The 72,089-nt window shown below is 41.3% G+C and overlaps 1 protein-coding gene across 1 annotated transcript; it reads right to left on the bottom strand.

Moving 5' to 3' along the window:
- Positions 1 to 19,687: 19,687 nt before the first annotated feature.
- Positions 19,688 to 63,885, bottom strand: LOC122108644 (calcium-binding mitochondrial carrier protein SCaMC-1). Its single transcript, XM_042680649.1, has 10 exons — positions 63,649 to 63,885; positions 49,616 to 49,742; positions 46,468 to 46,555; positions 43,234 to 43,345; positions 40,479 to 40,637; positions 35,313 to 35,459; positions 29,262 to 29,369; positions 27,993 to 28,160; positions 25,289 to 25,439; positions 19,688 to 21,734 (listed from the first exon to the last, which is right to left on the bottom strand). Exons 1-10 carry the CDS (start codon positions 63,829 to 63,831, stop codon positions 21,550 to 21,552), a joined length of 1,428 nt encoding a protein of 475 aa, XP_042536583.1. The 5' UTR covers positions 63,832 to 63,885; the 3' UTR covers positions 19,688 to 21,549.
- Between the last annotated feature and the right edge of the window lie 8,204 nt (positions 63,886 to 72,089).

The raw sequence follows: 72,089 nt of genomic DNA, 5'->3' as shown, positions 1-72,089 counted from the left end.
TGTTTTGTCACACCAACAATATGACTAATACATACACTTTGGGGCCTTTGATAAATAGCTTGCTTTATCCTAAGTCAATATAGGAATAAACAGTGTGTGTAAGAGCACAGAGAAAGACCTAGAAGAATACACACAACTCATATCTAAAATATACCTGGAACTCAAAAAATTAAATCTCCCAACAACAAATCCTCAAAGAAACAACTGCCCGATAAATAAGTGGGCTAAAGACTTAAAGAGAAACTTCTCTGAAGAGGAAAGAAGAATGGCCAATAGACACATGAAGAAATGCTCAACCTCCCTAGCCATAAAAGAAATGCAAATCAAAACAACATTGAGATTCCACCTCACTCCAGTTAGAATGGCTATAATCAAGAACTCTAATAACAACAGATGCTAGAGGGGATGTGGCCAGAAGGGAACCCTACCGCATTGTTGGTGGGAGTGTAAACTTGTTCAACCACTTTGGAAAGCAGTATGGAGGTTTCTCAAAAGACTCCACATAGAGCTCCCCTATGACCCAGCAATCCCACTTTTGGGCATTTAACCCAAATGATCACAAACAAGACCATACTAAAGCTACCAGCACAACTACGTTTATTGCAGCATTATTTACCATAGCTAAGATATGGAACCAAACCAGATGCCCCTCAGTAGATGAATGGATCAAGAAAATGTGGTATATATACACAATGGAATTCTATGCCTCCATCAGAAAGAATGACATTGCCCCATTTGTTAGGAAATGGAAAGACTTGGAAAAAATTATATTAAGTGAAGTAAGCCAGGCCCAAAGAAACATAGGTCCCATGGTTTCCCTTATTTGCAATAACTAGTATATGTCTGAGACAAGCAGATAAATTGATGTTAGGTGAAATGAATCCCAAGATAAGTATTCAAATGTTTTTTCTTTCTTGTGATTGTGTCTAACATATTTATAAGATGATTTCTCTGTTGCTTTGTATGTCCCTCCCCCACGGTATAAACCCCTGTTTTCACTGCATTTGATGTTGGTATAATGTGTGGAGGGGAAGAGAAAAAACAAACAAATTGTTTATATAGGGATACAGGTGGACCCATTGCACCAATGAGATGTACAAGATATTATGTCGAAAATGAACTTTACGTCTTTGGCATGAGGGGTTGGGAGGTGGGATGCGGGGGGGAGGAGATGGGAAAGGATGGGAAGGGGAAACAAAGGAGGAGGCAACAATGCTTGATAAGAAATGCACTAATTACCTTGCCCATGTCATTGTAACCCCTCTGTATGGTATTTTCACAATAAAAAAAAGAACACACACAGAACTCAGTAGTGGCTCCTCTGGGCAAGGGGATAGGTTTGGAATGGAACTTTTGCTGCCATTTCTTTCTTTTCAATGGAAATATCAGCCAAGCTCCAGTACCTCATGCTTGTAATCCTGGCTACGCAGGAGGTGGAGAGCTGAAGACTGTGGTTCAAAGACAAATGAGTCAGGATAGTCCATGATACTCTTATCTGCAATTAAACACCCAAAAAAAGCCAGAAGTGGAGCTGTGGCTTAAATAGTAGAGTGCTGACCTTGAGCAAAAAAAGCTCAAAAACAACACTCAGGCCCTGAGTTCAAACCCCAGGACCAGCACACACACACACACACACACACAAATAAGTTTCTATACATTACATTTTTTAAGATTTCTTTTTTAAAAACTGAGAAATTGTTAGCAAAGCACCTGTAACAAACCATGGCTATGACTAATTGAATCCCTGTGTATAGTTACAGGAAACACAGGAGTTGCTCTCAGTAGATCCAGCTCCTCTGCTGTTTTGCTATTGGACCTTTATCTGAGTGCATTATAGTCAAGGCCAACTTTCTTCATGTATAAAGTGAGGACAATAATACTTTTCATACACAGCTGGTATGGGAAATACAGGAACAAAAACATGTAAATTCCTTAAAATTGGTTCCTAGTCTTTAGAAAGCCATAAATAAGGCTGGGAATGTGGCTCAGTGGTAGAGCGCTTGCCTTGCATGCATGAGGCCCTGGGTTCGATTCCTCAGCACCACATAAGCAAAAAGAAAAAAGCCAGAAGTGGTGCTGTGGCTCAAGTGGTAGAGTGCTAGCCTTGAGCTGAAGGGCTGAGGGACAGCATCCAGGCCCAGAGTTCAGGCCCCACGACCAGACCCCCCCCCCAAAAAAAAAGCCCTAAATAATCGTAAACTGTAAATGAGATTGGTTGTGACGGTGATGATGATGATGATGATATGTGATGATTTTGAAAATAAAGATGGACAATGTTCAAAAAGAAATATACTGTTTATTGGACTTATGTAACTGTAGTCCCTCTGTATCTCACCTTAATGTATGAAAGGAAAAAAGAAAAGAAAGATGGAAGAGTTCCCTGGTTAGTAAAGAATGAGACAAAATCCGTTACACTTGCCTTTATCGAGGGCCTATTTTTTTTTGTTTGGTTGATCATGAGACTTGAACTCAGGGTGGGCCTGAGCACTGTTTCTGAGCTTTATCACACAAGACTAGCATTCTACCACTTTGAGCCACAGCACTCCTTCCAGTTTTCTGGTGATTAATTGGAGATAAGAGTCTCAGGACTTTCCTGTCTAGGTTGGCTTCAAACCACAATCCTCAGATCTTAGCCTCCTGAGTAGCTAGGATTATAGGTGTGAGCCACCAGTGCCCAGACTGGCACAAAGATATAAAGATGAGCCTTTAAGCAGCTCAAAATCTTCCTATGAAGATAGATGAAACTAAACTTCTAAACTAATACAACACTTCTTGAAGCACTTATGCTTCAAGAGGAATAAGTTAACGATCGATTGCCTCTCTAGCTGATTGGAGATATGGGACCAGGAAAGCTTCAGAGGGAAGGTGACATTAGACATTCATAGATGTTCATGAGGGGCAGAAAAAAGCTGTGGATCAGGGCCACCCAGGCCAGTATGGACTAAAATGAAGTAGGGAATGGCCACTGTTGGAAGATATGTTAAAAGAGGGGAAATAAGGTGGAAGATTCTAATGACATCAATAGTCCACACCTGAATCTCTCCCTCCAGAACCCCACCCTGAGGAAGGGAACAGGGAAGAAACAGGGGAAAGGGCAGGGTGATGCTGGAGTTAGAAGCAATGAGCATAGCCAGTGATTGAGGGCCCAAACAGAGAAGCTATGTGAAAATCCAAAGTAAGAGAATGCTGAAGAACGGAGCTGGAGGTACTGGAGGTACTGAGGACAGCCAGCAGGTATCCAGCCTGTGTGACTGGTTGTATCTCTAGTATACAGAGTTGCGGGGGGCAGGGGGACCTCTGGGGCTGGAGGAAACAGCTGTTCATAAGGCTCATTTAAAATAAGCGAGCAGATGTGGGGAAGAAGGGTGAATAAATGCAGTTTAGGTGTTCAATACACACTGTGTAAAAAAGGATCTGGGGGGAAAGCAAAGGAAGGGGTGATATTGTTCTAGAATTGTCCTCATTACCTGACTTATGGAATGGTAACCCTCCTAGTCAACATCTCCATGATAACAATAAAATTTTATTTCTTTAAAAAGACAGCCATGGAGCTGGGAAGGTGGCTCAGTGGTAGAGTGCTTGTCTTGCATGCATGAAACCCTGGGTTCGATTCCTCAGCACCACATAAGCAGAAAAAAAGCTGAAAGTGGTGTTGTGGCTCAAGTGGTAGAGTGCTAGCCTTGAGCTGAAATGCTGAGGGACAGCACCCAGGTCCAGAGTTCAGGCCCCACAACCAACAAACAAACAAAAGCCAGCTAAGTGCTGGTCACTCACGCCTATAATCCTAACTACTCATGAGGCCGAGAGCTGAGGATTATGGTTCAAAGCCAGCTTGGGCAAGAAAGACTGTAAGACTCTTATCACCAATAAACTACCAAAAATCAAAAAGAGCCAGAAGTGGAGCTGCAGTTCAAGTGGGTAGAGCACTATTCTTGAGCAAAACAAGCTCAGGGATAACATCCAGACCCTGAGTTCAAGACCCACAATCAGGAGGGAAAAGAATCCAGAAGTAATTCTTGAGTTTCAGGTAAGATGGTATGAACATAGCTTGACATTTCTAGATCCTGTAGGGTAACATTCATGAGTGACAGTCACAAGGTAGAAGTCAGGGAGAGGCAATTTTTTAACTTTCTTCTCCCCAGAAACCTAGAAAATGGCACCCACCACAGAGGCCTATGGTCAAGCCCTAAAATATGACCCAGATTACCAAAACCCACGTCTCACTCATCTCTGTCTTTCACAAGATTTGCTCTTTTATCTCTGGGTCATGTGTGCTTCAGAGAAGAAAGATGGAAATATGTCATCCTGTATCAGATTCTCTGGGAGCTGTGTGCTTAATCTTCAATATTTTCAATTAAATCGTGAGGAAATAATTATGCAAATGATAATTTTGCCATCCACAGGGAAATGGTCTGTTTATTATCCTTTAGAAGTTTTTATGAGGGCAACTAAAAGCTTTAGAAAAGGAACTAATTTAATTTTGCTTTCCCTTCTGCTGAGATTTCCTACTCCAGGGTAATATATACAAAATAGGGGAAACATGTGCGGTCTCTAGGTCAATAATATTAGCATGATTATAATAACTAGAAATGTGGGTGTCAGACTACATAACTTCTTAAGTCTCTGATGTTCTGGCTCACATACTAATGTCCTTTATTCTCAGACAGAATATGAACAAAAGCAAAAACTTCTTAAGTTTCTAAGTGGTACTCAAAGCATATTATGCTTTGGAAAGAATTTTTTTTTTTGTCAGTCGTGGGGTTTGAACTCTTCAGCTCAAGGCTAGAGCTCTACCACTTGAGCCACAGCGCCACTCTCAGTTTTCTGGTGGTTAGTTGGAGATAAGAGTCTCACAGACTTTCCTGCCCGGGCTGGCTTTGAACCGTGATTCTCAGATCTCAGCCTCCTGAGTAGGATTGCAGGTGTGAGCCACCAGCGCCTGGCTTAAGAATCTCATTTTTATGTGCTCAATACTGCCAAACTCATAATACCTTGAATAAGAGAATTTTACAGCAGAGACAATCCATTTCAAGATATCTCACTTGTTTGAGTCATGAAATGATGATGCTTTGCTCAAGCACAGCAATGGGCTGGTGATGCTCTCCTAGCCAAAAACTGGGTCTCCTACTCTTCAAAAGAGCATTCTTTCTTCTGCCTAACACTATGTCATCTATTCATTCTTTTAAATAATTTCAAACCAGATACTGATGGCTCATGCCTGTAGTCCTAGCTACTCAGGAGGCTGAGATCCTGTAAACCACACTTCAATGCCAGCCCTGATATCAAGAAGGAAAGTTGATGAAACTCTCATCACCACTCACCCACCAAAAAGCTGGAAGTGGAGCTGTGGCTCAAATGCTAGAGCATTAGTCTTGAGCACGACAGCTCAGGGACAGTGTCCAAGCCCTGAGTTCAAGCCCCAGGACACACACACACGTCAGTTAAAATTAAGAATTATGTTTAAACTTTTGTTGGTGATGGTGGTGGTTATAGGGCTTGAACTCATAGCCTGGGCGTTAGTCCCTGAGCCTCTTTGTGCTCAAGGCTAGCAGTCTATCACAGTGCCACAGAACCACAGTGCCACTTAGGGCTTTTGAGTGGTTAATTGGAGATGAGAGTCTCACGGGGACTTTTCTACCCAGGGTTGACTTCAAACAGTGATCCTCAGATCTCAGCTTCCTGAGTAGCTAGGATTATAGGCATAAGCTACTGGCACCTGGTTTATATTTAAACTTTGGTTATCCATCTTCACACAAGTCAGTTAAAACTAAGAATTAAAGTTAAACTTAATTATCTATGCAGACCCATCTCTGTTTTCATCTCTGGATTGAAGCTTCTTTCTTCTACTTTGTTTTCAAATCCATAAACCTACCAATCTTCAACTATATACACACACGTGTGGATAGAACACGCATGCATGCACAAATGTGCCTGTGCATGTTCATCCTTTGAGCCATGCCTCTTATCCGGCCTGCTTCCCCCTCTTCCCTCCACAGTCAAGCCTTTGCCCTCCCTTTCTTCTTCAGACCACTGCCCCCCAGCCCCTGCTGGCTTTCACTCTAATAAACTCCCTCCGTGGATCTCAGCCCCAGCAAAGGCCAAAGACCTTGACTTTTGTAGCTAACGCTGCTATGGTGGCTACTCCTTCCTTTTGTGAAATGCTCATTGTTGGCCACAATAACCAGCTCTTGGGTGTTTCTTCCCCTTGAAGTGGCTCTCCCTGGCCTTTGGTCTGTAGGAGTCATGAGGTAAGACTTAGAAACATGGAGAAGGGCAGAAGAAAGACACAGCTATCCTCCATGAGAGTCCTCCCAACATCCTGCCTCCATCTAATCCTATCTTTCCTTCTTTCATCTAATCATTCAATGGAGGGAGATACACACACACACACACACACACACACACACACACACATATCAAGCACTGACTACACACCAGCAGTGAGTTTGACACACTGGGAGCTCACATATGAAGGATGAGAGCTTTGCTCTACCTTTCCTCTGTACTTCCTCCACCTACTCTCTTCCAACTCCTCCTTCTGGAAAGATGTGGCCAAACACTTCCTTCTCTTTTGATTAAACTCCTCCACCTGTTCTCTCAGGAAACCCAAACTCCTTAGCGTGACGTGGAACTGGTATCGATCTCTCTTTCTAGTGAATGCTTTTTTTTTTTTTTACCATTCTCTTCCATGAACCTCACTCAGAACAACTTGGTGATTTTTTCCCCCCTACATATACTTTCACGTGTCCTGGCTTTTACACACACTGCCCCTTCTCAACGAAACAGCTCTTCCTTATGTTCTGTGTGTGTGGCTGCATTCTCATTCTCCAAGGATGGAGCAACAGCTTTCATCTGCCTTAGGGTGTCTGTCCACCCTGCCTGCTATGTCTATAGCTCATTGAACAAGTTTATTGCGCTTATCATTCTGTTTTGAATTGGCTTTTCAGACCAGCCTCGCCAGCAGACCTTAAGAGCTAAGAACAAAACAACATACTAGTTGACATTCCACGCATCCGGTGCCGAGCAAAAACTCTGGTATATAGTTAGTTGTCATCAATAGGAAGCTTTGAAACTAATATTTTCATTAGCACCATGGCCACTTGGTGGTGTGTGTTTCCATCTGCATCTCACTACTCCTTTCTATTTAATTGATCTATTTCAACCGCAAAAGATAAAGCTGGGCGGTGATGGCTCACACCTGTAATGCTAGCTACTCAGGAGGCTGAGATCTGAGGATCTTGGTTTGGATCTGCCAGCCCAGGCAGAAAAGTCTGTGAGGTTCTTATCTCCAATTAACCAGCAAAAAAGAAGGAGGAGGGGGAGAGGGGAGGGAGAGGGAGGGGAGGGGGAGGAGGAGAGGGAGGAGGGGGAGGGGGAGGAGGAGAGGAGGACGGGGAGGAGGGGGAAGAGGAAGAAGGGAGAGAGGGAGGGAGGGAGAATGAAAACTCAAGCAGAGATTTGGTTCAAGTGGTAGAGCATCAGCCTTGAGCACAAAGCCAAGTAAAAGTATGCAACTCTAAGTTTCAGCCCCAGTACTAGCAAAAGAGCAAAATAAAACGAAACCTGACCCCTTTTCTTACCCCTGGGGCCCTTATTATTATAGGTGGAACCAAATTATTAAGCCAAGTGCTTCCACCTCCTTTCGAGAGTAAGGGGGCCACCTGTCCTTGCACGGGATTTGCTGTGTTCCTGCATGAGGGAATAAAAGTTCACTTCAGCGGAACAGTGCACACAGGCAGAGGTGGTTGGATGACAAATGAGGCATTATGTAAGAGGTTAATTGGGTCCTCTTCATTAACAAGGCGCCTCCTCTCCGTGCTGCCGTATTTAACTTCCTTTCATTTATTCCAATCTTGTCATTGTGTCATTAAAACCGTGCCTTCCGCTCCGCCTATCCCCGCCCTTTGAAAAAGAACCCCACCCACCCACAGTAGATTTGCTTGGGGATCAGAGTAACACCGCCCCATACAGAAAGGAGGGTCATCATTCTGCCTCCCAAGTCCTTGGCCTTCAGCTATCCCACTATGGCCTCCATTTGGTTTTCCGGATTCCTCCACCTTGTCATGGACTGTGGTCCCCATATTCGCTCAGTAAGCACTGATGATGGATGGCTCACTTCTGGACTCAGTGACCCACTGACCTTGGTGGTCCTCCAAGATGGAACTTCCCGAGCCACCTTTGTGCTGCTCACCCAGAGGCAGCGGGCTAACAGCGTCTGACCACAGACGTCAAACCCTGGGCACCCCCTGGAGAAGCCCAGCCTGGCAGGGGAGGGGACTGCGGTGTCCGCTTTACTTCATTGGTCCTTCACGTGTTCTCAAGTTCTGCCCCGCCCCTAATAAGCCCAATAGCTCCAGTGAGGACACCCTTGGGTCCCATGCAAGTTGGATAGGCATGCTCCCTCCCCTACTGAACGCTTCTAGACCATTCCACCTGCACCGACCCTCTTATAAAACCCCTGCACTATCAAAGGTACTGCCATCCTCAAATTCCTGGACCAACCAAGCCTGACCTAGCAGGGTGCCAGATGGCATGTGTCATTCACCTCTCCTCCTCCTAGTCCCTGGGTGGCCACCAGAGAGATAAAGCTCAGTTTTTATCTCCCCTGAGAGGATCCCCCTGGCTGTTCCTCTCCCACCTTTCCTGCTTCCTCTTCCTCTTCCTCAGCCCCTGCTTGAGAATCCTTTTCTTTTCTTTTCTTTTGCAGGGGGGGGGGGGAGTCCAGTCGTGGGGCCTGAACTCTGGGCCTGGGCGCTGTCCCTCAGCTCTTCAGCTCAAGGCTAGGGCTCTACCACTTGAGCCACAGTGCCACTTCCGGCTTTTTGCTTTTTGCCTATGTGGTGCTGAGGAATCGAACCCAGGGCCTCAAGCATGCAAGGCAAGCGATCTACCACTGAGCCACCTTCCCAGCCCGAGAATCCTTTTCTTATCCCTCTTACCCATGCTTCCTCCTGAGATCATCTCCTGACCTTCTGCCTTTAGATACACTCTAGATGCCAGTAATTCAAATATAGACACCTCGCCTACGTCTCAGCCTGGAACTCCTCAAGTGCCTGCTTCAGTTTTTGACCTAAATACCTCACAAAGATCTCCATTTTCGCCTATCTAAAAGTCAATCTTCCATCTTTTCCCTCTGTCCACTCTTATTCCCATCTCAAGTAAAGGCCACTTGATTATTATCTCTTGCTTGGGTAAAAAAGTGTGGTCATCCTTGACTCCATAATTTTTGTATGTATATGTGCTGGTATTGGGGCTTAAACTCGGGGTCTGGGTGCTAAATTTTGCTCATGGCTGGCACTCCATGTCTGGCTTTCTGGTGATTAATTGGAGATGAGAGTCTCACAGATTTTCCTGCCCAGGCTGGCTTCCAACCATGATCCTCAGATCTCAGCCTCTAGAGAATCTGTAGTTGTTGTTGTTTTTTTAATCTCCTATCCAATTTGTCTGCTTAGAATTGCTTAGGAAAACATCTCTTTATTTATAGCTGGTTAATCGCAAGCGTTCATGACATCATTTGCATACAGCGTTTGCAGTACTCAAACCAGGCTGCAGTTGTTCTCAACTTTGGCTGCATATTGGATCCCTTGAGGATACACAGGGCTAAGTTCCACCCCCAGATTCTGTTTTGAGTGAAGTTTTAAAAGGCACCTTCCGCTGGGCATGGTGGCACAAGCCTGTGATCTCAACACAGGAGACACCCAGGGCAGAACAGAAAGTTTAGAGCCAGTAGGACTAGATAATAAAAACCTTATCTCAACAAAACAAAACAGACGGGGAAGAAGAAACACATAGTGAAAAAAATCATTAGTATTAATCAGGATTTAAATGTTAAATAGATTTTGGTATCACACAGTAAACAAGCTTTAAGTATTAAAATAAAGAATAATAATGAAAAGTAAGAAGCTATATAAATATGCCCTCATATGAAAGGTTTTACCATATTAACCTTTTATAATCTTTGATTTCCCATTTTGATTTAAAAATTAAAACCATCTTTTATTAGAGTCTTAAATATTGATTATCAAGAACATCTTAGCGCTGTCTAAAAATTTGAGTGGTAAATAATTGGGTCTCAGCCTAAGGGTCTCTGGATGCTTCCTTTGCAAGTAGAGATTTATTTTTTTTCCCCCATGAATTTGGGGGAAATGGGCTGAAAGGAGATAAAACTGAAAACATCTCAGTTAGTGGCAGGGTTGAAGGAGTTTAACAATGTAACAAGACAGTTTCATCACTCAGCATTCTTTGTATGTTTTTCCTCCAAAGGCATTTTAGAATGCCATTTTCATAGAGTAAGAAGACTTTTCAGGGGGTTTTCAGTAGTAAGTTACCAGATAAGGGAAAATAGGCAATTGGGATAAACAATGAGAGCTAAGCCAGGCACAGGTAGCTCACACCTGCAAACCTAGCTCCTCAGAACACTGCACCAAAAAAAGAGAGGGAGAAAGATCTGAAGCCAGGTGTCTGTGTGCATGCCTATATCCCTTGCTACTTAGAAGGCTGAGATGTGAGGATCGCGGTTTAGAAAATAGCTCATTTATCTCCAATTAACCTTCAAAAAGCCAGAAGTGGAGCATTGGCTCAAGTGCTAAGAGTCCCAGCCTTGAGTGAAAGGTTAAAGAACAAGGACCTGAGTTCAAACGCCAGTACACACACACACAGAGAAGAGAGAGAGAGAGAGAGAGAGAGAGAGAAACAGCCCATAGAACAATGGCTAAGAGGCAGTAAGATGAGAGGTAAGGAAGGTAAGCATGAGACATCTTTTCATGGCTTCTGCCATTGAGTGAAGAGTTGGGAAAACTGCCCAATAGCTAGGGGACCAGGTAAGGGTCATCCACATCCTTAGTTCAGAATCCAGCATGTCTCTTCCACTGACAAATACATTTCTGTGTTTCTAAGGTTGAAATTTCAAGTTGTTTCTTGAACCCAAATCTTATTCCAGATTAATCTCAAAATACAGATTGGCTTGCCTGATTTTCTTACTAGGTTCTTTTTTCCCCCACATTATTCAACTGCCAGTAGCAATTGGCCTTTATCTGAAACCCAAATTTTATTTTTTTAAATATGTCAACTAGAGCACCCCGTTAATCAATGAAAAAATTCAGAGCAAATCAGAAAAAAAAATCAGAAAAAATTCAGAGCAAACTATATTTTGTGGTCCATGTTATTACTTATTTTATTTTTGCCCTCATTTCCCTACTCTTTAACTACACATTCGAATTTACAATGATGACACTTCTCAAATTGTTTTTAGCAAGTGACCCAATAACACCTCTCAAATTATTTTTACACTATAAAAACAAATATTCTCAAATGTTTTCTATGGTTATAACTTTCAAGAGCGGACATTTATCTTTGACTTTGTATATGAACAGCTGTATTTATTCCCTTAATACTTTCTCATTTGACTTGTAAAATATAGGAAATTTTTTCCTATTTTTGAAAATCGTCTGGACAACGTGAGGACACACACTTTTTTTCAGAGCAATATGTAAAGGGACTTCTTTGTCTTCTTCACTCCCAGAATGGTAACAGGCCCAATTTCATTACTCTAAACAAGGTGACGATGGTTTGTGCAGGAAATCTAAATCTGGCCTCTGTGGTCGACCAGTGATTTTCCAGGTCAATGCAAAAGGAGAAAAGAGAGGTTATTTTTCTTTTCTTAGGCACCCAAACGCTATAGAGGTAGCTGGGAGAAGTCTGCCACCTAGTGGAACATTGAGGACATTGAACTCATTATTGTGGTAGTTTCATGCATAAGCATTAAGATTTATATGTATTGAAATATCACATTGTATTCCATAAATACATACAATTACTGCATGCCAGTTGCATCAAATAAAATTTTTAAGTGCCTCTGCTCATCAACTTTTTTAACAGATCACTTTGTATTTCTTCAGTGATGATCAATGTGTTGCGTGTACATTTTTCCAGTCCCATGGTAAAAATACAGGGTGGGAAGTACACTTAACCTCTGTCACAATGATTGAAGGCACATGGTTAAGCTATAAATTTCTGTATAAAATCCATCTGTTCAGCGTTATCCACATTGGTTTATGACTATCTTTTGAAATTGCTTAATACATTCAACATTCAGGTAAAGATGAGCAGGAGCCAGCTGGAATTCAGGCCAAGCCACTCAGATCTATATGTGTTTTTTTTTCCCTTTGAGATCATATCTATCACCTTTATGTCTTAAAAGATTGTTTGGAGATGGGACTGGGGCTCAAGTGGTAAGCACGTAGTCCTGAGTCCCAATCCCAGAATCTCACATACACATATCACACCAAAGGACTGTATTAATTGCTATAGTTTAAATCTGTATTACCATTTATATTCGAGTAGAATGCATGAAGTTTCCTCTTTCAACCCTTTTCTACCTCTAAACTTGCTTCCTACTTGCAGTTCTCTTAGCTGTTGCTTTGTATATTTTCCTTTGTAGCCCCTAAATAAATGTTTCTGCTGCTATTTCCAGATCAGTTTGTGTTCTCTCAGAAGTGGACCTTGAGAGAATTTAAGGACAAGATGAGAAAGCAGTCCATGAAAGGCAAATCATCAAACCATCATGGATACTGAAAAGGGTGGGTTTGGGTTTGGTTTTTTTTTTAATTTTTTTGTTTTTTTGCTTTTTTTTTTTCTTTCTCTTGTTTGCCAGTCCTAGGGATTGAATTCTGGGCCTGGGCGCTGTTCCTGAACTTCTTTTACTTAACTATAGCTTCACATCTGTTTTTTTTCTGTCATTAATTGGAAAGAAGTATCTCATGGACTTTCCTTCCTGGGCTGGCTTCAAACAATGGTCCTCCGATCTCAACCTCTGGAGTAGCTAGTTTTACATGTGTGAGCCACCAGTGCCCAGTTTAGAAACAAATTCTTGACTTCAGATGCATTTTTTTTCCAATTAAGGCTAATATTTCCTTCTACACATCCCATCTCTTTCCGTAATCACAAGAAGGCGTCAGTTTTTCAACTGTTTGGTCATGGAATCGCATGATAATGTATCAATGTGTTTGTTTTTTAATTTGGTGGAATAATCTGTTGTTTAAAATAAAACAGGCAAAGCAAATGACCCCTACCCTTTGTTTTTTGTTGTTTTATTTTTATTGTAAAAAAACTGTACAGAGGGGTTACAATTACATGGGCAAGATAATGAGTACATTTCTTATCAAGCATTGTAGCCTCCTCCTTTGTTTCCCCTTCCCATCCCTTCTAAGCCTCCCCCCACCCCCCCCCACCCAACCCTCCCCCACCCCTCCACCAAAGTTGTAAAGTTCGTTTTCGACATGATAACTTGTACTTCTCATTGTTGCAACGGGTCCACCTGTATCCTTATTTAAACGACTTGTTTTCCCCTTCCCCTCCACAAATTATACCGACATCAAATACAGTGAAAGCAGGGGTTATACTGTGGGGGAGGGACATGCAAAGCAACAAAGAAATAATCTTATAAATGTGTTAGAAACAAATGCATGAAAGAAAACAAAACATTTAAATACATATCTTAGGGTTCATTTTCCTAACATCACCTTATCTGACCTTTTCTGCTTGACTCATACATATACTAACTATTGCAAAGAAGGGAAACCATGGGACCTATGTTTCTTTCGGCCTGGCTTACTTCACTTAATATAATTTTTTCCAAGTCTTTCCATTTCCTAACAAATAGGGCAATGTCATTCTTTCTGATGGAGGCATAGAATTCCATTGTGTATATGTACCACATTTTCTTGATCCATTCATCTACTGAGGGGCATCTGGGTTGGTTCCATATCTTAGCTATAGTAAATAATGCTGCAATAAACATAGTTGTGCTGGTAGCTTTAGTGTGGTCTTGTTTGTAAACATTTGGGTAAATGCCCAAAAGTGGGATTGCTGGGTCATAGGGGAGCTCTATGTGGAGTCTTTTGAGGAACCTCCATACTGCTTTCCAAAGTGGTTGAACAAGTTTACTTTCCCACCAACAATGAAGTAAGGTTCCCTTCTGTCCACATCCCCTCCAGCATCTGTTGTTAGAGCTCTTGATTTTTGCCATTCTAACTGGGGTGAGGTGGTATCTCAATGTTGTTTTGATTTGCATTTCTTTTATGGCGAGGGAGGTTGAGCATTTCTTCATGTGTCTATTGGCCATCCTTCTTTCTTCTTCAGAGAAATTTCTCTTTAAGTCTTTAGCCCACTTATTAATTAATTGGGCAGTTGTTTCTTTGAGGATTTGTTGTTGGGGGATTTAATTTTTTAAGTTCCAAGTATATTTCAGATATGAGACCCTTGTCCGTTGTATGGCTAGTGAAGATCGTCTCCCATTCCGTGGGCTTTCTATTGATCTTGCTAGCTATGTCCTTTGCCATGCAGAAGCTCTGCAACTTCATGCAATCCCATTTGTCCAACCTTTCTTTGATTTGTTGTGTTTCCGGGTCTCTATTCAGAAAATTTTGGCCTGAGCCAAGGAGACCTAGTTTCTCCTGTAATGTTTTCAGAGTGTCTGCTTTGACTTCGAGGTCTTTGATCCATTTGGAGTTGATTCTGGTGCACGGTGATATATAAGGATCTAGCTTTAGTTTTCTACAAGTAGTTAACCAATTTTGCCAGCACCATTTACTGAAGAGGCTGTCTTTCTTCCATTCTATTGTTTTAGCTCCCTTATGGAAGATTAGATGGCTATAGGTCTGTAGGTTCATTTCTGGGTTTTCAATTCTATTCCATTGGTCCTGAGGTCTGTTCTTATGCCAGTACCAAGCTGTTTTGATTACTATGGCTTTATAGTAGAGTTTGAAATTTGGTATTGATATTCCTCCAGCAGTGTTCTTTCCGTTGAGGAGCGTTTTTGCTATTCGGGGTCTTTTATTGTTTCATATGAATTTTTGGATTGCCTCTTCTATTTCCTTGAAGAATGAGGTTGGAATTTTGATAGGTATCGCATTGAATTTGTAGATAGCCTTGGGAAGTATTGCCATTTTCACGATGTTAATCTTTCCAATCCAGGAGCATGGGAGGTTTTGCCATTTTCTAAGTTCTGTTTTGATTTCCTTTTTCAAGTTTTTAAGTTTTCATCATAGAGGTCCTTCACTTCTTTGGTTAATTCCGAGGTATTTTATTTCTTGTGGGGCTATTACAAATGGAGTTGCTTTCCTAATTTCAGCCACACTTTTCTCATTGTTGGCATACAGAAAAGCCATTGATTTTGGGGGGTTAATTTTATACCCTGCTACTTTGCCAAAGTTTTGAATCAGCTTGAGTAATTTGGGAGTGGATTCTATGGGATTCTTTAAATACAAGATCATGTCATCTGCAAAGAGGGAGAGTTTTATTTCTTGTTTCCCTATTTGGATCCCCTTTATGTTTGCATCTTGTCTTATTGCTGTAGCTAGGCATTCTAATACTAAATTGAAGAGCACTGGAGAGAGTGGACATCCTTGTCTTGTTCCTGAGTTAAGGGGAAATGGCTTTAGTTTTTCACCATTAAGTATAATGCTGGCTGTAGGTTTGTCATATACAGCCTTTATTGTATTGAGGAATGTTCCATGGATTCCTAATTTTTCCAAAACCTTCATCATAAGGGGGTGTTGGATCTTGTCAAATGCTTTTTCTGCATCTATTGAGATAATCATGTGGTTCTTATCCTTGCTCCTGTTGATGTGATGAATAATATTAATTGATTTGCGTATATTGAACCAGCTTTGCATCCCTGAAATGAATCCTGTTTGATCGTGGTGTATAATTTTTTGGATGAATTGTTGAAGTCGATTGGCCAAAATTTTGTTGAGAAGTTTTGCATCAATGTTCATCAAAGAAATGGGTCTATAGTTCTCTTTCTTTGATGAGTCTCTGCGTGGTTTGACCCCTTCCCTTTGTAAAGTTCCAAGTGGTGTGTACAAGAGGCAATTTGAGAGCCCACAGCAAGATAATCCTGTGGAACTGGGTGGGCATCAGAGGCTCATCCCTGTGATCTTAACTACTTAGGAGGCTGAGATCAGAAGGACTTCAGGTCAAGGTTAGCCCAGGCCAAGAGTTCACAAGATCCCTTTTGTGAAGGGGCACAGTAATTCACACTTGTCATCTCAGCTACAAGGGGAGGCTGAGATTGGGAGCATTGTGATTCCATGCCAGCCTTGGCTAAAATGTTCACAAGACTCCATCTGGATGAAAAGAACTTGGGTGTGGTGGTAAGGTAAGAAGGGTCATAGGAGGGTCATGGTCCTGGCACAAATCCAGGAAAAATAACCAGTTTGAAAAAGTGTTGGGAAAAGAAAAACAAGGGTTGAAGGCATGGCTCAGCTGCAAAGTGTCTGTCTAGCAAGCATTGAGTGTTAATGCTTTGTAGTTCCAGCAAACAAACACCAAAAAGAAACCCTAAATATTTATTTATATTTAATCTTTTCTATTGTCTCTGTTTTTCTGATCCTAGGGCTCAAGTTCTGGGCCTGAGCTTCTTTTTGCTCAAGGCTAGCTAGTATTTTACCACTTGAGCTACGGTACCACTCCTGGCTTTTTCTAAGTAGTTTATTGGAGATAGGAGTCTCATGGACTTTTCTGTCCAGACAGGCTTCAAACTGCAATCCGTAGATCTCAGCCTCCGAAGTAGCTAGGATTTAGAATTACAGGTGTAAGCCACAGGCACCTTTGATCTTATTTTTAGACAAGGAATAAGTCTTTAGCATTTCTTTTCTTTGGTGATTTTGTTTTTTGGTGCTGGTCCTAGGGTTTGAACTCAGGGCCTAGATGCTATCCCTGAGCTTTGATTACTCTACCACTTGAGCCACAGCTCCACTTCTGACTTCTGGGAAGTTTATTGGAGATGTGTTTCATGGTGTTTCCTGCCCAGGCTGGCTTTGAACCACAAATCTCAGATCTCAATCTCCTGAGTAGGTAGGATTACAGAGGCATGAGCCACTGGCACTTGGGTGATCTTTTTTTTAACAACAAAACTCAAAGCCAGGCACTGGTGGCTCCTACCTGTAATCCTACCTACACAGGAGGCTGAGATTGGAGGCTTATGGTTCAAAGCCAGCCTGGTCAAGAAAAGTCCATGAGACCCATTTCTGCAACTAACCAGCAAAAAGCTGGAAGTGGGATTATGACTCAAGTGGTAGAACACTAGCCTTGAATGAAAATGCTAAGGGACAGCACTCAGTTTCTGAGTTCAAACCTCAGTACCAACACACACACACACACACACACACACACACACACACACACACATCTGAAGTCACTCCATCACGAACTTCATGACTCTCATGCCTTCTAAACACCCAAGCTGCCAGACTTGAGAGCTGTGCCCGGCTCCAATGGAGAAACAGACGGTGTTTTTCAGATCCTAGAGGAACTATGTGAGCTGAGAAGTTGGGAAGGAGGCAAAGGTCAGCAGGATCCAGTTCACTAGTCACCAGCCCGGAACAGAAAAGCCAGACCATCTGTGTAGCTCAGATATTCCAACTATTCCCATGAGAAGCATGGCATGTGAACGAACCAGGGACCACACTCTGGAGCGAGGCCTCCTTGGCAGTGACTGAGGAGTGTCCAGAGACTGGCTCAACATCGGGAGGTGGAGGAGACTCTAGCCAGACTTCATATGATTCTGAAGGAAATAGGAAACATCATTCCTTGAGCACCCAGTTGGTACACAGAGGTCAAGGTAGGGTTGTCCTCTGGGACAGCAAAGACCTGCTGAGGGAGGCATGTCTGCAGTGACTGCTGGACCAATTGCTCTAGGACAGGTGGACAGGGTGAGTGTGAACTGGAAGCTGTGGTTGACCAGGGAATGAATCTAGATATCTATGACCACCCAAGTTTATAAGGTAGCTTAGGAAACTTCAACACACCCAGGTAGACCGGTCTCTACTTCAGGATTAGCAAAATAGGAAACACTCATTTGTTATATGCTTGTCTGACTTTGCACAGGTGGATTCAAAACAAACCAAAGTCAACTAACAAAAAGATAATAATAAAGGATTTCCAGGAACCAGAGGCTCGTGCCTGTAATCCCAGCTAGAGTATCCAGGAGGCTGAGATCTGAGGATCTTGGTCTGAAGCCTTGAGGCCAAATAGGAAAGTCCATGAGACTCTTAGCTCCAATTCAACACCAAAAAGCCAGAAGTGTAGCTTTGAGCACAAAAGCTCCAGGACAGGGCCTGGGCCCTAAGTTCGAGCCCAGGACCAGCACCAAAAAAAAAAAAAAAAAGATTGCCAGTAAGGTTGTAAAAATGTGCATAAAGACAAATAAAACACAAACAAGACAAGCAAGTGAACTCCATAGCCTTGTCCACGTGATAAGCTTAAATGTCTCTGTAATTTTTAGGAAAATACCTAGATTGTTTAGCCTCTAAGTTCCTACTCTCTTGAAAACTTACAATTCTCCCTGGAGGAAGAGAGGTCCATCTACATGCTGCGGAGAAGGGGAGGGATACCTTCCAGAAGTTGTCTTGCTTGTGATGGAAATGGTGCTTGCCAGAAATGTAGAAATGGAACTCTCACAGGAGAGATGTCGGAATCTTGTTTAGGGTCCATCACTAAAGAACTGCTGTTATTACAACTAAAGTGAGAAGAGGGGTGGAGAGGAAATAAAAGAGGGGAGGGGAAGACAGAGGAGAGGAGAAAGTTAGGAGGAGGATGGGAGGGGAAGGCAGCAAGGAGGGGAGAGAGAGAGTCCAGCTAATGGGCCTCCCTGATCAGCCCTCTACCTCCTCCGCCTTGCCTCTTTCTCCATGTGTTTCCACCTGCAGCCACTGCAGCCAGGCTCCCTATCTGCCCGGTGCAGGTGCTTGCTAACTACTCCTTCAAAGAACACATGAGTGAATGAGTGCTGGAATGGGTAAGCACCAAGATGGTGCTTACCACGTTCAACCCTGCTGTGTCCTGTGGCAGAGGATCACACTAGCTTCCCCCTCAGATGATCCTGCCACCCCCCAGCCATCCCCATACATGGAAGCAAAGGACAGGGCCATTCTTCACCACTAATAGTGCTGCTCTTCTGGGGTGCTTTTCTCCGAAAACTTGCTGACTGAAGGGCTGGCAAAATGTGTGTCTGGAGAAGAAAAGCATGCCACACGGTTGGTTATACATGCAACTCCGTGGGAAGCTCCAAGAACAAATGACATCAGCGCAACCCATGTCGTGGTGAAGCTCCACTTTCTTGGCAGGAAGACAAAACTAAGAGTCAAGAAACAAATCTGGCAGCATTTTCCAAGTATCAGAGGGGCTGAGAGCACTCTACAGGGTGTGAAAAGTCCTGAAGTTGCGCCAAGACCTTTTCTTTGGTCTTTTTTTTGGGTGGGGGGGCGGGAGGGGGGGGGGGTCTGGTCTTGGGGCCTGAACTCTGGGCCTGGGCGCTGTCCCTCAGCTCTTCAGCTCAAGGCTAGCGCTCTACCACTTGAGCCACAGCTCCACTTCCGGCTTTTTTCTTTTTGCTTATATGGTGCTGAGGAATCAAACCCAGGGCCTCAGGCATGCAAGGCAAGCACTCTACCACGGAGCCACCTTCCCAGCCCCTTCTATGGTCTCTTGACCATAGAAAAAAATAATTTCTTTTACAAATTTGACTTACCAGTAAATTCTCACAGTTTCAAGACAAATATACTCCACACCAAGATGGGGTGAGAAAGTCCCATGCTTGGATTTCTGGCTGCCAACCCTAGTTGATATGGTGGGACCTTGCGTTTGTGTGATTAGTAAGTTTCTCTCACAATGAAGAAACAAGTCATTTTACAAACAAATATTTTTAATATAAAAGAGAAGTAAATATGCTATCATGCAAGAAATAAGCTATCTTCAACTTGAAGCTTTTCTCTTTCCAAAAGATACAAGATGATTTTTTTTTAAAGATAACAAGAGGCACAGTGAAATCACATTCATACCTATGAGGAACAATTTCAGTTCATAATGAAGTGCAAATAGTTTTCATAGTTTTCACCAGCTTGAAATTAAAAAAACAATGTTGGCACAATTATTATTTTCCATAATTTTATGAGTTACAAAAAAGAAAGCACTAATCATGTACTTTAATATTGTCATTTTATGTGTTTTATCCCCAAAATTACAAATAATCCTGAAGATAGAGTCTCAGGTTTATCAAATCTTGTATAAAAGTATTGAGACATGTATTGAGCATAAGTAATGTATTACTTAGACAAAACCATATAATAGAATATGGTTCACACAACTATCTTTTCTGTTTATTTCACTTTTGAAATAAAAAAGAGGTAGGTTCAAAAGAAGCAAGTGCCTATTATGTGACTAGATTTTCATGAAAATGTTGGCCATCTATAAAAAAAAATCAAATGAGTCTGCAAACCAATTTTTTAAAAAAACAACTCCAATTAATAAATACCTTCCTAAGTTCTAAGCACTCAAATTAGAAAAGAAAAAGAGTTGATCACAAAAAAGGCTTATGAATGCTACCACTATCATAAATTAAGGATTCTATTGTGTCCCTAAAACTTGAGACAAGTGAAAATGTGGATAATGTATGATTTACAAATTTAAATATAGGTATTTAATGTATAGGACTAGTATTATTACTATTGATATGTACTTTTCTCAGCTTTCTGCTGCTCAAATCCAGAATGGAAGGTTCGAAACAATTCAGCAAGGAAGAAGAAATCAGTGTACCATTCACCCATGATCAACACTTCATGTCAATAGGAGAGGAAGTTCAGATGACAACAAATGGTCCCAAGAAGCCTTCTTGCTTAAAACAGAATCTGATTCAAAAAGTAGGAAACAAAGGACTAACGAAAGGATGTAATTCCAACACAGGTGCAAGTAAAAGAGGTTTGCTTCAAGCAAAACGTTTCCAAGCAATGGCAGAATAACAGAATCTTACACTTAAGTTTTCTCATGCTGATCATTTAACAGTAATATAAGGCCATCAGTGTTCAGCTCCAGGAACCAAATAACAATGGAAGTAAAAAGGAAAAATGACTACACTGAAATAAATATCTCATTGTTGCTCTGTATAAATTTGCCCTTGTGTCCGTCCCTGCCCTGCTTATAGAAAGACAAGAATATAAACTCTATACTTACATAGCTGTTATAAAGTATATTTTAAATACACTGATTTTTAATTAGTGGTTCTCAGGAAATTTTAAGAAGTCTATTAAGACATTTAAAATGTATAAAATAAGTTCACTCTCAAGATTTTCTGATCATTGCGCTAATCTTTAAAAAAGACATTTGTATATCAAAGAATTGGCATAAATTTGAACCAACCAGAATATAGAGATCAGTGAATGGTAATTCTACCACACAAAAACAAATACAGTTTACACGAGTACATTTTTAGGTTTATACTTCCAGGCACTAATCTATAGAAGGACTCATCGGAAAAGTGCAGTTTTATGGGTTTTTTCCAAAACGTATATATAAAACTATGATTTAAAAAATTGCTGAGTATATAAAATTGAGCCCAACTGCTTTGAAATGATCGCTAATAAGACACTTCCCTTTTGTACAAAAGAAAATAATACGCAGCTGCTTTGATCCTGGTCTTGCTGCAGTTCTCGAAGTCAGTGCAGAGAATGTGGAAGTTTCCACTCATCGTGCCAAAGCAGAAATTTCAACTTGTCATTTCTGGGTGACGCCTAACGTCTGCTTCATGTTTTCATACACCACGTAACTGATGCCTACGGCAGGAAGGACCTTCATGAAGTTTGGGGTAATGCCCCTATAGAGCCCTGGCACGCCTTCTTTGGAAATGATTCGGCGAAAGAGGCCCATCATGCTCAACTGCTCAGTTTCTTCCACCATGGCTAGAAATATATACATACACATATTTTTAAAGGCTAATTCAATACTCAAGCATGTGAGATAAGCGTTATAATAAACAACTCCGATTCCAAAATCATGTCCAAAATGCAACGCAAGGATAAAGTGTATCCCAAGGGAACCAAGAAAATACCCTTTAAAGATCACTGAATAGGGAGTTCTCTACCTATAATAATGATAATAGTCATCACAATTTTTTTGTTTTATTAGCTTTGTTATCTTTTTAAAAGTATGTTATTATTTTAAGTAATTGTACAAAAGAATCTGCATTCAGCAAAGCAGGTCCTAAATGCAGTGCATCTTGATCAATCAACATTCTCCCCATCTCCCCCCTTCCATCCCTCCTCTTCCCTTGCTTTTCTTAATTTGTAGGTTATGTATTGAATTTTTTTTTTGCCATTTAACCAAGCAGATTCTGTATCACATCTTGATCTGTTCTTTATTGAGTAATTACCATGTGCTTGATACTGAGTTAATTACTTTCCATGCTAGCCCTACAAAGTAAATGGATTCATTTAATGACTGAGAAATTAGAGGCTTGGAGCGATCCTGAAACATTCAGTTAGCAGGTGGTAGAGCTAAGAGCTCACGGCCCCCAGACTCTGAAACCATAACTCACCATAGCTCTCCCTGCCTCCTCCCTTACCACACCAAGCACATAAGGAAGGGCACTTCAATGCTGGGACTCAGGGGAAGCAAGGGGACACTTTGGGAATCTTAGAAAACGTTCTGGGGACCTGGGCCTTCTGGACGATCTCAGTAGGCAAGGGGAGGCCTGTGTCACTGGCAACACACAGTCGAGGGCAGGAACCCCACACAGCGAGGGGACCTGGTGACTTTTGGACATGGAGCACCAAGAGGCTGCAGTGGGGTAGTACCATTAGGGGTGGAGAAATGGAGATGGAGCCAATCTGAAGTGGGTTCAGATTACTAAAGGCTTTGGAATTTACTCTGAAGACACTGAGGAGTGACAGAGAGAGAGACGTCTGAGTGGATATAAAATAATCAGGCCAGCCAGGTACTGGTGGCTCCTGCCTGTAATCCTAGCTAATAAGGAGGCAGAAAAGCCCCTGAAACTCTAGGACAGCACCCAGGGTCAGCGCACACACACGCACACACACACACACACACACACACACACACACACACACACACACACACACACACACACACACACACAGATCAGAACTTGACTTTACCAATGACAAATCTGGTGGCCATGCCAAGACCGGGACTAGAACTTGCAGACTAGAGAGAAGGACTCGCCTGGCTCATAACGTTTGAGTCAGACTGCCTGCCATCAACTCCTAGCTCCACTACTTTCCAAATGCTTATAACCTGGTGCAAATTCTTAATCTCCCCCTGCACCAGTTACTCCCCTGCCAAGTGTGAACAATATTGCTATTGGGTTCCTTAAAATGGTTATGGCGAGAGAATACACATGTGACATTTAGTTTGCTACTTGGCACCTTCCTGTGCAGCCATGACTGTCTTGCGTTATTCTGTCCCAGTGCCTTTTTTCCACATGTGTTTCCTCGAGCTGAAATGCTTTTTCTATTCATTTCTTTTCTCTCTTTTTTCCTGGGTGAGCCAGTCTTGGGGCTTGAACTCAGGGCTTGTGAATTGTCCCTTAGCTTTTTAGCTCAAGGCTAGCACTCTAGTACTTGAGCCACAGCTTCATTTCTAGCTTCTTTTTTTGTTCACTGGAGATAAAAAGTCTCACAGACTTTCCTGCCCAGGCTGGCTTCAAACCATGATCCTCAGATCTCAGCCTCCTGTGTAGCTAAATGAGGTGTGAGCCACCAGGATGGCTGGAATACTTCTGTCTTGACCCACTTTTCCTTCCTGTGCTCATCTCACTCATATTTGTTTTCCTAGTTCCAGCTAGAGTTAGGGAAGAGCCTTGTTTTGAACTCTCCTAACAAAGAGGAGGTGGTTTGATATGTGTGTTTACTTGCTATGCCTTCTCTACCAGCTGTTGAGTGCTCTGATGGCATCTGGCAGAGTGCCTAGAGTCCAGGCTCAAAAATTAGTAGTAATTAGTGGATAAACACTTGGTCAAAGGAGGGATGGGTACATCTGGAAGACAGATTGAAGGTGCAGCCACAGATGCAGAGCATTTACTATTAAAAGGAAAGAGCTAGCCTCCTGTGGCTCACGCCTGTAATTCTACCTATTCAGGAAGCTAAGATTTGAAGATCATGGTTTGAAGCCACACTGGGCAGAAAAGTCCATGAAACTCCTATCTCTAATAAATTACCAAAAAAGCCAGAGCTGTAGCTCTGTGGGACTGAAGCTCTAGCAGTAGAGAACTAGCTTTGAGCAAAAGAAAAAGTTCTGGAGACAGAACCCAGGCCTGGAGTTCAAGGCGCAGGACTGTCCAAATATATATATATATATATATATATATACACACACATACATACATGGAATGCAGGAAAGATGGGGGAGACTGACGGAAGAGGTAATATTAATCAAGATGCATTTTACTCACATACTGACATGTTGAATTGAAACCCTTTTTGTATAACTAAAGAGAATTTAAAATTATAAGTGAAAAATAAAAACAAAAGGAATGAACAACAGTGAGTGAAACTGACCAGGGAAAAGGGGGAAAAAGGAAAAGAAACACATTAGAATGCATGAATGGAACAGCATTAAAAGTCAGCAGTGGTAACAAGAGAATAACCAATGTGCTGGCAAAAGAATCAGGCTAGCAGCACAGTATCATTTAAGCCAGTGGAGGAGGAGACCCAGATCAAACACACTAACAGCAACTCCAGCCATCACTTCTTGAGAATTTAACAAGTACATGTGCTTTACTTACACTGTTGATAGGTCCTTTCATTACCATTCACAGAAGAAAATGAAAACCCAGAGTTGGGGCAAGAACCTACCCCCAAACCCATCTACTTATCAAACCTAGCCAGGAAGCAGTAGCTTCCAGCTATAATTATAGCTACTCAGAAGGATGAGAGCTTAGCAACAAAGTTCAAAGCCAGCTTGGGCAGAAAAGACTTCAATCTAATTAATCCGCAAAAAGCTAAAAATGGAAAATGGGACTCAAGTGGTAGAACAGCAGCCTTGAGCAAAAAAGCCAAATGAGACTGAGAGCTCCAGTAAGGAAAAAAAAAAGCAAAAGGGATACCAAACTTTATATACTTTTATTACACACACACACACACACACACACACACACACACACACACACAAAACATCATTCTGCTTCTATATAAATCATGCATGCACATGCACTATATCCATGGCTTTGGAAAAGGGAGGCTAAGGAGGCTAAGACCTGAGGATGGCAATTGGAAGCCAGCCTGGGCACCAAAGTCTGAGATTCTCATCTCCAACAAACTACTCATAAAAGGCTAGAAGTGGCCCTGTGGTCCAAGTGGTAAAACACTAGCCTTAAACAGAAGCAGCTCAGGGACAGTGCCAAGCCCTGAGTTCAAGCCCCAGGACTGGCAAAAAAAAAAAAGTACATGATTGACACAGCCCTGTTATCAGTGCCATCCTTTAGCCAAAACCTCACCTTGAGCCTGCATTCGAGTCCTCACCAGAGACAAAGGATAGCTGGCCAGCTGCCCACAGGTACTGGACAAGGCCCCACAGCTCAGCAATACCATGACCCCTGGGTTGACAGAGTCTTCTGCAAAATTATCCAGCCAGTATGACTTCAAGAGCTGCCAAAAAAAAAGAAACAAGAAGAAAAATTATCAATAACTAGCTGCTTCCACTTAATACAAACATTCTCACAGTCTTGTCTTCAACTTGCTTTGTGCATTGGGGCGTCAGGTTGTCAGCAACAGCTCTGATGAGAAAAGTAGGGATTCAAAACACAAGAGATCTGCACTGGGTGCTCATTTTCTTCCGAACAAACATGGAGATCAACAGCACACAAAATGTTCTAAGATGTAAACAACATTTCTCTACACACCAGAAAGAAATTAGGAGAATAGTAGTTCGAGACCAGGCCAAGCCAAAAAAAAAAAAAAGCAAGATCCTTTCTCAATAAATAAGCATGGTGGTACACTACTGTAATCCTAGCTACAAAAAGGAAACAGAGACAGGAAGGTTGGGTGCTCTACCAATTGAGCCACACCACTAGCCTGACTCTTTGCTGTTATTTTTGGAGATGAAGACTGTCAGGCTCTTCCTGAGGCTGGTCTCAAAACATTATCCTCCAGGTCTCAAGGATACACTTAAATGATTTAAATGGTAATTTTTAAATTCACACACCCAAGACAACAGATTAACCAATCCAAGAAGAGATGATCAGGAGACTCAGCAATGGTTTTCATATGGGTAGAAGAGATGCACTCTAACTATAAATAGACTAGCATGGTTAATCAGTGCAAATCAGCAACCCAGCCTTCTCTGTCAATGTTATCCAGTCTTAGGCACAGCCATTAAAATATTCACACACCTGGCAGCATGGTCAATTCATTTATACCACAAGCCTCACACGAATCTGAGTAGCACCTTGCAACAGTGATGCAAAGGTATTTATCACTAGGCAACAGGAAAATTTTAGTTCCACTGTAATTGCCCTCATCTAGGTGGTCCCTCCCTGACCTAAATATCATTATGAGTTACACAACAGTATAGACACACCATGAAAGAGTGCTCTGCCAATAGACGGAATGAAGATCTCATACCTGCCAGGACATGAATAAACCCTGAAGGTATTATTAAGGTCTTAAGTGAAGTGAGTCAGACACAAAATACCAATAGCATATGATTCCACTTATGAAACATCAAATCAATCTAAATTCATAGAAACAGGAAGTAAATTGGAGGTTATAAAGGGGTAGAGGAAATAGAGTGACTGTCCACTGGTTTAAAAGTTTCTGTTTGAACTTTTTGAGCTGACAAAAACATTTTGCAATTCTAGCTTGGTGAAAACTGCACAAATTATGAATATAACTAATGTTGTTTAATGATACACTAAAATGGCAATTTTATATTCTATTTTACCATAATTTGTGATATGCCAAAAAGCCACTGATATGTTGAACTGTATGCTTTAAGTAGGCTGACTTGGGATATGCATTTTATCTCAATCAAGCTCTATGTTTAAGAAAGTATTCATTATACATTCCTTCTTCCCCTGAGTTATAAATTGTATTCCTCAACATGTGTCCTGGCTTATGTTTATCATGCACATCTGACCACACTGCTTTAGTTTTTGTCGTCCAGCTCCCCACCACATCTCCAGTTTTTCCTTCCTTTCCCTTCCTTTCCTTCTTCTCTCTTACTCTTTTTCTTCCTCTTTCTTTCTGAGGTACTAGAAGTCAAACCAGGGCCTTGTGAATGTTAGGCAAATACCCAGCCCTTGCTCAATTGAGACACAGTCTCATTATGTAGATGAGGATGGCCTAGAACTCACTACATAGTAAAATCTGGCCTCATAGTCTTGATCTTTCTACCTCCGTGCCCAGCTCAAGCCTTCAGTTTGAGTCTTTCTTCCAAACCCTAGCTCTAGTATATCACCCAGGGGCTTATGAACAGGATGTGCTCTGTAAATGCTCATCAGACTCATAAAATATTAAATAACTTCTATGGCAGGATCAATCTGAGATGTGTGTTTTGATTTGTTTGTCCAGTAGTTACATTAATCACTAAGCTACCAATTTAAACAAAAAATGTGGCATTGTTTTGCTGCCTTCTTCAAAGTGGAAAAAACATCCCTCGAAAGAGAAAGGGCTTGTTCAAAGTAGAATGTAAGCCAGGAACTGGTACCTCAGCCTGCAATCCTAGTCAAGAGGCTGAGATCTGAGGATTGCAGTTCAAAGCCAGAAGAGGCAGGAAAGTCCTCTTATCTCCAATTAACTTCCAAAAAGAAAAAAAAAAAAAAAAAAGAGTTGGAAGTGGCGCTTTAGCTCAGTGGTAGAGCTCTAGCCTTAATCAAAATAGCTCAGGGATACTGTCCATACCCTGAATTCAAGCCCCACAACTAGCACCAAAACAAACAAAAAAAAAAGTAGAATGCATTCATGTATAAAATTGTCACAGTAACATTCTTTGATGTTATAGATGTATATCAATTCAAACTTAAATATATGTTAATTCAAATTAAAGAAAGGGACAGAGGAGAGGAGGGAGGGCAAAGTAGAGGAGAGGACAAAAAGAAGGAAGGTTCTCATACCCAAGGTCTCTTAAACAGAGTATGTGCATTTTTATAGAGAGCTAAGAATGCATGCCTTGGATCTACATCAGCACTGCTACAAACTCACCTCATACACAGCAAGATCAATACCTGCATAAGGTATGATGCCTAGCAAATTGGGAACATAACCTTTGTAAAAAGCCCCAATGCCTTCACGTTTCAAAATCTTCTTGGCACAATCATATATTCCATAATATTGCCCGGTTTTGCCAACTGCTAGCCGGGTTTTCAAAACCTGGATAGAAAAAAGGTAACAAGATAACTATGTTTATACTAATTCACAATGGAAATCAACAGGAACGAATTTTAGGGTACATAACTACTAACAAATCTTGTCATTCAATGACTACCCTATTTGTTGGCCATGCTCTTGTGTATTACCTCCATTGAGGGGCCAAGACCAGAGCTGGATGACGAACTTTTGTGGGCAGAGGATCTGAAGGGGGGAAGTGATGAGGACATGGAGATAAGATAACCCTATCAGTGTGATCATAAAATGAATTGGTGTATGGTCCAGGCGTTGGTGGCTCACACCTGTAATTCCAGCTACTCAGAAAGAGATTGTGGTTTGAGGCCAATCCTAGAAGGAAAGTCTGTGAGACTCTTATATCCAATTAACCACCAAAAACCAGAAGGGGAGCTATGGCTCAAGTGATAGAATGCCAGCCTTGAGCAAAAAGGCTTCAAGGACAGTGCCCAGGTACTGAGTTCAAGCCTTAGCAATAACATCAAGGAAAGAAGAAAGGAAGGAAGGGAGGGAGGGAGGGAGGGAGGGAGGGAGGGAGGGAGAGAGGGAGGGAGGGAGGGGAGGGGAGGGGAGGGGAGGGGAGGGGAGGGGAGGGGAGGGAAGGGGAGGGAAGGGAAGGGAAGGGAAGGGAAGGGAAGGGAAGGGAAGGGAGGGAGGGAGGGAGGGAGGGAGAGAGGGAGGGAGGGAGGGGAGGGGAGGGGAGGGGAGGGGAGGGGAGGGGAGGGGAGGGGAGGGGAGGGAAGGGAAGGGAAGGGAAGGGAAGGGAAGGGAAGGGAAGGGAAAGGAAGGGAAGGGAGGGAGGGAGGGAGGGAGGGAGGGAGGGGAGGGGAGGGGAGGGGAGGGGAGGGGAGGGGAGGGGAGGGGAGGGGAGGGGAGGGGAGGGGAGGGAAGGGGAGGGGAGGGGAGGGGAGGGGAGGGAAGGGAAGGGAAGGGAGGGAGGGAGGGAGGGAAGGGAGGGAGGGAGGGAGGGAAGGGAGGGAGGAAGGAAGGCTTATTGCTTTCATTTGGGGAGAACTTATTACACAATACATAGCTGAAACAAACAGCATTGAGCACCTACACATACCAACATGCCATAGTGGTACTTACCTCCATGGGATAGATAAACGTCTGTGCTGTAGCTCCAGCCATAGAACCAGAGATAAATCTCTCCAAAGTTCTCACTTGCTGTCCTTCCTCAGTAAGCAACTTCTTGTACTGTATGAATAAGTGTTTGGAAGCATATTAATACCTGCTATGGCCGCAACTCTGCCTCAGGAAGTTCCTATGTTGGAGTAGGAGATGGAGCCTTTTGAAGGAGGTTTGGTTAGGTGAGGTAGAGAACCGGTGACACGAAGAGCATTCCTATAGGAGGAGAGCCCAGAAGGGCTGCCTTTCATTGATGTATGCATAGAGAAAGGGACATCTGACCCCTCAGCAAGAAAGCAGCTACTGTCTGGCATTAGTGGCTCAAACCTGTAATCCCAGCTATTTTGAGGAGGCTGAGATCTAAGGAGCCTGATTCAAAGCCAGCGAAGCAGGAAAATCCATGAGACTGTTGTCTCCAATTAACCACCAAAAGTCAGAAGTGGAGCTGTGGCTCAAATGGTAAAACATCAGTTAAGAGACAGTATCCAGGCCCTGAGTTCAAAATTCACCAACACACACACACATACACACACACACACACACACACACACACACACACACACGAAGGAAGGAAGGAAGGAAGGAAGGAAGGAAGGAAGGAAGGAAGGCAGGCAGGCAGGCAGGAAAGCAGGAAAAAAGGAAGGCAGGAAGAAAGGAAGGCAGGAAGAAAGGAAGAAAGGAATTTTCAAACACGGGGAGTTTTTATCCTCACTAGAAACTAAATGATCTGGTCCTTGGATCCTTCAGGACTATGAGAAATACATTTCTATTGTTAAAGTCACATACTTGGTGGTATTTCATTAGGATAGCCCAAGCAAACTAAGATATTAGGAAAATACTTCCTAAGAATGACCTCATCGATAATGTGATGATGGCGCATCAAAACGCTGCATTACATTACCAATACCTAACAGAGAAGCAAAGCTTAAGTGCCAGCACCTTCAATTTCCTCAATAGTGGTTTTCCAGTTAGAGTTTCACAGAACACAAGCTGTGCTTTGGCGAAAGCAGTTTAAGAGCTTTCATTCCCAAGTGACCAGAAAAAAAAAATAGGGTTAATAAATTTTTTTTAGATATTTGCTCCTATAATTTCTTTTTAAAGAGAAATTTATTTTCACTTGTGGAAATAAAACCAAAATAAAAGTATTGATCCTCAAAAGACTCCACATAGAGCTCCCCTATGACCCAGCAATCCCTCTTTTGGGCATTTACCCAAATGATCACAAACAAGACCACACTAAAGCTACCAGCATGATTATGTTTATTGCAGCATTATTTACCATAGCTAAGATATGGAACCAACCCAGATGCCCCTCAGTAGATGAATGGATCAAGAAAATGTGGTACATATACACAATGGAATTCTATGCCTCCATCAGAAAGAATGACATTGCCCCATTTGTTAGGAAATGGAAAGACTTGGAAAAAATTATATTAAGTAAGCCAGGCCCAAAGAAACATAGGTCCCATGGTTTCCCTTATTTGCAATAACTAGTATATGTCCGAGTCAAACAGAAAAGGTCAGGTAAGTTGATGCTAGGGAAATGAACCCTAAGATATGTATTCAAATGTTTTTTTTTCTTTCATGCGATTGTTTCTAACATTATAAGATGATTTCTTTGTTGCTTTGTATGTCCCTCCCCCATGGTATAACCCCTGCTTTCACTGTATTTGATGTTGTTGTAATTTGTGGAGGGGAAGGGAAAAAACAAATCGTTTAAATAGGGATACAGGTGGACCCATTGCAACAATGAGACGTACAAGTCCTTATGTCGAAAATGAACTTTACAACTTTGGGGGGAGGGGCGGGGAGGGGAGAGGGGGGCAGGGGTTTGGAGGGCTGGGGGGCAGGGGAAAAAATTTTAAAAAGTATTGATAAAACAATCTTTGTCAATATTTAACAAACAAATATTTACAACTTAGGGAACCGTTTTTGGTAGATGTACATTTAATTAGACTAGCACATTGACCCCAGTACTTCCTGACCCACCAGTACCAAAGCAACCCAACAGAGCTGATTGGACCAAAGAGGGAACTATGACTCAAGTGAAGTCAAAATATTAACTAGTCTGGATGCTTCTATTATAGGATCTGGAGTCAGGAAGATGTATGCCAGAACCTCTGAGCCAGGTGGCCCTGACAAGTTCATGAACTTCTTCAAGTTGCCTTATCTATGTTAGCACAAGCTATGGCTGTTGCTAGGATTAAATAACACATGATATGAAAATTAGCACTGTGTTAGGCACATGGTGAATGTTCAGAAGTTATTATTACTACTAACAGATTGTCTTCACACTCATGGAAAGAAAAGGTTCTGCCCTTGCAGTGGCTATGGAGTTAGCCAGGTGCCTCAGATTCCTTCTCTTGGAAATAGGGTGTGGGTCTGGGAAAGCAATCGCTGGTTCCAGGTGGAGACATGGGTAAGACCACAGAGAAAAGCAGACACGGGTGGAGAAGGAGAGGGTCAGGGAGATTCTCTAAGGATCCTTCCCTTTCTCCCATGCTGCCCATCCTCCCGCCCCAGTGATTTTCAATCCCAAACTAGGCAGCTGCTGCTTCTTGAAATTTAAAGGGCCTAAAGCAACAAGATAGGACTCATTTCTCCTAGCAAGATTGTGTTTCTCTGCTCATGATAAAAGTTAGACACAGGAAGTGGTGCTGTGGCTCAAGTGGTAGAGCGCTCGCCTTGAGTTGAAGAGCTGAGGGACAGCGCCCAGGCCCAGAGTTCAAGCCCCACGACCGACAAAAAAAAAAAAAAAAAAAAAAAGTTAGACACATTACTATTTCCTGAAGTTACTCAAATAGTAGATACTCTCCACAAATGAGCTCAAGTATTTCTAAGGACTGTTTCCTGAATGACCAGGATGCTACATAAGACTCCTCTTCAGATAGGCTCAAATACTTTTCCTGTCACACTGTCAAAATAAATAAATGCAATTTGTTAAGAACCTATCATCTGTAATGTTAGCTATATACAGGTATATACCTGTAATCTCAGTACCGGGGAGGCAAAGACAGGAGGGTCTTGAATTCAAGGCCATGCTGGGCTACATGGGTAATTCTGTGTCTCAAAAAAAAAAAAAAAAAGGAAAGAAGGAAAGAGGAAGGGAAGGAAAGGAGGAAGTTTCTCTTTGCCATCTAAAATATTTCCATAAAGTATTTCCATAAAGTCCCCGCCTCCAGTCCAATCTCACTCTTCTTTTTTTTTACCACTCCTTTTTCCAAACTAATCTTCCTTCAGTGTGAATCCACTCATTTCAGTTCCCTGCCTACGATGCCTACTAGCCCTCGCTCTAATCCAGATGAAGGAGAATCCTGGCGTATCTGGTTTGTGCCTCCTTTCACCATACTCTAACCACAAGTGCCTTGCACTCCACCTGAGGCACAGAACCACCTAGCATTCCTTCCGCCTCTGTGCTGTGCCTCTCCTACACTTACAATCTCCATCCTCCCTCTCATCTAAATGGCGGGAGAGTCCAGTTTACAGGCTCTAATTCTAGTCCTTCTCACCCACTCAGCAATGTTTGTTGATACCGGGCTGGGAATGCAAACTATGAAAACAAACAACTAGTGCCTAAGAAAGCTCCCAGTCTCACAAAAGCCAGGTGTCAGGTACTGGAACAATCAAGACTCACTAAGGAAGAGCTGAAAACAAAGAAAACAATTGGAACCATAGCAACAAAGAAGATTCCCTGAAGAAAATCACACCTGAATAAAACCTTAAGGATAATAAAGTTCACTATGATATAGATTGAGGAACGGTTGTCCATCATTTTACTTGGAAGTATTATAAAATGAAAGGAAAGGGTGGTATGAAATTACTCATTAAAGTCCTTCTCTATTCTAGAAAAGAAAGGAATGTGTGTGTGTGTGTATGTGTGTGTGTGTGTGTGTGTGCTGGTTTGCTGGGACAGGAAAGAAGAGTAAGGTCAGAAGGAAAATGACTATTGTGTTGTGAACATGTTGAGTCTGAAGCACTCCCGTGGGATATGCAAGTAGAGATGCAGAGATTCACAATACACAAGTGGATCTGTGGGTGGGTACAAAGAGGAAGAGAGAGACACAAGCGTGGAAAGCAGTTAGAACTTAGATGGCAGCTGGAACCATGTGAGCACTGGGCACACTGCCACCATGAGTGACACAGTGCCCCAATATGGCAATGACCACTTGGACATTATAAAAAGCCATCCCAAGACTGATGCATCTGAGAGTGACAGACAAGGCTTAGCTATCTAAATGACTAGTTATTTCATAAACAAAACGTATCCAAATCCAAAAGTAAGCTTTCTTAGCACTCTAAGATTTGAGAATATAGGCAACATATCATTTATCCTGGAAGTATTTAGAACTCGCTAGAGAAGCAATGTGGTTTCCATTAGCCAATGGAAAGCTGACTATTCCATGATCTAGCACTGTAAGGTGGCTGGTGGAGAGGGTGCAGGTTTGGGATGGAATGCTCAGAAAGTGCTTCTCTCAGAAAGATGGCCTCAAGAGAGCATGAAGAAATGAGTGGAGCTTTTGTAGGAGGAGAGAAAATGAAGCAGTATCACAGGCCCAAGAGACTACCAGGGCACTAGGCCATGCTGGGCAGAGAGCTTTCCCTTGATAACAATCTGCAGATATCAGAATGCTGTAGGAGAGCTCAGGGAAGCAGCTGGCTGGTTAGAAGCAGACAATGCCTGCTGGTAGTAGCCAAGGTAAGACTGAAAGGTCATGTGCATGTTTGCTTTCAAATATACCAAACTCTCTCCTGCTGAGATAATGGCATTATTTTTGAATATGTATTTTAGGCTCTGGCTTTCCTATCATGAAACCAAATCATGTGGTTAGAAAATTTCAATACTCATGATTTGAATGCTCAAATATTCACAAAAGGAAAAATATCTTTCCCCAAAATGGGTTCCCATTACATTCTTGTCCAGTGTTTCTTTTCTTTTGATATTGTTTATTTTTTTAAGGGTGCGGCTGAAAATTTATCACAGACTTATGGAACTATACTCATTGACATCCTGTCAATGCTTCTGGGATGCTGCTTGATTTCCTAAACTAAGGACATCACTAGATTTTATAATCTGCTTGAGTCTATTCCGCTGTTCTAGATCAAAACATTTTCCAAAATAATCTAAAACTTATTTAAAATACAACCAGAAATTACAGGGTGAATTTAAATTTCAAGGCCCTAGTAGTCCACGATAAACAGTGATGGAAATGAATGACTGAAAAGGCCTTGGTAAATGCTCAACTAGACCGTTCCGCTAAGGATCTCGGGGAAAGCTAGATTCTAATACTTATTATTCCTATACTTCCTTTTACCGTCTGGCTAGGAGGAAGCAATATCCTAAGCCATGTAAGTCAATGAAAGTCAGCAGAGAAGCTGATTCAGAGGCAAGCGCATTCACTCATTCTCTCATTTATTCATTCAACAAACACTGGCTTAGCACTTTAACCACAAGTACTGCACTGAACCTCAGCGTGGCAGTGCTCAGTAAGAAGCATGGCCCTGCCTTTAAGGAGCTTCTACTATGAACTCAGCTCTAGGTTACAGCAATGTCAAATCACACACAGAATTTTAACTTAAAAGCTTCCTCTCCAGAGTAATTAGAGTGGGACACTTTTGTAAAATGTATGTTAGTGTACCATTCTATTAGCAATTCAAATAAGTAGAGAGTCTACCTTTTCCTTCAGATCTACTTAAAGAAAACACACACTGGGTTGGGGGTGTGACTCAAGTGGTTTAGCACCTGTCCAACAAGTACAAGGTCTTGAGTTCAAACCCCAGTACCACCAAGAACAAAAAAATGCTTTATGAATCATGAGATCCAGAATTCCAGAATTTACTCGTAAGAAATCACTGAGTTTATTGAGCTTAATCTTTTAGGAGAAATTCCTCATGGAGTTTATATTTTAAAAATATGTATGTGCTATAAGAATTCTAAAACAAATGTATGAATCTTTACTGAATCCGTTTAGTAACTTCTCTTTGCCCATAATTTCCATAGATGATTACAATTACCTGTTCGTATGCCCAGAACTTCACAGCTGTCTCTGGAGCAATTTTAATGACATTTATGCCATTTCCTCTCCAAAGGGAACGAACACCTCCTTCTTTTACCATCTGGCGAAAGCCACCAAATATGTTCATTGATTTTGAACCATGAACCTAAAAACAAAAGCAAAGTAATATAAAATCAACTGCAAGTAGCTGATACAGTACTAAATGAGTCATATAAACTCTTTTCAATACTGTTTATTTAATGGCCAGGAGATCTATCTGAAAATAAAGTATATGATGGGAGGAATTACCACCACATGTTTTTCTCATTTTTGAGGCAAACGTTTATGTCTCACTCTAAAAACTACAAGTTTAATTGGTATCTTTAGCAGGGGAAATGGAGAGAATATGGTCAAAATTAAGTGATTATGAACAATATACATAAAAGAAACCACATGATACATTACACTGAAACACCCTTTGAAACAAGAGAAATAAAAAAGAAAACTCCAAAATAGTAATCCAGATATGAGTGATAAAAATGATTTGGCTATTACATACATCAAAGCCATAGAAACTAGAATGCACAAAGCCTGAAAACAAAAAGGGAAATGTACCTTAACCTATGGGTTATCTCTCAAGGTCTTGGTAGGCAATAAATAGAAAACAACGTGCATCCACAGCCCAGCCCAGTTAATGCTGATGAATTAAGTTAGGGCAAATGAATTACTTGGCTGATACCATAGATGAGGTAGTCCTTTAAATATGCCAAAATGTATGTTTAGCTATAGAAGAAAATTAAATCTAATAAAATTGAAAAGAATTTTAGTTCCAGTCATTTCAGCATATACACAAGAAACTACCACTAAAAGTGAAAGGAAGGAAGGAAGGGAGGGAGGGAGGGAGGAAGGGAGGGAGGGGGGAGGGAGGGAGGGAGGGAGGGAGGAATGAAGGAAAGAAAGAAGGGAGGGAGGGAGGGAGGGAGAAAAATGCGGGAGGGAAGAAAGGGAAGAGAGGGAGGAAAAGGAAAGGGAAATAAAAGTATCAAAAGAAGGAGGGAAGAAAGGAGGAAGGGAAGGAAGGGAGAGGAGGGAGTAAGGAAGGGAAAGGAGAGAGAGAGCAGGAAGAAGGAGAGAAGGAAGGAAAAGAAAGGGAGAAAAAGAAGATGGAAGAAGTTAAAGGACTCAAATGGTTTTTCTTTCTTGCGATTGTTTTTAACATATTTATAAGATGATTTCTTTGTTGCTTTGTATGTCCCTCCCCCATGGTATAAACCCTATTTTCACTGTATTTGATGTAGGTATAATTTGTCCAGGGGAAGGTGGACCCATTGCAACAATGAGACATACAAGGCGTGATGTTGAAAAACGAACTTCACAACTTTGGCGGGGTGGGGGGGCGGTGATGGGAGTGCAGGGACGGTAAGGAGAAACAAAGGAGGAGGCAACAATGCTTGGTAAGAAATGTACTCATTACCTTGCCCATGTGATTGCAACCCCTCTCTACAGTATTTACACAATTTAAAAAACATCAATTAATTTAAAAAGACTGAAGGTCATCCATGCAGCTAGAATAGAATGTGGCCCAAATAAAAATGCTGGACACCAAAGGCTGGGCTGAGCCTCCCTGCAGTGCCCTGTGTTCGCTCCACATCAATGCCAATAAAGTACAGCATTAAGACTCCACAGCAACAGGACGAGAGACGCTCTGAGGCTGGTACTTCCCTGGACTCAGCCCTCTGTACTTCCTTTGCTTGGCTGATTTTAATCTTTATCTTTTCCCTGTAATAAAACAGGAACCATGGGTATAAAACCTTTTTGAGCACTGTGAGTATATCAAACCTGAAGATGACTTTGGAAACCACCTCAAATTTGCAGAATCTAAAGTCCTGAAAAATCCATTTTTGTCTAAATAAATAAGCTTCACAATAGATTTTTAGGAAAACGTGAGTGCTTAAGCTTCTTCGAAGTCAATTTGCTACTGTTCCTAATAGAAAACACATATACCAATGCCCACCCCCTTTTCTTAAAAACACCATGCTTGTCCCTAATTTTGAGACTTAGCTACATTCTGAAAAAAAAAAAAATCTTAGAAATTGGGCTAGGCTCAGTGGCTCACACCTGCAAACCCCAGCTATTCAGGAGATGAAAATGAGGAAAAGTGTAGTTCAAGACTAGTCTAGGCAAAAAGTTAGACTGATATCACTAATGTCTCAACAAGTAAGTCAAGTTTGTTGGTCCATGCCTGAGGCAAGCCCAGGCCAAAATATTAGATCATATCTAAAACATAACTAAAGCCAAAGGACTAAAACCATGGCTCAAGTAATAGAGCATCTGCCTAGCAAGAATGAGGGCCTGAGTTCAAGTCCCAATACTACCAAAAAAAAAGGATCAGCAATATTTGTGTACAAAAGTCTTAAACAAAAAGTTTTAAATATACATTTATGTGTATATGTATGTGCATATCTATATAACACAACTTTTAAAATAATTTTTAAGCAGCTTCTGTATTTCAGTAGGTTATTCAAGTGTCCCAGTGTACTGGGTTGTCTTGTAAGGTCATCCTGTTAGATCTTACAATTTCAGAATGAAGAAAAATAAGACCTCAATGGCCACACAAAGTGTGAGAACTATAAGCTCAAGTGGTAAAAACATGCAATTCCTGGTCTAGCTAATTAGCTCATTAGAAAGGGAAAGTTAGTGAACTCTTACAGCCTCAGGTACTCCACGGATAGCATAAGAATAAATACCTACCTAGCTGAACTACAAAAATTCCTCCTTATACATAGATAACATGCAGTTTTAACCAAGTTTATTAAAAATAATGATAATGTTTTAAATCAAAAGAATTTTTTACACCTCACTCCAGTTAGAATGGCAAAAATCAAGAACTCTAACAACAACAGATGCTGGAGGGGATGTGGACAGAAAGGAACCTTACTTCATTGTTGGTGGGAATGTAAACTTGTTCAACCACTTTGGAAAGCAGTATGGAGGTTCCTCAAAAGACTTCACATAGAGCTCCCCTATGACCCAGCAATCCCACTTTTGGGCATTTACCCTAATGTTTACAAACAAGACCACACTAAAGCTACCAGCACAACTATGTTTATTGCATCATTATTTACCATAGCTAAGATATGGAACCAACCCAGATGCCCCTCAGTAGATGAATGGATCAAGAAAATGTGGTATATATACACAATGGAATTCTATGCCTCCATCAGAAAGAATGACATTGCCCCATTTGTTAGGAAATGGAAAAACTTGGAAAAAATTATATTAAGTGAAGTAAGCCAGGCCCAAAGAAACGTAGGTCCCATGGTTTCCCTTATTTGTAATAACTAGTATATGTATGAGTCAAGCAGAAAAGGTCAGATAATGTGATGTCAGGAAAATGAACCCTTAGATGTGTATTTTAATGTTTTTTTTCTTTCATGCATGTGTTTCTAAACATTTATAAGATTATCTCTTTGTTGCTTTGTATGTCCCTCCTCCACAGTATAACCCCTGCTTTCACTATATTTGATGTCAGTATAACTTGTGGAGGAGATGGGGAAAAACCAGTTGTTTAAGGATACAGGTGGACCTGTTGCAACAATGAGAAGTACAAGTTGTCATGTCCAAAACGAGCTTTACAACGCTGGTGCGGGGGGGGGGGGGGGGGGGGGGGGGGGATTGGGATTAGGGGGGGAGGGGGGGAGGCTGGGAAGGGATGTGAAGGATAAACAAAGGAGGAGGCTGCAATGCTTGGTAAGAAATGTACGCATTATCCTGCCCATGTAACTGTAACTCCTCTGTACAGTATGTTCACAAATAAAAATTAAATTAAATTTTAAAAAAAAGAATTTTTTAACTTTAAGCGAAACTTTCCAAACATCACTCAGCTCCATGGATATCAAGAAACTCCTGGCCAGTCCCATGTTATCGTCAATCATGTTTAAATCTTTGTGTGATCTATTGAATGTCTCCCTGCCTTTGAATTTTGTGGAATCTGCCTCCCCCCAAAAAGCAAGTGGTGCCCCCCAAAGCAAAGTGAACATTATAGTAATCCTCCCACGTCTTAAAAGGCCATGCAATGTGCTTAAATGAAGCACCAAGTGGAAATCTAAGATTTGTTCAAAGGTGGCACATCCTTTAGTGGAAGTTGGTCAGTGATATGGAAGAAATGACTCAAACATGTGCAGCACCACCCTGAACTCTTTCTCAGGTGTGTTCTCTTTGAAACCAGGTACCCATGAGTACCAAGGGTCTGCTGTATTAATTCATTTCCATTCCCTGCTCCTTTCTAGGCCTAATACCACACTGAGAGTGAACAGAGAAGCCAGTCTATAAATCCAGGTCTTTTTCTGCTAATCTTAGCTTTTAAATAATTTTTAAAATTGTATCTTTATCCCCTGATTCTAGATTTCAGAAATGCCCCACTTTTAATAAAGTAACATAAAAATGAGTGAAAATACAAGTAATTTAACGTGAACACTATAATAATGGCTAGAGGATTTTTTTTTTAATGAAACAGTTGAATAATCATAGAAAGCCAAAGATTAAAAGCTCTTACACACATACACCCACCAATAATTTAAGGTTTGGCAGAATATTGCCAAGTACTTACATGGACTGAACTAAGGGTTAATAGCAATAAAATAAAACGTTTTTTTTTTTTTAAGGTATGACAAACTATTACTGGAACATTTTGAAACCTCTTTTTGAGAACGAGAGAATGAATTTTTAAATACAGTGCAACTGTGTAAGAAGACAGTATACAGCAGCTCAGTGAAAGCTGCTGAGAGATTCGAGTGGGAAAATTCAAAGCAACACATAATACATGCTTGTTAAAATTAATACACGGTCTAAAACAACAACAGGGAGGCAAAATAAGACGCAAATGGAGTTGGGGGGGACCGGTAGGAAAAAGAAAAGGCTAACAAGAGGGTGAGTATGGTTCACGTAGATTATTTGTATGAGTGAAAATAGAACAATGACACTTGTTGAAATTGTTGTAAGAAGAGGACGTGGGATAAAAGAGACTGGAAACCGAGGTAAGGTTGATGGGTTATGTAGTTTACACATATGCAGGGGTCATGACGAAATTACCCTCGTACAGCTAACATAGGCTAATTTAAAAAACAGAAACTTAAAATCTTTTTCCAAAGCAGCACATGACCCAGAGCAAGGCCCTGGAGCTCACCTGCATCATGACCTTCAAGCGATCTAGAGGGGCAGTGCTTGTTCGAGAGACAGCCCCAGCAATGCCTCCAGACAACAGCTGCCGCCACCATTGCCCCGACTTCTTCTCTTCTTCTGTGAACTCATCAGGAATAGTTAAACTGTCCCCTATGTCAATCCCCTGTGCACACGGGAGAAAAAGACCATCTTACTCCTTCGGCTAAAAACTGACTCTCCAACGAGAGGCTTCTGCTGGTGTTAGTTCTAGAGAACCATGCATTATTTTGGTTAAGATTATCTATATTCCTCAGAACTTACAATAAGCCAATCTAAGCACTTAGATGATTATAGTCTGTTCACACTAAATATAATGTAGTATCAGTTCACAAGAAATGAAAATAATTACCAGTTTAATTTACCAATAATAAAGTTAATGACCAACTTTACCAAATCAATCATTAATTACTGATTTTACCAAAGGGATGATTACCACATGCATTTAATAAGTTACCAATTTTTACTAAAGCAATTATTACCAATTTTATCAAATCATTACCACATTCAATTAATGTAATTACCAATTTTTATCAAATCAATAATGACCAATTTTTTATCAACTCAATCGTTAACAACATTCTTTATTTATAGACTAGGTGACTTTTGTTTAAGTTATAATAAAAGAACAGCATTTCATCAGATATAGTGAATCCTTTCTAGTATACTTTCCAGGATGCTAGACAAGCATTAGTGATGACAACTTTTAAGAAATTAGGCCAGGTACCAGTGGCTCACACCTGTAATCCTAGCTTCTCAGGAGGCTGAGATCTGAGGATCCCTGTTCAAAGCCAGAATCTTCATGAGACTCTTATTTCCAATAAACTACTCAGAAAAAGCTGGAAGTGGCACTGTGGCTCAAGTGATAGAGCACTAGCCTCAAGCACAAAGAGTTTCAGAGACAGTGACTCCAGGCCCAGGATTCAAGTCCTGGGACAAGAAGAGGAGAGAGGAGAGGAGAGGAGAGGAGAGGGGAGGGGAGGGGAGGGGAAAGGAGGGGAGGGGAGGGGAAGGGAGGGAAGGGGAGGGGAGGGGAGGGGAGGGGAGGGGAGAGGAGAGGAGAGGAGAGGAGAGGAGAGGAGAGGAGAGGAGAGGAGAGGAGAGGGAAGTGGGGGAGAGAAGGAAGGGGGGGGAGGAGAGGGGAGGGGAAGGGAGGAGAGGGGAGGGGAGGAAGAAAGGAAGGAGGGAGAGAAGGAAGGAGGAAAGGAAGGAAGGAAGGAAGGAATTAAGTTTGTCAGTTCCTCAAAAGTATATCTACATATGACACAAACCATGGCACATTACTTTATAAAATGAAACAAAAACCCTGTTCTTCCTCCATGGTATAACCCCTGTTTTCACTGTATTTGATTCTGGTGCCCTGCATCTTGTATATACATTTTTCTAATTTGGGGAGGGGGAAAGGGAAATAACAAAATGCTGTAACAAGGATACAGGTTGACCCATTGTAACAATGAGATGTATAAGACACTATGTTGAAAATGAACTTTACAATTTGGGAGGGGAGGAGTTGGGGATGTGGGGAGGAAAGAGATGGTAGGGAAAAAAAACAAAGGAGGGGGGTAACAATGCTTGATAGGAAATGTACTCATCTTACTAATATGTGACTCTCCCTAAGCTCGGTTCCTATATTGACTCTCTATAAATAGTTTTACAAATCTGGCTTGTTACTTAAAGCATGCAAGAGATTGTATGTAAAATTTAGCAAGTAGGTGGATATTATGTGAAATGATCATTCATCATACCTGTCCTAAACATTGCTACAGGTTACAAATGTAGCTTGAAAGAAATGAAATTCTATAATCATGTTCTTATAATTATCTAACTCATTTTGGTTGACATCAGAGATTTCACAGGCAAGCATGTAAGGGTAAGGAGTGAGGCCATGGAAATGACCTTCCCTTCTCTCAGTTTACAATAAAAAATGAGTAATACTTCATATAAGTATTAAATGTGACCAACTGAACTGCTAATGTAGCACTACTTTATTTTATTTTATACTCACAGTTGAATGGATATTAATCACCAACAATTTTCATAGTGTTTAGGCATTGCTGCTAATGGCAGTATATGAACTCTAGGCTTCATTTAACTTTGCTGAAATCCATGAGTGAATATAGAAGGGAAGCTCACTCTCTTCCTCCAGAGAGTCCCCAATGGCCTCCAGAGGAGATGATGCAGAGGAAATTTCATTTCAGTACCACCTTATTTTAGCAGAATATTGATAAAACTTAATCAAAATGTAAAAGCTTGTGGAATACCAACTTGTGTGAAATACTGTGCAAATGAGCCAAAATATTACATAACCTTCAGTGAGTTCACTGAGTATCCTCAACCCATGCCAGAGATACATGTAGGAGCCTGCCTAAATAAGCCTAAGTTTCAGAAGGGACCTGAGGCTACATCAACATGGACAAGGTAAGCCCTTAGTAGTCATAGGTGTTGCGATGATGTGGGCATTATGTGACTTTTAGACTTCTTCCTGGCAGAAGACGTATATGCTAATTAAAGCTGCACAGCTCATGCATCAAGGTGGTCCTTCTAATTTTGGACAATGGCATGATATTAAAGACTTTTGCATGTTTGTCTAATAAATTTCTTCAAGATAAGGAACTACTGGGGTTTGGGCACCCTGACTGAGGTGTTACACGGGGGTTCTTGGGTGGTATTTCTGTGGATGGCATGCAGTTCCAAAGAAGTATAATGACACAAAGCAAACTCACTGTAGAATGTTTCCAGAAACGAATAATTTCCTGGATGTCTGAAGCAGGATTAAATAAGAAGTAGTCCCTCCATTCATTCCAATCCACTGTCATTGTCCCATCGGCATCAATACTGAAAGAATTTTTAAGAGATTAAAGAACACAGGGACAAAGCTGGTATTACTGGCCATCATACACAATAACAATTTCTTTTTCCAATGTAATATACTTATTAAAAACTTAAACCCCATCATACTAGGTTGTCAGAATTAGCAGCAGGCATTTAAAGGTCCTGTAAGGTAGGTTTAACTACCTAGACAAAAAGAAACCCCAACATTACAGTGAGAGCTCACTAAAGATTGCCACAGGCACCCTGTCATGAGCTATAAAACACAAAACCTAGACAATTAAATACTGGAAAGTAGTCATGAATGAATTATGATCCATGTTTGCTTGCACTGACTCCGGAAGTTTTGTTGGGTTGTTTCGTTTTTTGGTTTCGTTTTTTTTGTGTTTGTTTTTACCATTCTGTTACAACATTTGGATGCAATTTTGAAATATGCTACAATTTGCTTTTCCAGCTTGCATGTTAAAAAGAAAAAAAAAACAGTGATTGTAAGAAATCAAAGTCTTATTAAGTAGGCCTTTAAATGCTTAAGAAATCCTGGAAATAAAGGACATAAATTAGAAAGGGTGAAATTAAATTTTCACTGTTTGCAGATGACAGGATCTTAAGTATAGAAAACGGCAGAGACTACACACACACAAAACAAACTATTCAATGAATGCAGAAGAGTTTTAGTGTACCAAGATCAGTATATAAAAATAAGTATCATTACTATATTACAATACAGAAAAATCAATGTAATAGCTAAAAAAAACCCAAAGTATTCATTTAATCAAAGATATAAACAACCTTCAATGAAAACCATAAAATGTTGGTGAATAAAATTGAAGATAACACAAAAATCAGCAAGACATCTCATGTTTGTACCTCATTTTCACCTTTAAAATTAACATGTTATAATCTTAAATATTTAACACAAACTTTTTGCGTGTTTTACAACTCTATTGAAAACAGAGTCCATCTGAATTGTTTTTTTCCTCCTAAGATCAATTCAGCATCATGACAGACTTTTGATTGGCTTGTTCACTACTGTAATTTTATGGAAAGGCTACAGAAAGATGGTAGTCAAATAAAATGTAATTTTGAAATACTTATTATGCTTTCTGGCGCCATTTTACATTCTGATCTGTATAAATGAAATTACACTTCATTTGTCCCAGTGCACAGACTTTGACATTCCATATCTACAGGAGAAACCAAGTCACTACTTACTTTTACAGTTCATTTTTTGTTTGCAACATCTGTAGCTTTACTGAATCACTATTTTCTATTTCATTACAATTGTTCATTATCTAACCCCATCCTCAAACTCCCAAGTATGGGCAGGATTTGGGCTGATTTTGTTCACTGGTATCTAGTATATTGCCTAATACAGAGTGGTTCAATGCCACCCTAGGCATAAAGTTTGTGAGACCTTTTCTCAACCAATAAAAGCTGGGCATCGTGGTTAATGCTTTTCATCCCAGTTACACTGGAAACTTTAATAGGGAGATTGTGGTATTATAGGCTAACCCTGACATAGTCATGAGAACCTAATCAAAAGGGCCTAAGTAGTTGCTGGCGATGTGGCTTAGTGGTAAAGTGCTTAGCTTTCATGCATGAGACCCTGGCTTGGATTCCTTGGTACCATATAAACAAAAAATAAAAGTAATAAAAACAAGAAAAAGAAAAAGGACATAAGTGGTAGAGTACCTAACTAACAAATGTGAGGCTCTGAGTTCAATGTCCAATACCATCAAATAAATAGATGATTAAATGAATGAAGCCAGGCACCAAAGCTCACACCTGCAATCCTAGATACTAAGAAGACTGAAATTGGGAGAGTTGCAGTTCAAGGTCAGACAGGGCTGACCTTGTGAGACACTTTCTTAAACCTGGGTGCAGTGATATACACTTGTCATCCCAGATACTTGAGAGAGCTAAGATCAAGACAATCACAGTTCAAGGCCAGCCTGGGCAGAAAGGTCCACAGGATTTTATCTGAACAAGAAGCTGGTCTTGATGTATGTCCCTGCCATCCCAGCTCTGACAAAATGTATGAAACAAGTAGATTACCATCTAGCCTAGACCTAGGAAAAACGTAAGACCCTATCTCAAAGATGACTAGTGCAAAAGAGGGCTGGAAGCATGACTCAACTGTAAATATCCATCTAGCAAACACAAGGCCCTTAGTTCAAACTCCAGTACCATTGAAAAAGAAAAAAAATAGTACTATTCAGTACCATGGGGGCAGGGGGGAGGAGGGGGTGGTAGAATAGGTGGTAATAAAAGAGTTATAAAAGTATCTGTACTTGAGAGGGTATGATCCCATCTTGTAAAATAGCAGATTAAGGCTGTAAATATCTGTAAATATCTGACTAAACAGCTGAACTGATGGTTCCAGGTAATGATGTTCAGATTGGCACTGAGTTCTGAGAATTAAAGTCAATAGTTATCTGATCACTGGGAGACCTTTGGAATTTTTCCTCATCTAGCCACCTAAACACCTAAACAATTTGCTAGACAATTTACCTAGAAAAAAATGAGTTCTATTGTCACCACAGAAAGCAAGAGGAGGAAGACAAGAAACAGCCAAGTCCTTGTCACCTTGTGCCCGACTGTAACACCTACAGCTGTTCCACTCTCTGGGCTCCCGCTCCCATCCCTGCCTGTAGACACATCAAGGCATACACAAAACAAATACAGGGAAAAAAGAAAGACAAACAATGGCCACCAAGAATAATGAATAGTGCAGTACAGAAAAATGCTTTAAAGCCTCACTTAACACATGCAGCTCTCTAATGAGGAATATTAAAGTGAGAATGGAAAATAACCATCAAGCTGGGCACTAGTGGCTAACATCTGTAATCCTAGCTACTCTGGAAGCTGAGATCTGAGGATCACAGCTGAAAGCCAGCTCCTGCAAGAAAGTCTGTGAAACTCAATAAACGACCAATAAAAGATGAAAATGGAGCTGTGGCTCAAGTGGTGGAGCACCAGCCTTAAGTGAAAAAAAGCTAAGGGACAGAGCCCAGGCCCTGTGTTCAAGTCCCAGTACCAGCACAAAATAGTAGTAGTAGTAGTAGTAGTAGTAGTAGTAGTAGTAGTAGTAGTAGCAGTAGTAGTAATAAACAGGACAAGGAGCTTACCTTTCTAGAATCAATTGTGCTTGTTGTTCAGAAATATTTACACCCAGGGTCTTGAGAGACTGGACAACTTCTGATGCCTCAATTTTTCCTTTAAGCAAATGAAAACAACAGAAACTCAGACTCAGAATTGACAAAGATCTTGGAAATTGAATTTTCAATTCTTCTATTCAAGAGAAAGATTTATAATGATTAAGGCAAAATTATGTGTCTAGGTACATTATAGATCAGCTTAAATCCATATTAGCACATCAATACTCAAACTTGGACCAAGTAAACATGAACATGGAACAAAAATATATGCACATCATTTAACTCAGTAATCACTGACAATCATATGGCTAAAACCTGACATTCCACAGAAGATCCCAGAGTTCCAATAGCCTTACTCAGTGATGAAATTAAGAAGTAGCAGTCCCTACGTCTCAAGTAGATAGAGCACCAGTCATGAGAAAGAAAGTCAAGCAGGAGCACAAGGGCCTGTGTTCGAGCCCCGGTACCTGAGTTCAAGACCCAGTACCAGCACTAATGCAAAAAAAAAAAAAGAGAGAGATAAAGTGTTACTGTTTACATTTGCTGTAAATGTGTCATTAAATGGACCATTGTCTTTTAGCTACTCAGGAGGCTGAGATCTGAGGATCATAGTTCAAAACTAAGTTTCTGAGACTCTAACTTCCAATTAACACCAAAAAGCTGAAATGGAGCTGTGGTTCAAGTGGTAGAGTGTTAGCCTTGAAGGGAAAGAAAGAAAAAAAAGCTCAGGGCCTGAGTTCAAGTCCCAGGACTGGTACACATACACACACACAAAATATCACCTTTATTTTATTAGAATTTTCTGTGAAGGACATGGATATGTGTATGGCTTGTGTGCTGGGATCACTGGCCACTAATTATCTGGCAGTTGATCCTGAGGTAGTTCCATTTCTCCACTTTGGGCTTTCCTAAGTTTATCAAGAAAGTTTCCACCACAACTCAACTGAAAAGTGACCAAGTTAAGACAATATGGGTATATTCAAGGTTATATGGCCATAGACATTCAAGATTTCTGTCTTTTTTTTTTTGGTAGTACTGGACTTGAACTCAGGGCCTTGCTTTTTATTAGACAAGTGCTCTACCACTTGAACCAGCCCTTCCAGTTCAGAGTCCAAACTAGACTGAAAATTTGCAGAAAGGAAGGCAAGCTGATTGTAAGATCTGAATTATGCTTGACAATTAGAGGAAGACTAGAATGGGGACAGGCATAAAGGTTTATCAGAAGACAAGGATGCTCTCATAGTTCTATCTTCTATCATAAGCTCAACTCTTCCTGACATAGAATCATAGACTTGAACCAAACTCATTCTAAATTAGTTGAATCTACTTGGTTTGTAAGAATTTGCTTTGAATTTAGCTTTAGTGTAAATCAGTAACTTTCAAGCAAAATAAGCCTTGTTGACTGTCTTTGTAAATAAAGTTTTATTGGAACACAGCCAAGCCTATTGGTTTGCATATTGTCTATGGCTAGGTAGCCACAGCTAAGACCTCAGTGCCCATGATGCTAAAATATTTATGTCTAAACTTTTATGTGATGTTTGCCATTACAATATAAACCCCATTTTCTCTCAATCTATTTGTTCAACTTCTTTACTGAATAGCAAGTCTATGGAATGAGTGACCCTGACTCTTTATAAAGAGAGAGGAATGTAGAGCTATGTTATAACCTTGATATATTTCCTCTTTCACGATTGTTGCTAGAGATGGGAGGTTCATGGTGCTTCCCTTTCTCATACCATGGCCTTTGTTTTATGCCCTTCATAACTGGGACTCTAAGCTACTCCTATAAATAGAGAGGACATAATACCAATCAGAAAGTATATAGTTAAATCTCACATGCTATATGCTACCTATATTTTCCTTTAATTTTCAAGAGCAAAGTCCTTTTTTTTTCTCTTTCTGCTGGTCCTGGGGCTTGAACTCAGAGCCTGGGCCCTGGGCCTTTTTATGCTCAAGGCCAGCACTGTACCACTTGAGCCACAGCACCACTTCCAGCTTTTTCTGAGTAGTTTGTTGGAGATAAGAGTTTCATGAACTTTTCTGGCCAGGCTGGCTTCAAACCATAATCCTCAGATCTCAGCCTTCTCAGTAGCTAGGATTATAGGCATGAGCCACCAGCACCTTGTTCCTCCTTAATTTTTTTAAAAAAATATTAAATATAAGATAATCTGAAAGTTTTTAAATTTTAGAATATACAATATCCATGCCTATAAATGAACAGAAATAAATCTTTTTTACAGAAAAGGCAAGTATGTATTATTATTATTGTTATTATTATTATTGCAGTACTAAGGCTTGAACTCAGGCTTCTTGCTTGCTAGGCAAGTATTCTCCATGGAGCCATGCCTCTAGCCCTTTTTGCCTTAGTTATTTTTCAGATAGAATTTCAAGTTTTCACCCAAGGGTCAGTCTCTGACTACTTTCCTCCTACGTATAAACTTCTGTGTAGGTGGAATTATAAGTGTATACCCTAGCTTGTTTGTTGAGATGGGAGTCTCACTGATTTTCCTGGGCTAGCTTCAATTTGTGATCCTTTCAATCTCTAATTCCCAAGTAGCTGGGATTATAGGCATGTACAACTACACCCAGCCTTTTTTTTTTTTTTTCCATCCTGGGGCCTGAACTGTGGGTCTGGGTGCTGTCTCTCAGCAATTCAGCTCAAGGCTAGCACTCTATCACTTGAGCCACAGCGCCACTTCTGGCTTTTTCTGCTTATGTGGTGCTGAGGAATCGAGCCCAGGGCCTCATGCATGCAAGGCAAGCACTCTACCACTGAGCCACCTTCCCCTTCTTTCCAGGCCTAGCTGGTTGAAGTTTTTTTTTTTTTCCCCAGCCTATTTTTTTAACCCTTAGCTTTAAGTCACATCAGCATATTGACTGTTCTATAATTAACATTTTATGTCCATTTTTAATTCAGTAGACCATGCTATCTGTAAGTTTTCTTCATTAAAATATGAACTGTAAAGAAAACTAAGATTATTAAAACAAATGAGTGAACAGTAACACAAGAAATAATTACATCTTGAAAAAGAATAAATATGGCATCAATTTAGACTTTCAAAAGTCCAAAAAATGTTTCTTCAAAACTGGTGAAAAACAAAAAATGAGAAAGACACACCATCATTATTTCTGTCCAAAGTTTTAAAGGCCAATTTCATTTTTTTCTCATGGTCTTTGAGGTACTTCGAAAATTCTTCAAAATCCAGCTTCCCATCTTTGTTGGTATCTCCAGTATCAAAAATTTTCTATAAATAAATAAAAATAGAAACAATTTTATTGTAAATATGAACCAGAGTGCTAAATTATCTTAATACCTCAATCCAACTGTGTGCAAATGTACATGTACACGCATGTACACACACACATACATACGTACATACACAAACACACACATGACCAAAAATTCCATTACAGCACAAACTTAAATGTAAGTATCCCACTACAAGACATTTCTAAATCTTTTTGCTAAATTTGATAAGAAAAATTATGTTTTTATTTCAATAAAACACAGCAATGTTGGGGGGGGGGGTGCTGTTACTGGGGCTTAAACCTATGTCCTGAGTGCTGTCCCTGAGCTTTTGCACTCAAGGCTGGTGCTCTACCACTTGAGCCACAGATCCCCTTCCAGTTTTCCATGCTTAACTGGACTTTCTTGCCTGGGCTGGCTTTGAAGCACAATCTTCGGGTCTCAGCCTCCTGCATAGCTAGGATTACAGGCATAATCTACCCGTGCCTGACTCTACAATACTTTCAAGGAAGTAGTAACAGCAATGTTTCAGAGAAGTGGAAAGGTGACAATATTTCTCAACCCACTTGATGAGGCAGATCTACCCTTCATGCCATCTCTTCAAAAAGAAAATTATTAGCAATGCCACTGGTAATACATATATAAAATGCCTAAAGGATGGTAGATCAAATGCCATAATATATAAAATTATATGTACTATTTATATATTTTATATGGAGGGCAGATAAACAAGTTAAAATGGAATGTTAGGTTAACATTAAGAAATCTTGTAATTTATAGCATAAACAGAGAAAGTCATATGATTATCTTAATAAATATTTGATGAATTCAATATCTTGATTAAGAACTCTTAGAAGCTCATGTCTGTAATCTCAGCTACTTAGGAAGCAGAGACTGGGAGGATATGGATTGGAGGCCAGCCAGAGAAATATTGCATGACCTCATCTCAACCAATAAAGCTGGGCATAGTGGCCAACTTAACTACATGTCATCCTAGCTCTTCAGGAGAAGGGGTAGGAAGAGAATTTATTCAAAAAATAAAGCCAAAAGGACTTCAGTTATTTATACTCAGGTGGTAGAGTGCTTGTTTAGCAAGCATTTAGCAACCCCCACCAAAAGAAAAAAAAAAAACCTCTTAGCAACTAGGAATAGAAAAGTACTTCCTTAGTCTGATAATGGGTATCTACAAAAATAGTCCAGCCTTTTTTTGTCTAAGCTAGTTTCTTTTCCAGTATAACCTAAAGAGGCTTGATTAAAATACTACTGCTTACTTTCTAGAAAATAATGATTGTTTTTCAATTTCTTTTTCAAATTACTCAACTGAGATTTGCATCCTTCAGGAGAAAATGTCAAAGCATTCTGAAGGCCCATCTATATCTCCAATTCTGTATCTTGTTCCATGTACATATCAATAAATAACTTCCATTTGGGAACAAAGTGTCTTTTACCCTGTCTTTGCAAATCAAAGAAAAGAAACAATGGCCAGGTATGGTAGTTCACCCCTGTAATCCTAGCTACTCAGTAGCCTGATACCAATAATAACAGTTCAAAGCCAGCCCAGGAAGGGAAGTCTAGAAAATTTGTATCTCCTATTAACCACTAAAAGGCCAGAAGTGAAGGTGTGGCTCAAGTGGAAGAGCACCAGCCTTGGGCAAATAAATTAAGGGATACTGCTCAGGCCCTAAGTTCAAGCCCCAGTACAAGCACCCCCCCAAAAAAATCCCACAGGAATAAAACCACTATACAATGTAATTTTCTATTGCTTTTAATCAATTGAATTTTCAGTCTATACAAATAATTGTCCTACTAGAAAACTAAAGACATGTGCACAGCTTCAACTCAGAAAATCTTGGAGAGGTGACTGTCACCTGAAGAAAAAGGCCAACATCTCTCCTGGAAAACACGATGCCCATGTTTGGTGAGAAGCCCCTGCGTACCTCTGCTTGGTTTGATGTGTGAACCTTCATCAGCCATCACTAACTAGAAAAAATTTTCGTATGGTTTCCACTCCATCTTTTACCAAAAGCGGGGGGGAAAGATTTGTAAAGAAACTTTTTGACAAGAAATAACTATGTTTTGCAGGATGGCACTTGTTATGGCATAATCCAGAAGATCTACTAAAAGGCATAAGAGCAAATACAAATCATAATTTACATACTGAAATGCAAGTGTGGCTTTAAAGATGGATGGAGAGCATTTAGCTCTAAAAATAATTGCACTTCCATACTTTCAGGACTTCAAGAACTAAAGGGAGCTTTTAAAAACTAGAACTATGGAATCCACTCTTCTACAGACAGCACCTGTTCCAGGTGGTAGCACAGATCATTTGGGCTCAGAACTTCAGTTGCTGGTCATTTGGCCACATACGTAGCCTTTGGGCCTGTGGCAGAGCAGCACATCCAGGCAGGGGAAAGCCCCACTCCAAGTGCCAGGAAGCCGGGAGAAAGAGGAAGGACCTAGGTTCACAATCTCCTTCAATGGTACAGCCCCATATGACAGAGACTTCCACCTAGGTCCCAAATCTTAAAAATCCCCCTCCTCCCATCTCCTAATAATACCACTGTCTGGAGACCAAACTTTTAATCCTGGGATCTTTGGGAAAGACACTCATCCAAATCAATAGTTAAATTATGAAGAAACCAGGATACAGTGTTTGATACATAGAACATGCTCAAAATACAACTAATGACTAAATGGATATTTAAAGACTTCTAGCTGGATACCAGTGACTCATACCTGTAATCCAAGCTACTTAGAAGGCTAAGATATGAGGATCATGGGTCATAGCCAGCTCATGCAGACAAATCCAAGAAACTTCTAAGTCTACATAACCAGCAAAAAGCTGGAACTAGAAGCATGGTTCAGGTGGTAGAGCACCAGCCATGTGCACAAAAAAGCTGAGCACTCAGAGCTTGAGGCCCTGTGTTCAAGCCCAATACAAGCACCCAAAAAAAAAAAAAAATACACAAACTAGTCACTCAGAAGATTGAGATCTGAGGATCCCCTAGCCCATGCAGGAAAATGTGTAAGACTCTTATCTCCAATTAACAAGGGGGAAAAATCCCTGAAGTAGAGATATGGCTCAAGTGGCAGAGTACCAGCTCTGAGCAAAAAAGCTAAGGAACAGCCCTGTGTTTAAGCCCCAGTACACACACACACACACACACACACACACAGAGACTACCAACGCTCACAGACTACCAACGCTCCCATGACTAATAGGAAGAGTTTTACAAATCCTAATGACAAAACATTTTTGTGGGCATGAAGTACTAATTACAAACAATAATAATTTCTTGAAAGTGCATGAATAAAACTGCATGAAGCATAATTTTGAGAAGGGAAGGTTCGACATTCTAGACTGCTAGGAAAGAGTTCATAAAGGAAATGGGGTCCAAGCTTGATCTTTATAATTAAGGTTACAATATGAGGACACTTCAGACCTGTCAAAGCCCGAAAGTATAAACCATTCAGACCAAACCCTTCCTAGAAACCAAAACATAACATTAGAGAATCACCTACAATTCTCTTCATCCCCAACTGGCAGGTACAGATCTAGCACCTGTTCCAGTTTGCCATCTAAGCTATTAATGACAAGTGAGTACATTGAACAAGTTGACCTCCAGAACAAAATTGTAGCTAATTAGTGGAAGAGCCGTCCAAAGTTGGGGGGAGGGGGAAATTTTGTGATAGCCAATGAGAATGGGGAGAAGATAATAGAGTATTAGTTGTGTTGGGTCATTCCTTAAAAACAAAACCAGAAGCACTCATAAACCACAAGTATTACAGAAGGCCAGGTCCAGCACAGAAATAGGGAAGTTTGGCTTCACCCCTCCACTGCTCCCAGCGCCCATCTCTCTGATCAGAACCCCTGTGAATGAAGCCTACCTCATCATCCTCCAGGGGTTGCTTGACCCCCAAATCCTGCAGGCCTTCCTGAAATTCAGATAAGTCCAAGGACCCATTTTCATCCTCATCCAGGTACCAAAAGAGGTCTCCATAGATGGCGTCCATCTATGATGCGTCCAGCACAGGGGTGACCCACACCGCAGTCCTGTGAATCCCCCGTCAGTAAAACCAGAAGAATTTCTGCCCACCACAAGTACAGCTATAAGAGACCTAAGATGGTGGCTTCCTAGAGACCTCAAAGGCAAAGAACCTGCTGGGACCACCGTGCAGGATCAGATTCGCCCCAACGGTTCCCCCCAGGAGCCGCCTGGGCGCGTGCGCACAGCACCCACAGGCCTGGCGCTACAGAAAGAGCACCGGTTCAGCGGGGTCATTCGCCCTGGTACCACCCCATGGGGCACCGAGAAAGGATGCAGCATGCTCCCCTAGAAACTTCCAGACAGACCCCAGAGCCTCAGAGCTGGCTTCGGGGGACAGATAGGAAGGATAGTGCAGACTGACATCTGTAAATGGCTGGCGGTAAGTGGGCGGCCAGCCGTTTCGAAGGAAGATGGTAGCCCCTGTCTAGAAATCCCTCTAGGATTACTGCTCTATTTTCTGTTTGCCCCATTCCTACTTTCCACTGAATTTGTTGTTGTTTATCTTTTATCTTCACTCAACAGCCAAAATGGCTCCAGGGCAAAGCCACTCTAGAGTGGAGGTGGTTGGCTGGACGGTGGAGAGGAGAATCTCAGAATGGCAACAAAAGCAGGAACGGGGGATCCAAAAGTGAAGGTGGAACTCAACTGTAGTTAGGACTGTTGCTTCTCTTCTATTTCTCTTTCTTTCTTATTTCTTTCTTCCTCCTCCTCTTCCTCCTGCCCTCTCTTTCCTTCTTCCTTCTCCTCTTTCTTCTTCCTCCTCCTCCTTCCTCCTTTCTTCCTCCTTCTCCTCCTACTCTTCCCCCTCCTCCATCTTGCTGTTGGGAATTACACCCAGAGCCTCTGATGTGTTCTTCCTGTTGGCTCAAGGTTAGTGTTCTACACCATAAGCCATACCTCCAACCTTGCTTTTAGCTGGTTAACTGGAGTTTGACAGACTTTTCTGCTCAGGATGGTTTCAAACTGTGATACTCTAGTTCGCAGCCTCCTGAGTAGCTAAGATTACAGATATGACCACCTGCACCCAGCTTTCCATAACCCACCCTCCAGAACCACAGAGTGCCAGGTTTCTAAATCTTTGTTCCCCCAGCCTGTCGGCTGAAGGGAGGGGTACAATTGCACAGAAAAAAAAATGTCCCCACTTTTATGGGACTGATTTTCTTAAATAAAATATTCTTTCCTTTCTTATATTGCCTATTAGAAGTCATAAGAAAATTTAACTCTTACAGTCTCTGTTAGCCCCTGGCTCCATTAGCTCTGATTGCATTCAGAACCGAATGGTGGAGAGGATCGGCACCTGTGTTTTAATCACTCACTCTTTCCATTGGTTAATCACAGCTATGACCAGAGGCCACACCATAACATTCCCCTCAGGGCTGCTGAATAGAGGCAGATGTGCTGTGGCCTATTCGTACATAAATTCTTCCACTAAAGAGGATTCTGTGGCCCATAAGAACATAGACAGTGGCAAAGAGTCACAGACAATATAGTCAGAGAATAAGCCTCTGTGGAAGGCACCTGTAAGATCTGGCAGAAAAGGCAGAAATATGGCCAGGATAATAAAGAAAATAGGTCTTCTCAGAATTGATAGGAAGCAACAAACTGTACGGCTGAGAGTTCCATCACATAACACACTTTTTTTTTTTTTGGTGATGGGGCTTGAACTCTAAGCCTGTCCCTCAGCTCTACAGCTCAAGGCGAGTAGTTGACCACTTAAGCCACAGTGCCACTTCCAGTTTTCTGGTGGTTTATTGGAGATAAGAGTTTCACGGCCTTTCATGGCATTTCACTGGCTGGCTTTGAACCACAATCCTCAGATCTCAACCTCTTGAGCAGCTAGGATTACAGGCGTGAGCCACCAGCGCCTGGCAAAACACACATTTTTGCTGAATAGCTTTGTGCACTTTTTGAGACTACCCTATTCATTATTTGCTTATTAGTTTTTATTCCCTCACTTAACCAACTAACCCAGACAAACTATATAGAATTATAAACTATAAAACCCTATATATAGCCAGGATATGGAAACAACCCAGATGTCCCACCACAGATGAATGGATCCAAAAATTGTGGTATCTGTACACAATGGAATATTATGCAGCCATTAGAAGGGACAAAATAATGACATTTGCAGGGAAATGGATGGAGCTAGAAGAAATCATGTTGAGTGAGGTAAGCCAAGAGCAAAGAGACAAACGGCACAGGTCTCCCTGATAAGTGGATGTTAAATCCAAAATGTTAGGTGATACGACAAAATTAACAAGGCTTAAGAAACAAAGGACTGTGCTGGGAAGGTGGCTCAGTGGCAGAGCACTTGCCTTGCATGCATGAGGCCCTGGGTTCGATTCCTCAGCACCACATAAGCAGAAAAAATACAAAAAAAAAAAAAAAAAGCCGGAAGTGGCGATGTGGCTTAAGTGGTAGAGTGTTAGCCTTGAGCTGAAGAGCTGAGGAGCTGAGGGACAGCACTCAGGCCCAGAGTTCAGGCCCCACGACCGGACCCACAAAAAAAAAGAAAGAAACAAACAAACAAAGGACTTCCACTCATCTAGTCGAATCACTACTAAACCCCATGCTGCTGATCACATATATAGTATATATGTGCACACCGAAGGGAAACGAGAAGGAGAACACAGAACTAGAGGGAATCAGGGAAAAACATACAACAGCGGGACCCATCACTGCACTGGACATTGACCAAAATGAACTAAGCAACTCAATGGCAGTGATGGAAGGGAGGGAACAAGTGGGAAAGAGGGAACAGCTGATGCTAATGCAAAACAAAAGAAATGCACATATCACCCAATGTGGAAGAAATAACTGTATTGTCAAAGCTCATAGAACTCATAAATGTTATAGACAATGATAGACAATTTGCCCCATGAAAGTTAGAATGTGTTTGTGACTTTAAGCATCACTATCCCACAATACTGTGAAATTTGGGAAATTATGTAATCACTTAATCACAATAAGGAATTTGAAAAAAATAAAAAATAAAGATTATAAAAATAATATTTAAAAACCCTATGTAAACTATATAGCCCTATAAACTACTAATAGGGCTAGGCACTCTAGCTAAGCAAGAGGCTGACAAGTGAAAGACTGCAGTACATGTCCAAGCATGGACAGAAAATTCAGATTCCATTTCCAAAATGAGCTAGGTTGGAGACATGGCTCCAGTAGTGGAGTAGCAGTTGAGCAAGCAAGTCAGGTGAGCTGGAGACCTTGAGTTCAATTCCCAGTAGCTACAAAAGAAAGAAAAGCAGGAGAGGGGGAAGGGAGTGGGAGAGAAGGAAAGGGGGGGAGAGAAGAAAGAAGGAAGGAAGGAAGGAAGGCAGGCAGGCAGGCAGGCAGGAAGGAAGGAATACTATAGAATACAATGATGGATAGTTTCCAAGGTGTTTATCACCTAGTAGTACACATGACACTACATGTTTTTTTTGTCAGACATGGGGTTTGAACTCTGGGCCTAGGCACTGTCCCTTCAGCTCTTCAGCTCAAGGCAAGTGTTCTACCACTTGAGCCACATTGCCATTTCCAGTTTTCTGGTGGCTAATTGGAGATAAGAGTCTCACAGATCTCAGCCTCCTGCGTATCCAGGATTACAGGCATGAACCACCAGTGCCCAGCCGACACTACATTTTGAAAGACTTCTGCATCAACTTTCAGACTCAGTCACTTGTACTTCTGTTAGAAGCTCTGTCTTATAGTTAGGAAATATATGTGCATGGTAAGAATGAGAAAAATAAGCCAGGCACCAGTGGCTCATGCCTGTAATCCTAGCTACTCAAGAGGCTGAGATCTGAGGATCCAGTCTCAAAGCCAGCCTGTGCAGGAAAAACCATGAGACTCTTACCTCCAATAAACAACCAGAAAACCAGAAGTGGCGCTGTAGCTCAAGTAGTAGAGCACTAGCCGTGAGCTGAAGAGCTGAGAGACAGCACCCAGGCCCAGAGTTCAAGCCTTATGACTGACAAAGAAAAAAAAAATGAGAAAAATAAAGCTCAAGTAAGCTCAAGTTTGACTGAGGTTCTATGGCCATTACACACCAAGTATAGAACTCTGCACAGACTACTTACCCTCTTGCTCTTGGCAATTATTTTAGTCAGTTTGGACTATTATAACCACACACTGGCTTAAACAATAACATTTGTTTACCACAGTCTAGAAGCTAAAGTCCTAAAGCAAGGTATAGTCAGATTCAGTGTGTGGCTGGATTATTACCAATACGTGGCTCAGCATCTCCCTTTCTGATTCCCTGATGACTGCCTTCTGTCTTCGCAAAGGGGAAGAGGCAGGAAAACTCTCCTGAATTTCTTTATAAATCCCATTCATGAGGACTGAACAAAGGCTATTTTTCCCCTGGGCTGCTTCCAGCCATTAACTAGATATGAAGAAACATTTTACCCAATGTAGAAACCCTCTCTCCAACCAACCTTCCACCCCGTGATTAACCACTGACTATGAGTGAGTTCCAAGGCTATTCTTTCTCTGGGCTACTTCCAGCCAATGACTAAATCTAGAAATCTAATCCAACATAGAACCCCACCTGTGATTAACAACTCCAAGGCTATTCTTTCCCTGGGCTGCTGCCAGCCCAAGACTAGATTTGGAGAACTTAAGCTACTAGGCCATTTCTATGCAAAACGGGGCCTCCTGTGAATTAACAGCTGACTGACTCCCTGTCAAGCCTAGTCCAGTCTTTCTCAGAACTTCTCTGTTGTCTGAAGCTCTCCCCATACAATCCTTAGGTGGGAAAAGTCGGAGCCTGGTTAACTGAACGGTCAACTGAGTATGGATGCAAAATGAAGACAAGCAGTTACATTACAGCAGCATCAAGAAGTAGCCTTAAGAAGTAGTAGCACAGGAAAAGTTTCTCAGTGATAGGCATCATTCACTGTGTAAAAGAGGTGAAAGGGCCTGAGGTAAGACTCTATATGGGTTTCCTGAGCAGTGGCATATGGCCCGTCAAATACATAGTAAATAAGGTGCAGGTGCTGGCCCAAGACCAGGAAATTTACTGGTTATATCACATACTATATGCCTTAATACATTTTCCAACTATTTTAAAAATGCTTAAGACAGGACTTATAAAGAATAGAAGTTTAAGCCAGGTGCTGGTAGCTACTCAGGAGGCTCATATCGAAAGATTATGGTTTGGAGGCTAGCTTTGACAGGAAGACCCATGAGATCCTTATTTCCAAATAACCATTAAAAAGCCAGGAGGGAAGGTGTGGCTCAAATGGTAGAACACCAGTCTTCAATGAAAAAGCTAAGGGGTAGTTGCTCAGTTCCTAAATTAAATTCTCAGTACTGGTGCATGCAAATGTGTGTGCATACATGTGTCACATGTGTTCACACACTCACACACACAGAAAAAAAAATTGAAGTTTACTTGGCTCATGACTCTAAAGGCTGGAAAATCCGAGAACATGTTGCTGCATCTACTCAGCATCTGCTGAAGGCCTCCTGCTGCACGGTACCATGATGGAGGACAACACACAGTAGAAGACGCATCCTAGCTTGCGTCTCTCTTCTAGTAATGCCACTGATCCCCATGACCTTGCTTATTCCTTTACTCTCCAAAGGCTCTCCCTCCAAAAAACAGCCTCCCAGAATATGAAAATGGCCTAATGAACATACAGCAGAACAACTAGAAGACCTTATCCAACAAAAGGGACATACTACCCTTCAGGATGCAGTGTAGGCTCTACAATGTGGCTCCCACAGGGCCCCAACTGGAAGAATAAATGAGTCCTATAAGAGGTATTAGGGGAGGCTTTGTTCCCAATGACCCCAGAGATGCTTTGGGCTTCCTGTCCTCACACTCTCAATTCTGCAAAGTTAGTGTCTGACCTCAAAACAGGAACACAGCAAGTGACCCATTGAGCTATAAGCTATGGTTGCCACCAGGAAGGACCTTTTTGAATTTCTGATGTCCAGGGACCAAGCAAGAAGAGATGTTGCCATCTTGATAGATATAAGTTGACCCTGATAGACAAGAGGCAGTGCTGCTTTTTACAATAGAGATGGAGAGACTATGTATAGAACTCAAGGACTCACACAGATGCCTTGATATTCCCTTAACTATAAAGAAGCATGAGCTACAACATAGGCCTGAGATGCTCAGATCCCCTCAGGAAAAAAAAAAAAAGGTAAGTCACAAAGACCTTAAGAGAGTGTGGTAAGGATAAGTGTGATCAAAATACACAGTCAAGAAGGGATATAAGGAGTGCTAGTTGTGACTAACAAGGACTACTATGTGTCCCACTGAACTCCCTTAAGAAGAGTGCCCAAAATCTATGAAAGAGCCCTTTTCTAAAGCTATCTAGGCAAAGAATCAAATGTGTGTGTCACCAGGAACAGTCATTGCTGTCCAGGTCATTGAATGACTCTGTGAACCTTCTAGAAAACCTGCCTGTGGAAGAGGACAGACAGCCTACTTCCCTGCCACACCTTAGCCCCTCTGACTCATGGGAGCACTCTGATCAAATCCTTGTTTGCGCTGGGTTGTGGCACCCTGGTATTATCACTTGGCAAGCAATGCCGGATTCCCCTTAGTGACTCCCCATCAACCTACCTGAGAATAAGAACCACACTTCAGTCTGCAGTTCTTCCTAAATGGATCCTCTCTCACATTTTTCTTAAATGTCCATCCTGTTCTGGAGACCCTATTGACTTCCTACTTACTGTATCCTTTTGCTTGTTCTTCACAGTCATTTCTCAATACATATTTTGCACACCAAATCCCTTCTTCATTTCTGATTCTTGGAGAATCAGAATGGATGCAGTCTCAGGAGTAGTCCAAGACAAGAGGCAGTAACGGAGGGGGGGGGCAGTTGTGTATTCACTCACTCACTGATCCTCAGGCAAAGATCACTAATCCTATTTGAGTGGGGGGGGGGCAAGTATTTTGCTTTACACAATAAGGGGGTATTCCAACTGCTGAAGAGTTCACCAGCGTGACAGGAAAACAAGCTGGCCTACAGAACTGTTCTGACTAGTGTAATGATTCAGGCATTTGAAACCTATGAGGGAATTATGCTCCAAGAAAGGCAAATTTAATCATAAAAGGAATACCGTCCTAACTTTGAATATATCAATAGCATGGTCTTAAAATATGGATGGGGGGGAAATTACAGTTTTTAAAGAAAAGTTAGCAAATCCACAATTATAGAAGAAGATTCACACCTGTCTTTCAGAAGTGATTATAAAAAGGTAATACCAGTGACTCATACCTGTAATCTTAGCTACTCAGGAGGTTGAGATCTGAGGATTGGGACTCCAAGCCAGTCTGGACAGGAAAGAAGAAAGCCCATGAGACTTGCATCTAAAATCAGCTATTTAAAAAATAAACAAACCAGAGGTAGAACGGTAGCTAAAGTGGTACAGTGCTAGCCTGGAGCAAAAAAATCTCAAGGAAGTGCCCAGGCCCTGAGTTCAAATCCCAGGACCAACACAAATTTTTAAAAAAGCTAATAGTTATTGAATATTTTTCTGGGTAATAGCATCCTTCTAAGTGCTTTGCATAGTCTAATCCATTTATTCTTCACAATAATCCCATGAGGCAGTACTACTGCTATCTTTTTCACAGAAACTGAGTCCAGAGGCCCTTAGAAAACTACTCAAAGTCAGCAGTAAAAATAACAGAATTAAGATTTAAGCCAAAGCAGATTGATGGTATTTTCCTTGTTTTCTTACACAGGCTTAGCTATGGACAAAGATGTTTATCCTATTTTGCCCACCATTTCTAGTGATCAAATATTATTGTCCTACCATTAGTACTAATAGAAACACTAACAACTGATTTACAATTCCATTTTTACTTTAAAAATTTTTATTTTAAAGCAGGCCACTTAGGTTAGTTCAAACCATAGCCTTCAATCTAGGTGAATAAGACAGGATCCTCATTCTCTAGAGATTTGGTCTGGCATAGTGGGATAGGGTAATCTTGTAATCCCAGCTACACAGGAAATAAAGGTAGGAAGATCAAAGACAGAAACTGGCCAGGGGGAAAAATGCAAGATCTTGTCTGAAAAGTTAAAGATATGGCTCAAGTGGTAGAACACTTAGTTACCAAATGTGAACCCTAGTACCACCAGAAATAGGAAGGAAATACTTTTAGTAGAAAGCATAATAATTAAAAGTAATAATAATTAAGCCAGATACGGGTGGCTCATGTCTGTAATCCTATCTACTCAGGAGGCTTAGAGCTGAGGATGACAGTTCAAAGCCAGCCCAGGCAGAAAAGTCCCTGAGACTCTTATCTACAACTAACCACTCAAAACCCAGAAATGGAGCTGTGGCACAAAGTGGTAGAGCGCTAGCCTTGAGCAAGAAAAGCTCAGGGACAGTGCCGAGGTTCCAAGTTCAAGTACCACAGCCAAAAAAAAAAAAAAATTATAAAAAACAAATGAGTCAAACAAAAGAAAGATGAAATAAACAGAAATTACGGCTGGAGCCTCGGGTGGGCAGGCACCTGCTTTGCAAGTAGGAATACCCAGAAAAGAAAATAAAGGGGCTGGGAAGGTGGCTCAGTGGTAGAGCGCTTGCCTTGCATGCCAGGTGGCTCAGTGGTAGAGCGCTTGCCTTGCATGCCTGAGGCCCTGGGTTCAATTCCTCAGCACCACATAAGCAAAAAGAAAAAAAGCCGGAAGTGGCGCTGTGGCTCAAGTGGTAGAGCGCCAGCCTTGAGCTGAAGAGCTGAGGGACAGCGCCCAGGCCCAGAGTTCAGGCCCCACGACCGGACCCCTCCCCCCCCAAAAAAAAGAAAAGAAAGAAACAGAAATTGAAGAAAATTTACAAAGAGACAATTGGCAAAAAAAAAAGCCAAAAGATAGTTCTTTTTAAATGTAATGAAAATAGACAAACCTATGTCAAGGTTAGGGAAAAGAATAGGCATCAGGAATGAAACAGAGAATCTATTTATAGATGTAGTCATATATACATGAATACATATATACATATGCATATATGTATGTATATATATGTATATATGCACGTATATGTTTTGAGCAAGATGAGCAAAATAAAGTAACTTCCTAACTCTGAAGACAAAAGAGTAAAGTGAAGAGATCTATAATTACTAGAGACCTGGACAGTGGAGTTTCAAATATAACTGGCGCAGTTGTTGGCCCCCACAGTAACCCAATCACTTTCTCTCTTGGGTAGGGAATGCCACAGTGTCTTCTTGCACTTGAGCAGGGTTGGAGAAGGTCCAAATGCTGTATCTCCACCCTGCTAAAGGGGGCTGAATCTCAGGAACATAATTAAAATGACTCATAGAAGATAAAACTGCTCACTGACAAGTCAACCCTTCCTTCCTTCCCATCAATGTATGTACTCAGGGCAGTCACCTAAGAAGGCCTTTGCACAAGAGAATGCTGCCAGCCCTCCTCCCTAAGAAGGGAAAAGGCTGATTTTCAAAGTTTGAAACAGTCAACTTGAGTGTAACAAAGCAGCTTTAAAGAGATACAAAGTATCTTTTGAAGAGAGTGGGACCCACGGCCGGTCAAGAGTCCAAGATGCATGGGACAAAGGTGCAGTGTGGCGGACAAGGTCTGGAATGTTAACGTGGACGCCCCTGGCTGGACGCCCATGGGCTGGAGCGTACACCACACTAATTTCATGCAGGAAAATCCCCGCACACTTTCTGATCCAGACCTGGGATTGGATCCAGGGGCCGCGCGCGCCTTTCTCGCCTAGTTTCTGAACCCAGCACAGGCTCGGAACCACAGTTCCGCCTTCTGCCTGCTTCCAGGCCGAGCCTGGAGCCACCGCCCTCCTGGGTCCGGGCTGCGTCCCGGAGAGCTCAGCTCACGGCCCTCCCAGCCCTCCCAGCCGACAGCCACCCACCTCCTCGGCGTCCTTGCCCAGCGGGAGGCCCAGGTTGCTGAGCCCCTCCTGAAGCTCGCGGATGTCCACCACGCCGTCCCCGTTGCGGTCCAGCGTCCGGAAGAGGGTCTCGTAGCGCGCGGGCACGTCCGCGTCCTGGCAGGCCGCGGTGGGCAGCACGAAGCCCCGCAGCCAGCGCAGCATGGTTGCCGAGGGTTGCGCCGGGGTGCTGGGGAAAGTCACAGCGCGGGATCTGGGCGCGATCGCGACCCAGAGAAGACCAGGCTGGGTGGGGCCTGAGGCCGTGGAGCCTCCGGGGCGGTGCTGGGGGCGAGGCTTCCTTCTGGCGAGGGAGCGAGGAAGCCGGGCTGTGCAGGAGGCTGGCGCGGGGAGTGGCCGCCCCGTGAGGAGGGGCCGCCCAGCCCTGGCCCGGGAGGGAAGCCGTGGGGACCAGCTGCGCCCTGGGAGGGAGAAGGCGGGCAGGAAGTGGTGGCAGGGCGGGCTGGGGTGGCCTTCACGGGGACTGCGCCCTGCTCAGTTTGGGGTCGCCCTGTCACGGAGGAAGGCCCCTGGAAGTCCTGGGCTTTGGTGTCCGCGTACTAATAACTCCGAAGTGATCATAACTCAAACTAAAGCCATCCCAGGCTAGGGGAGCTGGCCAACTGATCAAAGGTGGATCTGCCACCTGCTGGTGGAATTCCACGCACACTACACGGCAGTTTTCCACGCATTAAGAACTAAGGAAGTGGCTGTATATTTGAGATGGGAAATCTGCTTGGAAAAATACAGGAATAAAGCTGAAAACATTTATAGAGCAAGTTAACAAAAAGAGAAGCCGCAGGAGGGGGGGGGGAGTGCAGAAAACTCAAGATCCACCCGAGTTTGCAGTTGTGAAGAGCAAGAGCGGCTGCATTAGGAAACAGCATGATCTGCACACCGCCTGTGCCAGAAACAGCCTCAGGCTCCTTCCTCTCAATATGGGTGCGGCTCTGAGGCTTGGTGTTTATTACCCAGGTGAGACAGAACTTCCTCCTGCCACAGCATAGCATAAGGAGGGAAGCACTGGATTTATAGAGAAAACACTAGAGACCCAGTTGTTCAGCTGTGTGAATTTGGAGATGAAAGCATAGCTTGTCTGAGCGGCCTCGAATCGGTAAAAAGGAGAACCTGAATAGCTTTTTCCCAACAAGTACATGGCATACTGCATGAGGAGTCTTCATACTCTCAAGCACCCATCGAGTATTTATTGTAATAATTCCCAGTTCAAACACTACTGCTTAACAGAAACTGTCCTATTCCTGTGTTCTGCTGGGTGAAGACTCGGCATGGTTGGAGTTGTAACTGAGGTTTACACTCTTCCCCAGAAATTTTGAGTCATTAAACCAACACCAGTTATTCCCCCAAAAAAGCCAGAATTCATATTACCTTCTCTTCATACCATTTTATATGTTTAAGACTTACCGTGTATGAATCTAGGTTTTTTTGTTAAGGATGTCTGCTTAGTAAAATCATCTTGAAACAAGGTAACTACTTACATTGTTTCCAACTTCCAGTCTTGTTAAGAATTAGCCCATTCCTTTGGAAAACTTCACCAAATTTTCTCTGACCTTGAAAATCTCCTTTAAGCTCCTACTGTGAGTGTTCTGTGCTTGAAAGAGGCTGCCTACCAAACCCAGAAACAACCAAAATGATCTTCAATGGGTGAATTGGTAAATGACCTGTGTTACATGCATACAATGAAGTTCTTCTCAGCAATAAAAAGGAGTGAACTGTTGGGAACATGCCACAGTGCATTATATGACTGGAATAGGAACAGAAAACAGATCAGTAGTTATAAGAGGTTAGGAGTCAGTGGCTTGACTATAGAAGAGCATGGAGGAACTGGGGTGGGTGGAACTGCCCTATAACTACATTCTAGCTATGGTTGCACCACTGTGTGTTTGCCAAAAATAGTATGAGTTAATCTTTTATTTGTTACTTTTATTTGTATTATCTTTAAGTAGCTGTATAAAGATGGGGTAACCTTATTCTATGTCAAGAACCTCAATCAGCCGGGCGCTGGTGGCTCACGCCTGTAATCCTAGCTACTCAGGAGGCTGAGATCTGAGGATCACGGTTCAAAGCCAGCCCAGGCGGGAGAGACCGTGAGACTCCTATCTCCAATAAACCACCAGAAAACCGGAAGTGGCGCTGTAGCTCAAGTGGTAGAGCCCTTGCCTTGAGCTGAAGAGCTGAGGGACAGCGCCCAGGACCAGAGTTCAAGCCCCACGGCCGACCAAAAAACAAACAAACAAGAATCTCAATCAATCTGCTATTAATCATGGGCAAAACGGAATAAGAATGCTAGCTCAAAAGATCACTGTGCGGGCTGGGAATGTGGCTCAGTGGCAGAGAGCTTGCCTAATATACATGAAGCCCTAGGTTCAATTCCTTAATACCACATAAGCAGAAAAAGCCAGAAGTGGTACTGTGGCTCTCAAGTGGTAGGCCCTGAGTTCAAGCCTCACTGTTCAAAGCAAAACACTGTATACATCAAATACTACATAAACATTTAAACTAAGTCTTATTGTTCACAATGTGGATCACAGAGCAGCAACATTGATGTCATTTAGAAACTAACTTCTCAGGCCTGTTCCAGGCCCGCTCCAGGCCTACTAGTTAAGAATTGCCTTAAGGGCCCTGGTGGTCATTTCATGAAGTGAAGCTTGAGAAGGGCTTCTAGTATAAAGTGGTAACTCCCCAGAGTGGCTTGCACACTGTCTGGGGCCTGTCTGAAAACTGTTACCTGTCTGAACAAGGTAAGAAAGTGGGAAGGATTTAGAAACTTCATAGCAATTTTGTATTTGTTGAACCCAATAATAAAACAAAGGGCTCTCTTTTATTTCAATTGTTTAGGTTTTTTTATTTTTATTTTTGTTGGTCACAGGCTTTGCTCTCAGGGCCTGGGCACTGCCCTGAGCTCTTTCACTCAAGACTAGTACTCTGCCACTTTGAGTGACAGCTCTACTTCCAATTTTCTGGTAGTTAATCAAAGATAAGAGTCTTACACACTTTCCTGCCTGGGCTGGCTTCAAACCATGATCCTTAGATCTCAGCCTCCTTACTAACTAGGATTACAGTTGTGAACCACTGGCACCCAGCTAACTTCCTTTTGGTTAAACAAAAAATATGTATGTAATATATTGAGAAACACTATACTGATTGTTATAGCAACAAATATTTTTCCTAGCCAGGCACTTGGATAAGGACAAGACAGGATAAGGACAAATATGAAAGATAAATCTCCATTTTTAAAAATTCATCTATATACTTATAGGTCCTTAAAATACACTAACAAAAGGTAAAAAACTAAAATATGATTTATGTCCAGGTGTTACACAACTTTTTAAGATACATTTTCTTGTCCATATTCATTTACTGGGCACTCCAATGTAACTAAAATGAATCAATGAGAGAAATTTAATACATTTTAAAAAATTATTTATATATTTCAAAATATATCAGCACCCTTTCCCAATAATAAAGCCAAAAGTTTGTACTGGACTTTTATAATTCCTGTAAAAGATTTTTTTCTAAGCATCTCAGTCATACCTTAAGTCCTGAGGTTAATAATACTTGATGCTGCAAAAAAAGGCCACAAGATAGTTTAATTTTTTTAATTTTGGTTAAAATGTACATACTCTAAAATTTACCACCTTACCCATTGTAAGTGTACAGTGCAATGACATTGAGTACATTTACACTAGTGTGCACACATCTCCAGATGTCTTCAACTTGCAAAAAATAAAATTCTATGCCCAAATATTGACTCTACATTCCTCTTCTCTCCAAGCCTCCGATGACTAACACATTCTACTCTGTGTCAATGTCTTCAATTACTCTAATTACTTCATATAAGTGAATCATACAGTATTTGTCCTTTTGTAATTAGCTTATCCCAAAGGTTCACTCTATATTGGAACATGTGTCAGAATTGCCTTCTTTTTAGGGTAAGTACTATTCCATGGTGCATATGTGTACCAGAGCACCTAGCCATACTTCTGTACATAACCATTTGTGTTGCTTCCACATTGGCTGCTGTTAAAACATGAATAAACAGATATTTCATTTGAAGTTTTTTTTGAAATACATCCAAAAGTAGAACTGTTGGACCTTTGTTTTCCAAACAGCTGTACCTGAGGTTCACAAGAGCTCTATTTTTCTACATCCTTACCAACACTTGCTAGTTTTCTGGGATTTGTTGTTGTTACTGTTGTATTGTTATTGTTGTTGCTATTGTTGTACTATATTGTTAATAATAGTTATTATAGCATATATAAAGTACAACCTCCTCGATGTTCTAATTTGAATTTCCCTAATGACTAGTGATATTGAGCTATTTTTAATTGTGCTTATTAGCTATCTGAATATCTTCTTTGGAGAAACGTCTATTTGAGTCCCTTTCCCATTTCTGTTTATTGGAGATGGCACTGACATTTTAACTCAGGACCTTATACTTGGTAGGCAATTGCTCTTGGCCCAGGTCTCCAGCCTCCTGCTCATTTTAAAGTCATACCTTGTTTTTTATTGAAATTATATATTCTAGAAATGAACACCTTATTGGATAAGTGATTTGCCAGTATTTTCTTCCATTCCATAGCTGTCTTTTCATTATTTTGTGTCCTGTAGTGCACAAGGGTTTTACTCACATAACCTAATTTATCTTTCTTTTTCCTTTTGGTTCCTTTTAGTTTTGTAAACCTTGAACCATTCTGTTGTCAAAATGTAGTGTTTTAGAAATTGTTACAGCATTGTTACAGAGGTTGACTCTGTAAAGATAATTTTATTATGTGTATGTACACAGTATACTTGTGATCATATACACTTTCTAATTTTTATATTATATTTTATATTTTCATGTAAACCTCATAAGTAATTTCAGTAAGATATAAAGAGGTAGTGCTTCACAAGGCACCAACCTCCTCAAACCTCTATAAGGGACTCATTGCCTTCAGTTAGGTGCTTATCACTGGAACAATGAACAATATCTGTAAACCAAGGTTTATGGCAAAGCATTATAATTTCCATTGTAACCAAAGAGAGAGGGGAGAAGCAATACAGATGTATAGGTATGCTTTGCTGATTGAGTTTAATTGACTTCCATTTCAGTATGTCAAATATTTAATTTGTCAAATGTTTAAAAGTCAATTCAACTTCCTTAAAAATCAAGACCAAGGAGAAGGAAAGGAAGAATGATGGGAGTTGGTGAATATTATAGAAGTACTTAATGTACATACATGAAAAATAACATAATAAAACTCATTAAAATCTCTATGAAAAGAAAGGCGAAGGAACTAAAGGGTAAAACAGAGGGGGTAAATTTGATCAAAGTTATATGTATGTATGTATACATGTATGTATGCATATATGCATGTATAAAATTACATGAAATATCACAATTAATGTGTTAAATTGACAATAAAATTGTAAAGCCCTAAATATACACAAATATGTGCACCAATAAAGAAAATTTAGAAAAAAGAACAAACCACCTCTTGAATTATTCTTCATATAAAAGGATATTTGCTCAGTTAAATTTCTAATGGTTTTAATTAATGTGTATAATAGAATATTTTCATTAAATTGAATTAGATTCAAAAATGGCAATGGGAAAGTGGGATTCAATTAATGAAAACTAAATTCAAAAGCAATTTTGGAACAGCACAAATTTTATAAAAAGTAATGAAGAACTAACAGACAACAAAAATTCAGACTATAGATATCCTATTAAAAATGAAATACAATAGATTCTTCAGAATTTCCACAGATAACAAAAAGTCAATTCTGTAACTACTGAATTCCTCACCCATGCTGCAAGTGGATTAAAAGAGGGACTCCGAGACCCTTGTTGCTCTGAGTACGATCTTCCACTTCATCCCTATCAAGAGGAAGAGAACTCATCTCTAACTGCTGTTAAGTACATTCAGGGTTTTGTTTTTTGCTTTTTGGTGGTTGTTATTTTTTTGTCAGATACTGTTTTTCTTAATTCTGAATTTTCTATGTAATTCTTTTATAATTTTCATTTCTCTACCAAGATTCCCCAGCTTTTGACCCATGTGATCATTTTTCCCTTAAATCTTTTAACCAATTTATGGTAGTTTAATCCCATTATCTGCTATGTCCAACACTTAGATTACTTGCAAGCCTACTTATATACAGGGCATCTCCTGGTGATGGTGATGTTTCCTGCTTTTTCTAAGAATTGGTTATTTATCAATGTAATTCAGTGGTCACATAAGTCAGGTTAATTCCAGCAAGCAAAATTCTGATTTCTGACTCCAAAAATAAACTGAAAGGACTGTAGATAACTCTTCAGAAAATTCTGCTATCAAAAGAGGTAGTGAAAGCCAGGTGCCGGTGGCTCATGCCTGTAATTCTAGCTACTCAGGAGGCTGAGATCTGAGGATCGAGGTTCAAAGCTAGCCCGGGCAGGAAAGTCCATGAAACTCTTACTTCCAATAAACCACCAGAAAACCGGAAGTGGCGCTGTAGCTCATGTGGTAGAGCGCTCGCCTTGAGCTGAAGAGCTGAGGGACAGCACTCAGGCCCAGAGTTCAAGCCCCATGACCAAAAAAAAAAAAAAAAAGAGGTAGTGAGCCAGGCACTAGTGGTTCACGCCTAGCTACTCAGGAGTCTGAGATCTGAGATCTGAGGATTCAGCCCAGGCAGGAAAGTCCATGAGACTCTTATCTCCAATAAACCACTACAAAACTGGAAGTGGTGCTGTGGCTCAAGTGGTAGAGTGTTCACCTTGAGCTGAAGAGTATAAGGACAGCGCCCAGGCCTGGAGTTCAAGCCCCATGACCGACAAAAAATAAAAATAAGAGACAGCGAAATGGGGTAAAAACTGGAAAGGGGTTTATAAAATGTGTAAGATTTATGAGATGAAAGAGGTAAGAACATATTTGTATGTTAATATCTAGTGGAGACAAAAAGTGACTGTGAAGGAAAGAAAGGATTATTAAGAGCAATGTCTATAAGTACTCTAGAAGTGATAGGATCAATAGCATGCAAGAACACACTGGCTTTGACTCATCATGGACAACTCATCACATGAGAGGAAGGAAAGATTAATATATGGACAACAATGTAAGTAGGTAGAGGTATACTAGGAGCTCATGAACCTATCTTCAGTACTTTTCTTTTGGGGGCTTTAAAAGACATTTATTTTCTCATGGTTTGGAAGACTAGAAAGTCCAAAATCAAGATGCCAGAAAAGATGCCAGAAACTAACTGCTGGGTACCAGTTTTGCATAACCATAATCCTAGCTACTCAGGAGGCTGAGATCTGAGGATCAGAGTTAGAAGCTAGCCTGGCAAATTCAAGTAACCTTTCTCTCCAGTTAGCCAGAAAAAAGTCAGAAATAGAAATGGGAGAAGCTCAAGTGGTAAAACACCAACCAGCCTTGAAAGGAAAAAGCCAAGCAGAGTGCAAGGCCCTGAGCAAGCGTCCGTGCACGTGCGCACACACACTCACACACACACACACACACTTATCAACTGAAAGTGAAGATGGATAGGAACTATTGGAAGTTTTAAGGAAAAAGAGGACATACAGAATAGATTTAAAGATCATGGAAGAGTGACTGGAAGGCTGAGAATATGAAGTCTGACTGCTGGTGTGCATTAATGGCTCACTGAGATGTGTGGTCATGAGCTTTCATGATCACAAATTTCAAGTGAAATTAGTGACATGGTTGTATGGTCTTCTTTGGCCACATTCAGCTATATGAAAGGGCCAAAGGAGGGCAGGTAGAGAAAAAGTGGATGGTTTTTTAGCCAAATGAGCATAACAATGGAGAGAGGCACAAGGAGCTGAACATGTAAAGAAACAGTAATAAGAATCAGAAAGAGGAAAGAAGACCTGAGGAAGGACCTGAATGGAGTGAGGGACAGTGAAAAGGTAGCAGATCAATGGACTCAAGTTTCCACTCAGCAAAAGGTGTTCGATTTCACATATGAAAATACTGAACCAGAAGGACAGATGGTGGTAGGAGACTGGAATTTTTAAAAAGAGAGAGATTATGGAGTGGTTTTTAATAATTATGGATATTACTGGGAGTGGGCGGCTGAGATAGTCAGTGGAGGAGAGAAAACCAAGGAAATGAGACACTAGAGCATTGGAACCATGATCTTATGGGTATTGAAACCTCTAGATTATGACAGCGTAGTGATGGAGAGTGTGCCCCTGAAGCAAGAGCCAAGATCTTCAAGGACTGAGAGAACAGGAGGGTTAACAGGTGACTCCAACAAAGGAATGTGGACAATCGCATGAGCTAACTTAAGGTTGAAACATGGAAGCTTTCCGAAGGAGGGAAATTTACTTTTCTGGAAATGAGGAGGACATTAAATCTGACTCCAGAGTCACTGTATTGATGTGCAATCTAGTTTTCCAGTATTCATTTAGTCCTTTGATGCAGACG

Source organism: Dipodomys spectabilis, unplaced genomic scaffold (assembly GCF_019054845.1).
Source record: "Dipodomys spectabilis isolate Male_0828 unplaced genomic scaffold, ASM1905484v1 ptg000002l, whole genome shotgun sequence".
Classification (NCBI taxonomy): Eukaryota; Metazoa; Chordata; class Mammalia; order Rodentia; family Heteromyidae; genus Dipodomys; species Dipodomys spectabilis.
The sequence above is the reverse complement of the archived record's forward strand: the minus strand, read 5'-3'. Positions and strand labels throughout refer to the sequence as shown.

Bases quoted from the DNA above. Each gene is read 5' to 3' on its own strand.
- LOC122108644 (XM_042680649.1), bottom strand. From the start codon at position 63,831: ATGCTGCGCTGGCTGCGGGGCTTCGTGCTGCCCACCGCGGCCTGCCAG. The intron at 29,370-35,312 runs GTAATTGTAATC...TTATTCATACAG, and splicing joins AGTTCTGGGCATACGAACAG to TACAAGAAGTTGCTTACTGA. The intron at 21,735-25,288 runs GTGAGGTTTTGG...ATATATTTCTAG, and splicing joins GACTCGAATGCAGGCTCAAG to CCATGGTGGAAGAAACTGAG.